The 72,089-nt window shown below is 39.9% G+C and overlaps 1 protein-coding gene across 2 annotated transcripts; it reads left to right on the plus strand.

Annotated features, from left to right (window-relative positions):
* Positions 1-4,418: 4,418 nt before the first annotated feature.
* yes1 (YES proto-oncogene 1, Src family tyrosine kinase) lies at positions 4,419-50,841 on the plus strand. Of its 2 annotated transcripts, none has more exons than XM_012964577.3 (12): positions 4,419-4,492; positions 30,697-30,954; positions 36,607-36,706; positions 41,978-42,076; positions 43,194-43,297; positions 43,670-43,819; positions 45,942-46,097; positions 46,404-46,583; positions 46,691-46,767; positions 46,862-47,015; positions 47,416-47,547; positions 48,742-50,841. In XM_012964577.3, exons 2-12 carry the CDS (start codon positions 30,702-30,704, stop codon positions 48,948-48,950), a joined length of 1,614 nt encoding a protein of 537 aa, XP_012820031.1. In that variant the 5' UTR covers positions 4,419-4,492; positions 30,697-30,701; the 3' UTR covers positions 48,951-50,841.
* Positions 50,842-72,089: the final 21,248 nt, after the last annotated feature.

Genomic DNA, 72,089 nt, shown 5'->3' on the forward strand with positions numbered 1-72,089 from the left:
TGGTATGTGACCAATCATCCCCTGCACTGGGGCAAGTGCATTCACATGACATTTCCAGCTTCAAGGTGCAGAGGGTGCCTGGAACATTGGCATCCCAAATGTTTCTACCATTCCTTCTCTTTTAATAATATTAATAATACACACAGAGTCACTGTAAACATATGTTTATCTCTCAGTCCATATGATTTTTTCAGTTTATGACTTGCAGGGAGCAGTAATAGTTTCATCTGTCTGGGTACTGAGGGCCCTTGGGTGAATATTTCATTACTTTATAGGAAAACATAAAGCTCAAAATAACAATTAGGATCCTGAGTCAGCTGATTTCCTATGGTCACACATAGAACTTAAACTATAAATTGTAGTGGTTGGGGACAAAGATTTGAGGATTCAAAGCACCCACAGAACTGGAAATGGGAAATGAAAAGCAGGAGCACAATATCACCATTTATTGTGAAACCGCTTTAAAGTTGATTTTGTATTCAGCCAGTTTCTTATTCATACCTTGAGTTAGTTTCTTGTTTGGCCAATTCTTATTCAACCAATTTCTGCAGTAAAGTTGTTATTTATTCAGTCAGTGAATAAGTATCTGAAGTTTTAAAGAATGAAATGACCTTAGGCCACATATTTAAAAGTTCACATTCATAGACAGAGTTGCCCTAAATTTACTACATCTTGTTTTAGCCTGGCCTGAAACAGTCCTGGACAGGAAAAGTGGTACCAATTCGGCAATAGTTTCTTATTCAATCCAATGAATAAGTAACTAATGATTTAAAGGGTTAAATTACTTTGGGCCACTGATTTAAACATATATTTACAGGCAGAGATGCCCCAAAATGCATGCACCCCATTCTGGCCTGCGGAGGAAAAGTGACATCAAATCGAGTAACAAGGGTGCTGAAGGGTTTAAATGACTTTAGAAAAGGAAGAAGCACACCAAATTGTCGGCTATGCCTTTCAACACATTTATAAAGTGTATGGAGTAGCTTGGGAGCAGCCGAGGAATTGAAGCACCATGTGGAGATACAGTGGCTTGCAAAAGTATTTGGCCCCCTTGAACTTTTCCACATTTTTTCACATTACAGCCACAAACATGAATCAATGTTATTGGAATTCCACGTGAAAGACCAATACAAAGTGGTGTACACGTGAGAAGTGGAACGAAAATCATACATGATTCCAAACATTTTTTACGAATAAGTAACTGCAAAGTGGGGTGTGCGTAATTATTCAGCCCCCTTTGGTCTGAGTGCAGTCAGTTGCCCATAGACATTGCCTGATGAGTGCTAATGACTAAATAGAGTGCACCTGTGTGTAATCTAATGTCAGTACAAATACAGCTGCTCTGTGACGGCCTCAGAGGTTGTCTAAGAGAATATTAGGAGCAACAACACCATGAAGTCCAAAGAACACACCAGACAGGTCAGGGATAAAGGTATTGAGAAATTTAAAGCAGGCTTAGGCTACAAAAAGATTTCCAAAGCCTTGAACATCCCACGGAGCACTGTTCAAGCGATCATTCAGAAATGGAAGGAGTATGGCACAACTGTAAACCTACCAAGACAAGGCCGTCCAGCTAAACTCACAGGCCGAACAAGGAGAGCGCTGATCAGAAATGCAGCCAAGAGGCCCATGGTGACTCTGGGGGAGCTGCAGAGATCTACAGCTCAGGTGGGGGAATCTGTCCATAGGACAACTATTAGTCGTGCACTGCACAAAGTTGGCCTTTATGGAAGAGTGGCAAGAAGAAAGCCATTGTTAACAGAAAACCATAAGAAGTCCCGTTTGCAGTTTGCCACAAGCCATGTGGGGGACACAGCAAACATGTGGAAGAAGGTACTCTGGTCAGATGAGACCAAAATGGAACTTTTTGGCCAAAATGCAAAACGCTATGTGTGGCGGAAAACTGACACTGCACATCACTCTGAACACACCATCCCCACTGTCAAATATGGTGGTGGCAGCATCATGCTCTGGGGGTGCTTCTCTTCAGCAGGGACAGGGAAGCTGGTCAGAGTTGATGGGAAGATGGATGGAGCCAAATAAAGGGCAATCTTGGAAGAAAACCTCTTGGAGTCTGCAAAAGACTTGAGACTGGGGCGGAGGTTCACCTTCCAGCAGGACAACGACCCTAAACATAAAGCCAGGGCAACAATGGAATGGTTTAAAACAAAACATATCCATGTGTTAGAATGGCCCAGTCAAAGTCCAGATCTAAATCCAATGGAGAATCTGTGGCAAGATCTGAAAACTGCTGTTCACAAACGCTGTCCATCTAATCTGACTGAGCTGGAGCTGTTTTGCAAAGAAGAATGGGCAAGGATTTCAGTCTCTAGATGTGCAAAGCTGGTAGAGACATACCCTAAAAGACTGGCAGCAGTAATTGCAGCAAAAGGTGGTTCTACAAAGTATTGACTCAGGGGGCTGAATAATTACGCACCCCCCACTTTGCAGTTATTTATTTGTAAAAAATGTTTGGAATCATGTATGATTTTCCTTCCACTTCTCACGTGTACACCACTTTGTATTGGTCTTTCACGTGGAATTCCAATAAAATTGATTCATGTTTGTGGCTGTAATGTGACAAATTTAGAAAAGTTCAAGGGGGCCGAATACTTTTGCAAGCCACTGTATGTGAGTGGTGTGCCGAATAATTTTTCTATTGTTTAAATGACTTTAGGCCACTGATTTAAACCTATATATTTGCAGCCAGTGCGGTCCTGTATTAAATACATCTTTTTCCAGCCCGGCCCAAAATGGTTCTGGACATATTAAGTTATATATATCAACGCACCAGAGGTCACCCCTTTAGATTAGAGGAAAGGAGTTTCCATTTGAAGCAGCGTAGGTGGTTTTTCACGGTGAGGGCAGTGAGGTTATGGAATGCCCTTCCTAGTGATGTGGTAATGGCAGATTCTGTTAATGCCTTTAAGAGGGGCCTGGATGAGTTCTTGATCAATCAGAATATCCAAGGCTATTGTGATACTAATATCTACAGTTAGTACTAGTGGTTGTATTTATAGTTTATGTATGTGTGTGTATAGATTGGTAGGTGTGGGTTAGGTGTGCTGGGTTTACTTGGATGGGTTGAACTTGATGGACACAGGTCTTTTTTCAACCCTATGTAACTATGTAACTATGTAACTATGTATATTAAAAATGCATTATCACTATAATGCCAAATTTTGTACTCCATTTCATTCCCACCAACAGTTCAGGCCAGGCTGGAACAAGATGTGCATAATGCAGGGCATCTCTGCCTACATAGCTATAGTTTGAAATCAGTGGCCCAAAGTCATTTAACCCCTTCAGCACCCATGTTACTTATTTAAAAAGGCAGAATTGCAAAGCTGCTCACTTTCATGCCACTTTTCCTGTCCATACAATACAGGGCATCCCTGCCTGCAAATATATAGGTTTAAATAAGAGGCCCACCATTATTTAACCCCTTCGACACATGATGTTATATATTAAAAAAGGCAGAATTGCACTCGCTGGAACAACATCTTGAACTCTGGGAACCCTGGACAACTTTCAAGACACTCTCAATAAGACAGTCCACAGAATAAGAGAGATTACCCACGAATACGGACACTAACCAACACCTTCTTAATGAAACGTACGATAACCCATGTCACTGATATTGTTACCTATTAATGCAAAATTGTTTTTTTTTTGGAAAATTGATAAATAAAGAGATTATAAAAAAAAAAAAAAAAAAGGCAGAATTGCAAAGATGACCACTTTCAAGCAACTTTAATTGCCCAGAACAGGGTCAGGCTGGAACGGGATATATCTAATGTAGGGAATCCTTGTCTGCAAATATATAGGTTTCAATTAGTGGCCCAGTCATTTAACCCCTTCAGCATTCTTGTTATTCAAAAAGGCAGATTTGCACGTGCCCACTTCCACGCCACTTTTCCTTACTAGAACCATTTTGGGCAAGGTAAGAAACGGTGCATTCCTTTTCTATAAATATATAGGTTTAAATTAGTGGCCCAAGGTGATTAACCCTTTAGACAATTAATTACAGATTCACTGAACTAAATAAGAAACTATTGCCACTTTGGTGCCACTTTTCCTGCCCAGGACTGTGTTGGGCCAGGCTAAAACAGGCTGTAGTTTACATAGAGCAACTCTGTCTATGAATGTTAACTTTTAAATCCGTGACCCATAGTAATTTAATACCTTAAAACACCAGTTACTTATTTACAAACCAACTACAATGTCCGAATAAGAACCTGGCCAAATAAGAGACCAACTTTAAAGCCATTATTCAGCAGTATTTGGGAGACAGATTTCAGTATGAGAAGAGGGGGGATTGTGTGACAGCTGGAGATAGCCTAGCTGCCCTGTGAGGAAGACAGCCATGTTGCACAGCACACGCTTTATCTCCAGCTCAGGTGCCCCTCCTCCTCTTCCCATGGAGCTGGGAGCAAACCACGCACAAGAAGAGGAGGGGGATGTGCGCTCCTAACAGCAAAAGCACCACCCAGTAAGTTTGCACCTTGCCACCGCTTGCTCTCCTGTATTTTCCTGCCTTCGCACTTCCTGCTGGAGCAGTTGCTTCATCGTGTTCTTCCTCTCGCTGTTTGAGAGCAAAGGAACTAGGAGCGGGGCTGGGAGAGGCTGAGGGAGAGGCTGAGGGAGCAGACCCTGGATGTGTCAGCCCGTGATTTCCCGGAGTAGGAGGGGGAAAGGGATGAGCGTGTGCCCATAGACAACATGGAATGAGAGAGAGGCTCAGGCAGCTCCTCCGGCCCGTCCTGCACTCTCCTTAGCGCCTCTCTGCCATCATAGGGACACGGGAGAGAAAGTCTGCGCTGCCGGCTGCTTATCGTTCATTTCAGGAGGAAAAGGAACTTACATGAGTCTCCTGGAGTATAGAGAGATATAGGCAGGTAAGTGGCGCTCACTCTCAGTGTGGGGATTTGCCTCAGGGCAGCCATAAGGTGAGGCGTGGGGGGGGTAACATTCCTGGAACCAAAAAGCAATATTTCCTTTCCAGTTTTGCTGCCACTATATGTACCCTGGGGGGTCAGTTTGCTTGAGGCCTCTTGTACTTCTGTTTTGTTTGCCAGCCCAGGTGGTCAAAGGTATGGAGGTTGTCCCTGTGGTCCATCAGCTGTTGAGAGGCTACAACTTCCACTGAGAGTTGTAGTTCAGCAATAACTAGAGGGATGGACTCTGCTGGCATTTGCTGACTTATTTCCTCTGTCCTTTAACTGCTGTGATTGGGGAAATCCCACTCCTAGGCCTGTGCATCCCAGCCCTTCCCCACTCTTCCTTCCTGAGCTGGCCCTTAGGAAAAACAATATCCTCAGTGCAGATGGGGCTGGCTCATAGAGGTGCTTGTGTCATGCTTGTGCCTGGAGATCACACAAACAAACTTCTGCTCACTCCTTTACCCTGCTGTCACTTCTGATTTGTTCCTTTGGTGTGCTGTCACCTTATGAGGCCATAAGCAGGTGTGTTAGTAGGTTGCTACAAGGCCTGGGCTACAGTATAAAGGCCTGTGGCTTGCAGTGATTCTTCTGAATTCCAGCCTTGATATTCTGAGACAATTTGCAATTGGTCTTCATTTTTCATAGTTTCAGTTATTTAGCTTTTTGTTCAACACATATTTAGTTTAGTATTATAATGACTGATGTGGTTGCTAGGTCTTTACCCTGGCAGTGGCTTTATCAAGAGACAGGAATATAAATAGGAGAGGGCCTGCATAGAAAGATAAGTAATGCAAAGAAACAATAGCAATAAAATCTTTGCCACACGGAGCAATTAAATTATTTTTGGCTGCTAAGGTCAGTGACTCCCATTTAAAATCTGAAAAAAGGGCAGAAGAGTGGCAACTAATTCAAAAACTTTAAAAAAATGATGAAAACCAATTGTGAAGTTGCCAGGAATAGGGCATTCTTTAACATACTAAAAGTTAACTTAAAGAGGAACCATCCCTTTAAAGGGGTAGTTCACCTTTGAATACTTGGTAGATAGTGATATTATGAGACAAATTGGCTTTAGTTTTTAAATCATTAAGCCTTTTGTTCATCAGCTCTCCAGGTTGGAGTTTCATCAGCTATCTGATCATTGGGGTCTGATTTACCCTATTTATTGGGCTGGTGGCTGTTTGGGCCTCTGTGTATTTCATATGCCAGGGCCTATTTTGAATCCCAGTTTGAAAGAGAGACTTAAAGATGAATAGGAGAGAGCTTGATTACAAATATAAAGAATAAGAACTAGCAATAAAACTATAGCTTTTTACTTCTGGGGTCAGTGACCCCCATATGAAAGTGGTAAAGTGGTTGAAGAAGGCGGCAAATTATCAAAAAAATAAAAAATTAAGACCAGCTGGAATAGGACATTTTATAACATTCTAAAAATTTATTTAAAGATGAACATCCCTTTTTAGTTTTTAAAGTGCTGGGCAATATTGCTTGAAATGTTGGTGAGAAAGCTGTGTTAAAACTGCTCCTGGGTCACATTTAGAAGGTCATGTACTGTACAGGTATAGGATCCCTTATCTGGAGACCTGTTATCCAGAAAGTTTTGAATTACGGAGGCCATCTCCCAATAAAAAAAATTCTAATTTTTAAAACTGATTTTCTTTTCTCTGTAATAATAAAACAGTACCTTGTACTTGATCCCAACTAAGATATAATTAATTCTTATTGGAGGCAAAACTACCTGTTGGGTTTAAATGATGTTTGTTTAAATGATTTTTTAGTAGACTTAAAGTATTGAGATCCAAATTACAGAAAGATCCCTTATCTGGAAAGCCCCAGGTCCCAAGCATTCTGGACAACAGGTCCAATACCTGTACTAGGTTCCCCTATGCTTTACAATCCCTAATAAAGGTAGCAGTGGGAAGCAGATACATAGCTGCAGTTTGTGCAGTGCTTAGAGCCACTAAAATGATCTTATTTCCATCCAAACATGCACATTTTGGAGTTATGGACAGCAGTATAAACACCGCTTGCAGTTATATAATACGTTTATACCCTCACTGTTGTTGCCTTGATGACACTCGTTATTTTGGCCCTGTCTAACAGAGGGTGACTACTTATAGAGTCATCACGCAACCCCACTGTGTCCTATTTCAATTAAGTATTAGTGTAGGGCATTGGCTTTTAATAGGTTAAAAAGGCTTGTGTGTTTGGAGAGAAAATAAATCCGTAATCCTGCTTTTGACCCACTTCCACATGAATAGTCACAGAGAAGGAAGAGGAAAGGAATTCATTCATAAATTCCCCCCCCATTCATGCATACAAGTGAACTGCTGTCCTGTCTGGTCACAGCTGAGAACAACTGCTTTCAAAGAATCACTGGTCTCTTTTTACGCAGAGTTTGATTGAAGACAACAAATTACAAATATTTGTATGGGTTTTTGACTTAATTAAGTTTACAGTACACACTAATATATATTAGTATGTGACCATGTACTCATGTACTGTTGCCCCCTTTCTAACATATCCTTACAGATTAAATATTCTACAGTACATCTGTAAAGTTATCACTAAGCAGCAAAACAATAAAGCAAAACTAAATGCAAATAGAAAAAATAAAAATTATCTTTTATACAGGTAACTTTGCTGCAGACACTAATTTCCAAGGATTGGTTTCTTTGTTCTTACAGTATGGAGACAGCTGCCTTTTCAGTCTTTCAGCTGTGCCCCATTTATATTACACTACAATGAGTTGTAGCCCAAGGGCAAAATAATGTTGAAATCTTTGTGAAATGTATAAAGGCTATTGAAAGGGGTATATCCTCTGCTGGCAGGTCTCATCTGGGAGAAGAGTGCCTGAACCCCCCCCCCCCCCCATGTTGCCCATTTACGCAAATAGGGAAAATGCAACAGAGTAGGTAATGGCATTTTTCAGTGCCAAACACTCAGAGTGCTTTTTGGCCTGGAAAGGGCCAGTACCCCAACCACTGTCTTAATGATTACTTGCCAACTTAAGGTTGCCACATATTGAAAGATGAGCTTGTTTGGCGACCTCACCATATGATGGGATCTGTCTGATGTCCCCACCTTAAGGCAGTATGGGGCTGGTCTGATCAGGCCAAACTATCAGATCACAGCAGTGGGGACACACGCTGTCAGGGTGTGGGCCTCATCAGTGAGCCAATGCGGTCCTCGGCCCTACAGGATTTTTAAACTTGACCAATTGGAATCTGCCTCATTTTCATCCAGATATCTGTCAGGCAGCCCCATACATAGATTGATGGGTCTGAATGGGTCAAATCGGCAGCTTAAATCTGCCCGTGTATGGCCACCTTTACCCAAAAATAACTAGAGGAAAAGATACTTGTACATTGTTCTGGCTTAGACTGAGTAATAACCATACATTTGTTTTGGTGGAAAAGAAGTTAGCCATGATAGAGCAGTATAACTGAAAGAAAGTTAAACCTTTCTGTACACAAGTAGACCTTAGTGGTTAAAGTGGCAAGTTTCCCAGTAGCAGCTCAGTAAGCCTGCCTTATCTTTGACTTTCTAAATTGTAACAATTTGATACATTGCTGAGCAGCGTCATCTCCTACTGAACTGATGTTCCTTAAGCTTTCTGTAACAGAGTAGCTGTTACAAGTAAAACATTAGTTGTTGGTGTTTGTTAGGCTTCTCAGATATGTATTAAGCATTGTATAGAATTATATAGGTCAGGGACCTAGATTGAGAATTGTAAAAGGAAGCAAAATTAAAATTTTTAAAATCTTAATTTCAGAAAAATGGTCACCATTTATAAGTATTAAAAAAAAAAAATTGGTGTCCCTTTTAAAGGAGAAGGAAAGGCTAGTAAAGAGTTAATCTCAAGCTGCAGGCATACCTTCAGTTGTCTCAATAGTGCCCTTAAGTCTCCCCATATTTCACCTGTTCAGATGATCAGAGGCCAAACAGGAAGAAAAAACACTGAGCTGTGTAAAGAAAGTTCCCATAATGCCTCGCTCCTGCACAGACACCCAGATCAAGTGAACATGCTCAGTTAGTAAGACTATGAGTCAGCTTCCTGCTGATTGGCGCAGATCCACATTCCTAGGGGCGGGAGTGAGTTCTTTGCATTCTTGAGGGAGGGGGGAGCAGGAAAGAGCAGAGAATAGAAAGCTGCATGTCTCTGGCACAGGAATTACAGACACAACTAATCTTTTTTTCAGAGAAGTCAGTGCAGCGTTTCTGTGAGTGCTTATGGCTGTATTTACATAGACCTTTCTGATAAAGCTTACTTAGTTTTTACCTTTCTTTCTCCTTTAACCCTGCATTTTTTGTATTTAACTGCTTGTTTTATCAGTTTGACTCAAACATTTATTATTATTATTGTTGTTCATTTGTGCTCATTACTATGTTGCCTGGAAGATTTGTAGTTTCTTCTTAAGGGCTCTGGCACACGGGGAGATTAGTCGCCCGCGAACAGGGAGTTTTGCCGCGGGCGACTAATCTCCCCGTGTGCCAGAGCCCTAAAACGTAGCAACATATTCCTCATGGAAAATTTGTAATAAAAAGACAAGTGACATGTAGATGTAACAGTACGAGAGTTCATACATGCACAACACCTACTTGCACTGTACTTGTCATTAATTATATCTGAGTTAACAGCAAAGTTTCTTAGTGAACAGTGTGAGAATATTATTTAAAGAGGAACATGTTTTTATTTGTTCTTTGGCATAGTTGGATGAGGCTACTCTGTTCATTCATTGGGGATATAAGACTTGTTTTACACAAGTAAGTTTGAATTGAGTGTCTGACAATGATTATCCAGATGGTGAAGTAATGGTTGGTAGATAAATTCAGATATCAAAGAACTTACAGCTTACAGCTTCAATTTATTGGCTAAAATCAGCACTATTAGGAATAGGTGGGTATTTTAGAGAGACATACATACATACATACATACATACATATATACATATACATCTATTTTTTTTTATTTTTTTATCTTTCTATTTTGGCGCTCTACTGTTCATCAGTCTAAGTTATTTTTCATTAGAACTATGGTCAGTGGGACCCTAGCAATTGGATATCTTCGATTCCATTTTGAAAAGCTGCTGTGCAAAACATTTAATAAATCGCACACAAATTATAACTTAACTGCTTATTAAATTGAAGACCTATTCTAATTTGTCTTGAAATATCAATGTTGATATATACAGTAATCTTAAATTCATACACCTATGTTCAACATGAGAGAATATGTTCTTATTTTCATTACAAATTCAGTATATATTTTGCTTTATGAAGTACTGCTTTGATTTTATGTTTACTACTTCTTTCTTCCATCACTATGAGATATATTGAGCTCCATATAAACAAGCTCCTCATTATTCCTTAGGCCTTTGGCGCAAAGAATGTCTTGACCACTAGGTAACTCACACATAAAACAGTAGTGGTAAAAATGCCAATACCAGTTGGCTTTGTTTCCCGCAGAGAGAGATGGGAAATGTACTGAAAGGTGGCCTGTCTATGACAGGCTTAACTACTGCTCACAAATGGGATAATTTTGCTGAATAACTTTAGATTTACTGTCTATTTATTGTATAGATACACATGGGTTCTCTATTATTGTAAGGCTGAATACAAAATTTTTAAGGGTGAGCAACCAAGAAGGCATTCATCTGCTGACTGGGCTGACTTGGAGGTTCTTGAAGCTCAGTGTTTAAATCTGGCCATAAAATACTAGAGAACTTGTGTGGATCTATATAGTATATGCACAAATAAGAGTAAGTTGAAACAGTGTCTCTATGTATTAAACTATATTCCCAAAATAAGTGTAAATTAAATACTTTCTCTGTTATACTGTCTGAGCAGTGTACAATATAAGCTTGTTCCAATGTGTTAATCGAGGTAGAATCTATTTTATTTGCTAGACATATTGCATAGATCAGTGCTGTCCAACTGGCGGCCCGCGGGCCGCATGCGGCCCTCGACGGCCCCCACCTGTCTGGCTGCTTTAATGGTTTACCCTTGTATAAGCTTTAAATGGTATCAGTACTGAGATTAACTGGCCCCCTGCATGGTTCTCACCTCAGATTCAGGCTGTAATCCCTCTGTATTGTTTAAACATGTAATCCCCTGTGCTGTTCACACCTTTTAATCTATGCATTGTTTACCCCCTGCAGTGTTCACACCTCAGGCTCAGTCTGTAATCACCCATATTGTTCGTCTGTTCACACCTCAGACATTGTATGTACTGCCTGAACTATGCTGCCTGTGTGTATGGCACAGAGGCAGCATAGGGCAGGGAGGGTGTGGCACACACAGGCAGCATAGTGTAGGCAGAGTATGGCACATAGGCAGCATAGGACAGGGAGGGCATGGCACAAACAGGCAGCATAGGACAGGGAGGGTATTGAACACATAGGCAGGGTAGGGCAGAGTATGGCACACACAGGCAGGGTAGGGCAGAGTATGGCACACACAGGCAGCATATGGCAGGTAGAGTATGGCACACAGGCAGGGTAGGGCAGAGTATGGCACACACAGGCAGCATATGGCAGGCAGAGTATGGCACACACAGGCAGGGTAGGGCAGACACCGGCATCATTGGGCAGGCAGAGTATGGCACACACAGGTAGCGTAGGGCAGGCAGAGTGCTGCCTGTGTGTGCCATGCTCTTTCTACCCTATGCTGCCTGTGGGAGGTGAACCTGACAGGGGTTTGTTCTGGGAGTTTGTTAGCAGTTGGAAATAGCCATTAAATGGTCCCTAAGGTGTGTAATTATGTACTGGGGATTGCTGTGCTATCCACAGGGGAGGAGAAGTCATATGGATTTTAGGGTGTGTCTTAATATGACATAATATAATTCTTTCACATATGAATGATGGTTGATATCTCTGCAGTGAGGACCAAGCATTTGGGTTTTTGCTGCACTACCACCATTGTGATAAAATGGGTGTGGGTGGTTGAAGTGGGTGTGGTTTAAAAGGGGGAGTGGCTTCCATTAGCGGCCCTCCACCATGTATGCGCAAGAAATTCCGGCCCTCGGCACCACAGAAGTTGGACAGCACTGGCATAGATCATGGGTCTGTATTCATCAGTATAATTGGAAGGTAGCTTCCATGTTGTAATGTAGGATTGTGGGCATCTTGAGCTTGAGTAGAGAATGACAACGCAACTAAACAACTTGAGCTATAATCAGCACTCTAGCTTATATTGGGTTTTAGACTCTGTCTTTTGTCTCCTAGTTATTCAAAGGAAAAATGTGTTTATGACTTCTCTTTTCTTTTGGTTGGTGTCTTTGGCAGGTTGACTAACTAATTAGAGAAGGAAAGGTAAAAACTAAGTACGCTTTATTAGAAATGTCTATGTAAATACAGCCATAAGCACTCACAGAAACACTGCACTGAGCCCTCTATCAAAAGAAAAGGGATTTCTTGTCTCCTTTTTTTTTTCCTGTGCCAGAGTCTGACTAGCTTTCTCCTCTCTCCCCTCTCCTGCTCCCCCCCCCCTCCCACAAGAAATGCTAAAAACTCCCCACCTTCCTCCTTAAGAATGTGTGAACTGTGCCATTCAGCAGGAAGCTTCCTCATAGTCTTACACACTGCGCATGTACAGGAGTCTTGGTGCAGGAGAGTGGCATTATGGGAATTTTTTTACAGAGCTCAGTGTTTCTTTTCCTATGAGGCTTCTGATCATCTGAACAGGCCAAATATGGGGGGGGGACCTAAGGGCACTATTGAGTGAACTAAAGGTATGCCTGTAGCTTAAGATTAACACTTTATCAGCCTTTCCTTCTCCTTTTAAAGACCTTTGCTGAAATGCAACTATCAATAGAGTAAACCAAAACTTTAAGGAAAATGTTCTGATCTGTCTGCTACACCCACATGTTCTACACCCACAGCCCAAAGCAATCTTTGGCTAATGTGATTTTTTTTGTCTGATTCTCAATCACTAAGAGTGGCTGAGTCGGTAGCCAATTTTATGCCAGGAAATGAGTACCTTTTTTCTAATAGGGCTAATTCAGTATGTGTCTGTAAGCTTAGAGAACAGTAGCTAAGATTGGTGGGCTCGTTGAAGCTATTCCATAGTAGAAATATTGTAATTGAAGGATTCATATTTTTAAGAGATCTTTGCTTCCTGGATTTGATGAAAACAACGTCTGTATGAAATCTATTCATATTTAGATAAATATTTATTAGCAGAATAATGTACTTTATTTGAGGATGACCGTGTATGTGTTAATTGGTCAACTGCATTTGTAAGGGTTATTGCTGATTCCAGTCATAAGCAGAAGTGAAGGAATAATTTTGGCCATGAAAGTGGCTTAATTGGTAACAGATGTGCTCATTTGGTGATGAAACATTGCCAACTCTTAACATGAGTTGTTTGTATATTTTTATTTTCTGTGTTTTAAAGTTATATTCTGCAGATGTGAAATTCTCATCAGTGAGTTTTTTTTTTTAGAAAGTCCGCAGTTTTCTTATTGGAAGGCAAACCTCTTTTATTAGCTCCTCCAAAGCTGGCTATATGTGTAAATATGTTCTTCTGTTTTCTTTATGGATTGCAAGACATTTCATTTAAACTTTGGACCATATATTCCCAAAATCCAGATATTATGTAAAAACGTGTGAATAACAAAGGCTGGGAATTGTGCCCCTAAAGCAATTATATATATATATATATATATATATATATATATATATATATAATATTTATTTATTTATTTTTTATAAGGCCTGCTGCTTCTACTGGGCAAGAGTGGTGGTTCACCTTATGGGTTCGAACATCTGGTAAGGGTCCTCTATACATAAAAGGTTACAGATCTATAAAAAAATTTTGCTCAGTCAACAATTTTTGTATTAGTCATCGTTTTATAGATTATGGAATATCTGAGTACAGGAAATAGCCATTCATTCCAAATGCTCTAACTAGGCTGTAGACAATACAGCAGGGAAAATAAGCATTGAACATGTCAACGTTTTTCCCGGTAAATATATTTCTAATGTGGCTAATAACATGAAATTTACACCAAATGATAGTAACAACCCAAGTAATTCATATATACAAAGAAATTTGTATTAAGTTGTGTAAAATGACACAGGGAATAAGAATTGAACACGCTTACTGAAATGTATTTAATACCTTTGACACCTTTGTCCGAAACCTTGCAAAGGAGCACCTGGTCGTGGCCGGTTTAGGGTGAAATGATGTTCTTTCCACTTCCAGATTATGGCCCCAGCGGTGCTCACTGGAACATTCAGAAGCTTAGAAATATGTCTAACAAATGCCATCAGTATGTTTTGCAATAATAAGGTTGTAAAGGTCTTGAAAGCTCTTTGCTTTTACCATCATTGGATACTTCTTGTGTAATAAGAAACCTTTTTATAGGCCATCAATTAGGACTAAACCAGCTGATTTGCGCTGATAGTAGGCAGGGTTGCTTTCTAAATACTGACAGATTTTAGCAGGTTTCTTGGATTTGTATGCCCTTTTGCACCTCCTTTTCTTCATGGGTTCACTACTTATTCCCTGTGTCATTCCACTTTATTACACATAACTTATTTTAAATACCTATTTGTTTTTATTTCTTTGTATGTGAGGATTACTTGGGTTGTTACCAACCTCTGGTGTAAATTTCATGTCAATAGCCCCATAAAAATATATTTATTGAGAAAAACGCTGACTTGTTCAATACTTCTTTTCCCTACTATATATGTAACCTATAAATTTGGGGCACGCTAAGGACATGCCTTGTGATAGGGGCTGTGTCTATACCCTGTTTACTTTAATTGCCAAGGACTAGTTAATTTGTGTAGCCAGAAATCAACAAAAATCAGAACTTCTTTAAATAATTTCTTATCGTCTGGAATGTTACATTATTAAGTGTGAGCTTTTTTACTTTGTCAAATGGTGAATCTGTCAGGTAAATCAGTTGGTTCTTAAGTACACATTTTGTCAATCTATGTAAGTCAAGTGTAAATGTGAGTTTTTGCTGTAAAACATAAAGGCGTTTTGCTACTTTAAAAGGAAAATAAGTACCTACAATGAAAGGAATAGTTTTTTTTATGAAAGATATGCAGCCTGTGACTGAACAAATAATTGAATTTACAGCCAACACAGCAGAGTAGATTAAATACATATTAAATTACTAGTATTTCAATAGTAGTAATGGAAAATAAATAATATTAAAAAATAAAATGCAGGCTTGTTTCCCAGACTTTTTGGTATGTCACAAGGTTGCCTTCTGCCACTGCTATGTGGTCTTTCCTGTGATTGCCATTTGTTTCGGTATATAGATTTCCTAAAGAGATTGCTTAAATGTACTGGGTGAGCCATACCCGTCCTTGTCTTAAGGACATGGGTGTCGCAGGAAGCCTTACAGAAGTTGGTTGTTGCTATATGGTTTAGACTAAAACTATTCCAGCCTTTAGGATATGAATTGTAAACATTTACAAACGGCAAACAAGTCTTGTTCAATTACAGAAGGAGACAAAAAATAAGATTAATTTCCTGATTAAATACAGGTAATTGGGATGGACTTTTTATTCCGGGAGTAGCTCTTTCTTAATGTCTGACACTGTACACCTTTTACTGCAACATGCTCTCTGTTCCACTTCTTTTTAAACAGAATACTTTATGAAAAAATGACACTATGCCCCTAGCCCTTTTCATTCTTTAAATGTTATGACATCAGATATTGTTACTTGCCTAAGGTTTACATGTCACTTAAATCAGTACATGCTTTGTATCACTTATCTTCTGAGAGAAACAAGAGTACTCCTTTTGTCTGAAATTGTTCTGAAATTGTATGGCAAAGCAGAGCAAGCATTTTTCTGTATAGATACTGCAGCTGAAAATGCAGTAATAGCGTTATGAATGGCACATTGGTTTGATTCTGACCAGAGCTTTCTATAAATCACATAAGACTCCATATAAGCAGATTACAAGGCCATTTTTCAAAAAATCTATTCATGAAAACATGTTATACATTTGAATAATATTTTTACTTTAGATTTTGACTTCACTTTGGCTCCACTGGGCAAAACAAAGATCAGATTCTGTAATTTCTTTTAAATGGCAGCTATATCTGAAGAGAAGTAAATGCCACACTCTATCTCTAGACTAACTGTTTATGCACATTTATTATCCACATTCCCTTAAGCAATGGAATTCTGTTTCCTTTTACTTGGGTGTGGAATTCCTGATTATCTTCCTGCTTGAAACTCCTTATTTACTCTGCTTAGTACTGTGAAACAATAAAGTGTTGCATTCCATAAGCCTAGCTGAGTGTAAAGCGCACATGAACATTTTCTGCCTAAACACGACTGTGTGTGCTAGTTTCGTCCCGCCTGCCACAAGAGACAATATTGTGGTTACACCTTGTTTGTGTTCTGGTTTGTACTTTTCTTTCCGACCAGGTTTTGTTTTTCCTGCCATGGGCTGCCTAGTCTTTTTACATGGAATATTTTGTAGTTTTGAAGTAGGTTTGAAGTGAGTAAAAAAAAGAAAAAAAAATTAAAGTACAGGTAGTAGAATACTTTTTTCTGTTACTGTATTTTACACTTACATAAATAATTTACACAGCTTTTGTGTGGTTGATTTTTGCAATGGGTTCCACTGGTAAGTGCAAGCTGTTCTAGTCTTTCAGAAGAACCAGAACCTAAACACATCTGAGAGAGAACTGATTTTCCATTGTCTGGAAAACTGTTATCCAGAGAGTTCTGAATTACGAAAGGCCATCGCCCATATACTCCATTTAAAAGCAAATAATTCTGTTTTTTAAAAATGATTTCCTTTTTCTCTGTAATAATAAAACAGTACCTTGTATTTGATCCCAACTAAGGTATAATTAATACTTATTGGAGACAAAACAATACTGTTGGGTTTATTTAATGTTTAAATTACTTTTTAGTAGGCTTAGGGGCACATTTACTAATCCACGAACGTCCGAAAAGCGCCCGAATGCGTATCGGTAATTTTGCGATTTTTCGTAAATTGTCGCGACTTTTTCGAGCTCTCAATACGAAAGTTGCGACAATTCGCGAAAGTCGTAATGGCTATGAAAAAGTCGCGACAATTCACGAAAGTTATAATGGCAATGAAAAAGTCACGACAATTCTCAAGTCATAATGGCAATGAAAAAGTCGCGACAATTCACGGAATTTGTACTTACTATGAAAAAGTTGCGACAATTCACGCAAGTCATACCGGTTACGAAAAAGTCGCGACAATTTACGGGAAAGTCGTAACGGCGACGAAAAAGTCGCAAAATGTTCATTTTCCAATCCGAATTTTTCTCATTCGGATTCGTGGATTAGTAAATCAGCCCCTATGTGTATGGAGATCCAAATTATGGAAAACCCCAGGTCCCAAGCATTCTGGATAACAGGTCCCATAACCGTACCTATGAGCCATCCGACCTGTATAACAGTGTCGGACATATTGGATTTATGTGATCTACATTGACTGCTCAGTCTGTGTATTCTTCATTCATTTTGTAGCATGCACCCACTTTATATCCTTCCCTCTTTAGTGCTCTGGCACACGGGGGAGATTAGTCGCCCGCGACAAAACTCCCTGTTCGCGGGCGACTAATCTCCCCGAGTTGCCATGACCCGCCATCCCGCCGGCGAACATGTAATGTGCCAGAGCCCTTAGTGTTTTTAACCTTGGTGCCTAGTTATTGCCCTTTAAGCAGAACAAGAAACTCTTAGAAGTTCTTTGTTCATTACAAGAAAACACCTTTTCTACTTGCAGCTTCTTCATTTAATTGAACAAAAGATAACAGTGAGTCATTGCTTGATTGCATCTGAGACTTAAAAGGAACATATTACCATGACTGCATTATGCACTGTTCTTGCACGACTGCATTTTGCCATAGAAATAACATGGAATAAGGTCAAAAACAAGCCAAGGAAAAATAAGGTTTTTCTTCACTTCAGTAAATACATTTATATAATAAAATTATGACCAAACTGATTGTCTGTCTGTTAAAAGATTATATGTTCATTACTCCAAAGGAGACTAAGGGGTACATTGCTGCATTGTGCAAAATATATTAAATTGGTATCCAGGAGGAGTATGGAGTTATTTGATAGGTTTGTTTAGATACATAAAGGGAAATTACATGTATCTTCATTGGTGTTTATTTCGCATAATTTTTTAAAGGCAGCATCTCAACTTAAAGAGGAAGTGTTTGCCTATCTATATAGTGTAATTATTTCTTCAATGCTATTACCATGATGAGCTTATGTTTAAGTTGAGATAATAAGATTGAGCATTGGGGATTTACTGCCCCCCTTTAACACCCTTGAATATTGCAGAGGCTAAACAATTATTTGCTACTGTATCTCCTCCTATCTCTAAAGGTCCCCATACACTATAAGATCCGCTCGCTTGGCGATGTCGCCAAGCGAGTGGATCTTCTCCCGATATCCCCCACCTACGGGTGGGCGATATCTGGAGAATCCAGGGTAATACGATCGTTTGGCCCTGGGGCCAAATGATCAAATTACAACAACGGGCAATGGCAAAGTCGGTTTGGGGATGCGGTCCCCAATCCGACCAGATTTTCTAACCTGTCCGATCGAGATCTGGCTGATTTCAGGCCAGATCTCGGTCGGGCAGGCCTGTCGGGAGTGCCCATACATGGGGCAATTAGCTACTATCGGCCCGTGTATGGGGACCTTAAGGGTTTCCTATAAAAAGCAAAAAGGACTTGGGATATCTGATCCTGGTGGGAACACTTACATAAGTTTTGTGCTTTTCACAGTGTACCTTATTGCAGGTACAATGTTCATTTCAGTAATATATATTTTTAACACCTGCTGAAGACCCAAACTTGTAGTATGGTACATGCCGTAAAGCACTGCTGCCATAGATATGGTACATTACAAGATCACTGACATTGACACATATCAATGTGACCTTGAGTAGCAGTTAAATCAGTGGGCCTGATGCTCCATCCCGTACACAATATAGATAAGTAAGTAAGAGTAAGGCCTCCTTTTTCAAGATACTTCTATGTAAGAGGCTTCCACTTAGGGAGAGTATAAGCTCTGGCCAAAACACTATTATGTTTTGTTTGTTTTTGTTTTTAAATGCTAACAAACGTTCCTGGGAAGAAAGTAACAAATTTGGTTATGTAAAATTCTGAAAACCTTAACTGCATTTGCTACTACTAAAAATATATAGTAGTGAGAAGTAGTACTGTGGTTCTGCATTTTATTCTAACCTGGGAATCATCTGCAAGGTGCTCTAGATTCCTCCCACACTCATGATATACAGTCTACATAAATGTTATACAAATAAAGAATAGTGAAAATCCTTGGGATGGAACATTGTTCTGTATCTATAGGTTTGTGTGTGCTGGGTTTACTTGGAAGGGTTCAACTTGATGGGCTCTGGTCTATTTTTTTAAACCCTATGTAACTATTTAACTATACATTTCATGTCATAAATATTTTTCACATCACAACTATTTGTAAAGAACTAGGATTTCTTTTTGAAAATTGATCCAACTGGGCAATCCTTGGAAGTTAACGTGGCCATACATGAGCAGGTTTAAACTGGCGAATCAAGTACTTTAGACCAATTCAGCAGCTTACCTGCCTGTGTATGGGTCCCCCGACAGCCCCCCCCAATGATAGCTGGCTGAAAATCTGCACGGTGTAGATTGGGCTGTTTTGATTTTTCCGCTGGATCGGGGACCGCATTGGCTCATTGATGCCAAACAATTGAATTAGCCTGATATTGAGAGCTATTGAGAGAAGATCCACTCGTTTGGCAAGGTCTTAACATGTATGGCTAACTTAACATGTAGAATTAATTTGGGCAGTATGAAATGATTCACTGTTTGATACATCATTATTTAAAAAGATCTCACAAGCCAAAATGATGACTGGTCTGAGGTGTTGCTCCATAAATTGCTATAAGTAATGAATTTTCTCTTTCTAAATGAATTCAATAAATGTTGGCATTTATCTATTAAGAAATGTTGTTGTTAATTTAATTATACAGGTATCGGACCCCTTATCCGGAAACCCGTTATCCAGAAAGCTCCGAATTACGGAATGCCCGTCTCCCATAGACTCCATTTTAATCAAATAATTCAGAATTTTAAAACTGATTTCCTTTTTCTATGTAGAAATAAAACAGAACCTTGTAATTGATCCCAACTAAGATATAATTAATCCTTATTGGATGCAAAACAATCCTATTGGGTTTAATTAATGTTTTATTGATTTTTTTATTAGACTTAAGGTATTGAGATCCAAATTACGGAAAGACCCCTTATCCGGAATACCCTTGGTCCCGAGAATTCTGGATAATGGGTCCTATACCTGTACATTAAGTTAATTATATTTATCCCTCCCACCACCTTACTGCAGGGTATATTGGTGAAACCTTTCATCCTTGTTTAAGAATTGAGGGACACTCAAAGTTTTTATTCTTATTAATAGAAATTGTGTTCCTAAAGCAAACTTTTTTTTTTTTTTTTGTTACTGGTCCATTATGAGGCACATACAGTGGATTTTGGCACTGAAGCTCACAAGTGTGCATTTCCATGCCAAAATTTGTTTTGTGTGTCTGCACCCAGCCTGACCCAGTGACTCTCCAGGTGCAGACACAAAGGCCTGCAGATATGAGAGGGAGGGGCTGTCCAAGAAAGGCCTGTGTCTGTACCCTTACAGCGATAAACCTATACCTCACCACTGCCCCTCTCGCCTGTTAGCTGATTTTTAGGAAGCATTTTAGTATTTGCAGAATGCATTACCCAACTTCAGATTGCAGCTGGAAACAATGTAAATAGTATACTGTGTATATAATATTTCGTGCCAGCTAATGTGAAAGATATGTTCATGGTTGAACACACATGGTTCCCTGAGGCAGTAAACTTCTCAGTTTTGCTCACGTACAAGGAGAACTCTAAAGTGTGTAAAAGAGAACCTCACACTGTAGCAAGGTATTTCACATAGAGTCTAATCAGTGATCCCCAAGCCAACATGTTGCTAACCAACCCCTTGGATGTTGCTCCCAGTGGCCTTTTTTTTTTTTTTTTTTAATTCCTGGCTTGGAGGCAAGATTTGGTTGCATAAAAAACAGGTGTACTGCCAAACCGAACCTTCTGTAGGCTGCCAGTCCACATAGGGCTACCAAATGTCCAATCATAGTTCTTATTTGGCACCCCTGGAACTTTTTTTTCATGCTTCTGTTGCTCCCAAACACTTTTACACATGTAATCCACATTCAAATGGAAAAAGGATGGGGACCCCTGGATTAGAACAATAAAGCTAATGGTTTTTGTTTAATATTTAACAGGTATTATATATTCGGAGACAATACTAAAGGGAAGGTAACCTTTCACTTACCACATACTATGGATCATAATGTGTATTTTTAGGGCCATGGCCCACAGGGACATTCATTGCCTGTGGTTAATCTCGGCCACTGCAGACGACTTATCTCCCCGAAATGCATTCCCACTGGCAATAAAGTAAAAGTGAATCACCTGTGTGAAGGCACAAACTGCACTTCTTTTCTCCTGCAGGAAACTTTGCGTGATTTAGGAAAACAAAGTGGTGTGTATGCCTTCCCATCGGTAGCATTTTGGGAAGATTTGTCGCCCCCAGTAGCCAAGATTTAACTGCAGGAGACTAATCTCTCTGTGCCATGGCCCTTCATTTTCTTGTCCAGCGTAATTTATGACATTCTGTATGCATTTGTAAGTTCTTAATTAGCATATTTCCTTCAGTTTAAAGGAGATGGAAAGTTAAAATTATTAGGAGGGCCAAGTTGTTAGGCATCCTCATCACCAGGGATCCTAGTTGCTTACCTGCTCCCCTTCTTCAAAAAATGCACCAGCTTAGGCTACTGCCAAGCACTGGGTTGCTATCTTCTTAGAAAAGCTCTACACATGTAACCAAACCAGGACACCTGGAAGATCGAAAAAAAGATGGCAGTGTGTAGTTCAGCACAGTACCCTGGGTTGGTGTATATTTGAGTGCAGGTTAGATGGTAAGTATCTAGTGATAAAAGGGCTTGACTTTTAGTTTAGTGTTCCTTTTAATAATTCAAAATGTTGTTTTATGTAAGCACATTTTACATGAAATAAATGTCTAATGCCAGTTGTTTGCCCTACAGTTTGTGGTTGTGTTTGCAATCCTTGAAACCATTCCCCCAAGACTGTTAGTGAGACAGGCTAAAATGTTTTTACGGTACTTGTGTTCCAGGCAGCATTCCAATAGACTACTGCCTCAGGCTTCCAGGATATTAGGTTCACCTTCATACTGAAATAGTTTGTGAGGACACATTTTTATTCTCTAAGAAAGTTAAGATGATTTTGCAAAAGCATTCTACAATTACATTCTTACTTATTTTATTTAAAATGGAGATAAACAATCTGTATCTCTCTGTATGGTCGAGCAACTGCTCTTATTTTTATTTAGTGAATAAAATCCTAAATATGAAATGCTTTCTTACTTAAAGGAACAGTAACACCAAAAAATGAAAGTGTATAAAAAGAATTAATATATTATATTCTATTTCTCTGCACTGGTAAAAGTTGTGTGTTTTCTTCATAAACACTACTGCAGTTTATATAAATACTCTGCTGTGTAGCCATGGGGGCAGCCATTTAAATTGAAAAAAGGAGAAAAGGCACAGGTTACTAAGCAGATAACAGATAAGTAGCAGATTCCCATTGTATTCTACACAGTTTATCTGGTATCTTCTTATGTAACCTGTGCCTTTTCTCCTTTTTTCAATTTAAATGGCTGCCCCCATGGCTACACAGCAGCTATTTCTATTAACTATAGTAGTCTTTCTGTAGCAAACACGCAACTTTTACCAGTGTAGGGCAATAGTACATTATATTTTAATTATTTTAAAACATTTTTATTTTTTAGTGTTACTGTTCCTTTAATAGCATCTAGACCAGTCATTCCCAAAGTGTGGGGCTGGTCTTTGTAGGTGGGGTGGGGGGAGTAGGCTGCTCCCCAAACGAGCAGATCTTAACTCGATATGCCTACATTGAGGTGGCCTGAGGGTCAAATGATTAAATCAGATTGTCAGGAGGGTCAGGACCACATGAGCAAGTCAATGCCCTTCATACCTGACAGTATTTTTAAACCTGCCAATCATTTTTTAGTCAGGTATCAGTCACGTCGGCTCTTTAGAGGGCTCCATACACGGGCCGAAAAGCTGACAACTCTGTCCACCTACAACTTTTATTGGCCCATGTATGGCCACCTTTAGGCTTTAAAGATTGTATCCGTTTGAAGGCATCTGTTAAAAATGATTTAACTGACAAATAAAACTGAGTGTTGAAAAAGAATGACTCTCTTGTTTGCAAATTATACTGTATATGAGGTGTGGCTGGGTGGCATGCCGCCCTAGGCCCTGGCCTTTCTGCCCTGGCCACAAATCCAGGCCTGGCAGAGGGTGGCACATACTTAATGCTGCTGAAAGGGGATGCTTTTGCTCATTGACTTGATATCATTTGTTGGGAAGGTGCAAGAGTGCAGAATTCATACTGCTGCTTGTAATTACTGAAGAATTTATTGTGATTGGTCAGTGATGGTAATCTGTCCCACTAGGAATCTACAAATAAACCATTTTTGTGTTTAGTCTTAGTACTGACACACTCAGCTGATGTGGTTTCAGGGGGCAATGCAAGAAGTAGCCAAGACCAGTAACCCCTTCAACCTAGGAGCACCTCAGCTGGGGCAGTTTTTGGTGACTGACAACTGGGGTGGAATAAGAAATCAAAGGGAAGCAAATGCATTATTATTTTGTAGGAACTGATAAATGCTGCATTTTGTTTTGGAGCAGATATAGTGGGTGGTCTGATTGGCAGTACACAAAAGACAGGTAAATAAAGTAGTTGCTGTTCCCTTCTATGTGCTTTTATAGCATTTATGTAGAAAACATGTGAAAAATACTTTACACTGTCTTGAAGTGACATTAAATTGTCAGACTAATATTATTTTCAAGAAAATCTCAAACTGCCAAAATCTGGTTTCCATAACTACCGTACATCCCCAGCTGCTGTTTCAAAAGGTATGTTTGGCATTCTGTCTTGTCAGTAATGTTTATTGTCAGAGACCTTCGCTTCCCCAGTACAGCATTCATACCGAAATGGTAACTGACCTTTCAACATTTGTTATATTTATTTTGTGACAGACTGTCCAATAAAGACATATTTTCTTTAAATCCCTTTTGGCTTTGCCTTATACCCACCCAAACTTATTGCCCCCTTTCCATGTGCATTCACACAGAGTACTCTGCATCAATGTTCCTTCTAAGCTGTGCGCTCCTTTGTTTATACACAACAAACTGTGTGAAAACACACAATTAGGTACTTATGACTCACCCACTTCTCTTCGCCCAGTTTTTTTTTTTTGTTTGCTTTTACTTAAGTTCACGTAAACAATTTTTTTATTGCACATAGCCAGAAACACAATAATGGGAATATTGCTCTGAATTTGTCAACTGATTTTTCCTGTTCCCCCTTCCTCACTAATATACTTTCTCAGCTGTTTACCCAGTTTCCATACCTCCACACCTCACTTGTCCTTTCACTGCCTGTAGTGCCCGGGGTTATAGTCACACCAGGGTTTGCCTGTAGAGTCCTCCAAATAAAATCTCCAATGAACTAAACTTGTAGACACTTTCCTCCATGGCCCTACGCAGCACAACTTGCAGCTGACATAATCCGCCACAGTAGTTAGCAGTTATCCAGAACGCTTGGGACCTTTCCATTATTTGGATTTTTATACCTTAAAGGGCCTATTTATTATGCTGTGTAAAATGATATTCACTGAAAAATGGTGTAAAAAGCTGCAAATTTATCAAGGTGTGTTTTATTTTACTTCATGGTGTGGTGGTTATCAATGTGTAATAAACACCACAGGTGTTTTATTTTACTTGCTGTAAGAAAAAACATGTTAAAAAATTATACTTTTTTTTTTTGTCACCGTTTTTTACATTGCATAACAAATCTGCCCTCAAGTCTGCAAAAAAGACATTTTAAACATGGATTACCCAATGGTATTTGTATTGATAACTATATTTTAATTGAAATCAAGTGCAAGGTACTGTTTTATTATAACGGGGGGAAAAAGGCAACCAATTTTTACATTTTTTTTTTTAATTATTTTGATTAAAATTTTATGGGAGATGGCCCTGTAATTCGGCACTTTCTGTATAAGTGGGTTTTTGGATTAACGGATTCCATACCTGTAAACTCATCATTAATTATTATACACAAGCATCTCTTTCATAGTTTTGGTGTCGCCCCTTCACTCAAGGAATGGGTACAGTAACGGGTGATTAGGCACATTTCAGCCCCAAAAGTTCTTGTACTCTGACTTTATTGGTAGCCAAATCAAACATCTGGGTAAGTTTGTTGGATCTCTTCCCGTTTAAATGACTGTCATGTTTTACTTTTAAGCTCAACTATGTGTCCTTAAATATCCCTTCAAACATGCTTTTCATAGCTACTGACTTAGAGAGGCATGAGAATTGTGAGTCATACGGGTGATGATCATTGGTTTTTCCTTTTGTAATTTGTATATTCATCTTACAGATATTTCATGAGTATAGCAAGTGGCTTCATTTAACCTTTTAATTGCTGGAATAAAAAATGTAATTGCTTCTCTGTTGCAAATTATATAATATATAAACTGATTTAAAAATAAAAAGTACACCATAAAATAATGTCAGAATCCCTTTAAGTTAATAGGCTAATGTGCCTTGGTTTGCAGACCTGGTTATGTTTCTGTACTCTTGTTTACAGTATGTCAGACAAGTCTAAGTGGGGCACAATGAAATTCTGAGCTGTGATAGCATCAAGCTTCAGCAGAATCCTCCGTAATCTTGCCAAACATAAGCACTAAAGGAATGTTTGTTTGTTTGTTTTTTTTTTATAGCGTCAGTCCGATAAACTACAAAAAAAAGAATCTGTCACCTTATTTTTATTATACAAAACTGCTACATTTCTTATTCTACAAGTTAAAAGCCCTGCAAGGTCAGCAACTTGAAATCAATGAGACAGGAGCCATTAGCTGAGCCAATCTCCTGCTGATACTTGCTGATAGACTGGAAACCCCCTTTTGGCTGGCGAGCCTGAACATTAGGGGGCTGCGGAGGCTGAGGTAGGCTTTCTGTCCGGGATGATACCAAATAAGGTAGCAAGAGCTGGCACGGGCAGAAATTGTGCTCAGAACTGCAGTACATGCTGACCCAGGTTAATATTTTACCTTATGTATACTAATATGTGGCAGTCCGGGTGTGCTTTACTTCCCTTTATTTGCTCAGGCATAGACAGGTAGCTACTTTTTCTAAGCCACTAAAACCTTCTTTTTTTTTTTTTTACACAGTAGACCACACCCCCAACTGGAAGCCCCGCCTTTCAACACCACATTTTTTAACTCCTTCACAAACACCCTAGGGGCAGATACACATTATTAAAACGTATAAACGTTTGTACCACCTGTCCACTAGGGCAGAGTTAATTTTTATAAAGAGGATTTTACCTAAAAATTGTTAGTTTTCATTTTTTTTAATAAATAATTTACCCCCCTTTTCCTATCTTTTCACCCTCCTGTCTGCAGTTTAAACTTTACTCTGATTCTTAGGTTTACTGACTCTTAACAACAAAGCCTTTGTCTAAAATCAAAATATAGGATAGCTAGAATAGAAGCTTATTGTCAACAACAAACATAATAAGAAAAATATCCATAAATATTCCATATTTAAGACAATGTATTACGCATCACATTTAATCTTTGAACAGCTGGAGTCCTGTGTGATCTGTTTTCACACCTGTTGTGCAAATTCCTAAGTACAAGTGTCCAAAATACAACAACAATTCTATTTTGCAACCTGATCTGTCTATGACATGCTAGATACCTACACCCCTCTACCTAGAACTAAAGCAGCCATTGCATTCCTGTAACACAGCAGTTGTGTCAGTCATTTTGATTCGATTTGGTAAAGGTTGTGATTTTAAGCTTTATGGTGATAAATCAATTGTAACCTGTTTGAAAGCTCAGAAATATGTATATGCAGTACTACAGGGTTAGCTTGCTGTAATGCTAAGCTACCTTAAGGCTATGTTCAGTGAGTGCTTAATGACACTATGCAGTCTAAAAACTGTTATTGACAATTTGGCACTCCTGTTTTTGCATAGGTACAACTTCTTCAGTCCTGTCCAGTTTTAATAATTTTGAACTTTTTGCTATTTTGGATTACAGTTTTTTGTTTTTTTTTATAGTACAGTACCATGTTTTTATCACCAGCTATATAATAGAATGAAGAAAATAAAGGATACAGGTAGCCAGACCCAGACCTCATCACCTCACCCATAACACCCCCTACCTATGATATGGCCTCTAAATTACTAAGGCAGTATTACACAAGTTTAGGGATTTTGTATTGTTTAAGGACATACTTGGCTTTGAATTATAATTTAGTATTAGTTGCATTTGGACTGATTCAGTTCCCATAATTTACAAAAATGATGATATATTTAAAAGTAAATAGTTACTTTTATAGGAACCTTGATATACATTCTCGCTCATACCAGGTTTTCTACCCGGACAGTAGAAACAGCAGAAATTAGGTTCCACTGAACAAGCCAGATCTCGTTTGAGCGGGTTAGATTTTTTCCGTCGGATCGGGGACCATATCAGTCTGTGGTCCGACGGGCCATATATCTGCTGTTTTAATGCAATAATTTGGCCCTAGGGCCAATATACAGTAGGTGGGCATATCCGATGGTCCATATACCATAGGTGGGCATATCAGGAGACAATCTGCTAGTTTGCCGGCCTCGCCAGACGAGCGTATCTCACAGTGTATGGCCACCTTAAATGCCTATCACATTCATACAAACTATGGTTCGTTTTATCACAGATTGGTTAACCTGCCTTCATGTTTTTGGCTCATGGGAGCAAGCTAGAGGAAATCTACACAGGCATGGTTAGTACATACAAACTCCTTGCATTAGCTAATGTTTTACTGGATAGCCTTCTGAAATCCCAGCTGATTAGCAACACTATGGATTAAACTGGACCTTGCAGTTAAACCAGGATCTGTTTAGGACAAACAAAAAATGTATGTATTGTAGTGTTTCTGAGGCAAACACGCCAGTTGTACCAATGCAGGGCAACAGTACATTATACTGTAATTACTTTTATAGACTTTCATATTTAGGTGTTACTGTTCCTTTAAGATTTACTTTTTGCCTGTTTTGGTAAGAGGCAAATCTTTTCTACTGGAGTGAGCTCATTTTATTATTTGCTTATATTAATATATTTAATCGTGAAATGGCCTTTATACTACTACTCTGTACCTGTCACTATGCATCATTCTTATGATCTTTGTTTTTAATTGCATAAATGGTACTGTCAGCTTGACATAAATGCTGGCAGTAAATAAACTTTGAGACCATTAAGTACTGTCTCTTTAAGTTAACTTTAATAAATAGTAGAGGAGCAGCAATTTCTGCATCAAGATTTTTTTTTTTTTTTACTGTTATAAAATGAACTCATACGGTTGCTAAATTTTTAATATTTGTTATACAAAAAATGTATTAAACTATGTTGCATATTACTAGTGGCTGGGGAGTTAAATAACTTTGGTTTCCATTTGATTATGAATTGGAACTGCTAGACATAGCAGTTACTATTTCTCCCCATAAATACTATTCTCTGAGAAATCTCCCAGTTTGGTACAATAGCAGGATAAATAGTCATAGTTGTCAAGTTAAGCACACCAGAACACAGTTCTGTGTAAGATCACAGGGGCATAATCTTTTTACAAAAGGAGGAATTAAAGGGCATATTATCATTTATTTTTAATAAATATTATTAAAGATTAAAGTGCCCATTATCATTCTGTGCCATCACACACTGACTTAAATGGGGGAACCCTTTGTGCCATCAGGCTTACAAAAAGAAGCAGACTTGGCTATTGGCTTAGAGTGCACCCAGACAGCTGACGGTCACAGTGGCCTTTATTTTGTTAAGCTCATTTATTTTGAGACTTTGCACCAGTTGGTTGCATACTTTGCGACTAATATCTTTCAATCTACAATATGCTGGCTAATCTTTTAGAAGATAAATGTGCACTGCTGAGCAGATCCAGAGTTTGTACGCAACCACTGATACTTGCTTGTACTTCTTATATCCATGGGGAACAATTTCATGCCTGGCTTATGTTTCTGGGCCTGTGGCCTCTTAATAGTATCAGGTTTGGTGGATAGCTGCACCAGTTTCATTCCTAACTGTTTATTCAACTTTACAGCAGTGACTCTGTGCAAATATTTGAATATTTTCAGGTTTCTTTGTGTGACCTTCCTCAATTTATATGTAACAAACCACATTACTGCACCGTTTTGCTCTGTAGTATAATAGTCTTCATCAGATATGTGTTGTACAGAGCCACTTGCTACCAACCATCCCAAATTGTTTTTGAAAAAACATTGTCTTCCCTTTAAGGACCAGTAAAAAAAAGCCCTGCAAAACAAAGCTACAGGTATTTTTATATAAATTTTTTTTAAAGTGTATTGCCCTGTGTATGGCCACCTAAAGTTAAAACTATGTGTGAATGCAAGCGGGACACATTTGGTTGCTAGCTTCTGGTCTGCCTTGTGGTTTGTGGGGCAAAAGACCAGTTACACACACTTATACACAAAACTAATGCTAATAACGAATTCCCCTTAATAAATTTGCATTGGTGTAAATACAGCATCTCAAAAAAAAAAAAAATCAACTTTGTTTTTGTGAGTCAGATCCTGGGACTTAATCACTACATAGTGAAATAACACAGTGCAATTTCACTAATTATTAAATTGCAGAGTGTTGTCCTGACAATCCCAGCGACCCAGTTTGTTTCTGCATTCACTTATTTCCTACTACTCTTTGTATTCTTAATTGTATCAAGAGTTTAAGCCACTAATTAAGCAGATTTATTTTTTCATTCCAATAAATTACCATAGTATGGCTTTAAATTTCACCGATGTAAAATGTGTACATGTGTGTTTTTTTTTTTTTGTTTTTTTTTTTCAACTAACATCTTTTTTCTAAAAGAGAGTGCTATTTACTAATTTTTACATTTATGCCAGGACACCCTGTCCAAGGGATTCTGATAAGCCGTGTGTTTGCCAGATTTCTAGCACAGTGTATCAGTGAAGTTGTGACAGCAGTGAGATTCAGTATCAGAGTGATTGGGTTTATACAGTAATACAGCCTGCAACTCATTCCCTTAAAATACAGATTGCCACAACTCATCTGAACGAAATGTGCTGTAGAAAATAAGTGCCAAATCCAATTAAGCATGCTGACATAAAATATGCAGCAAACTGCAAACAAGACATTATGTCCTCATAAGGAGCAGTACCTGTTTAAGCTTTCTGTTTGGCAAGCTTGCCCATTGTCTTTCTTACAGTGCAAAACTGCTAGTAATAAACTCCAATTAACCAAAATTCTTTATTTCTGTTCATTATACATTTTGAAGGTAGACTGGACTGAATTTACCAAAAATGTGACATTTGGCCATGTGCAATCTCAGTTATTTTTATTTGACACTAGTATGGTTTTCGTGCGTAACTGGATACCTTGCATAATGCACATTGGTAAATCACAGTGTAATGAGGGTTGCTTCAGCGAGCATAATTTCTTTTGCCAAACATATCCAGGAGGTAAACAATGTTATGCTTTGTATGATTTTTAGTCTGTCATTGCATTAATTCTTGTTGGGTTTTTTTTAGATACCATGGGCTGTATAAAAAGTAAGGAAGACAAAGGACCATCTATAAAGTACAGAACAGAGCCCAAGCCTGATTCAGGAAGCCAGTATGGAGGTGACCCAACACAAGCAACACAATCACCTGGAATTAAAGGACCAGCACCCAATTTTAATAGTCATTCCATGACACCATTTGGCGGTTCTTCAGGAATAACCCCTTTTGGAGGAGCATCATCCATATTTTCACCAACACCAGTCCCATACCCTGGGGGATTAACAGGTATTTTTGTTTTTTTTTTATATTTTGTTTGGAAAAACTCTTAGCAAACATAGCTAAGATCAGGTAAAAGGTGCAGTCTACTCTTTTTCAGCACATGTAAAATTAATAGGACTTGTGCTGCCTTTTTTTTTTTTTTTTTTTGACTATTTTAGTCATAACAGAATCCATTGATCTGTGTTTTTTTTTTTTTTTTTTATCTTGCATTGGGCAGGGCAAATATTAAAAGAGAAACCTCTTTCTCTTTCCAAGTGTAATCTATTTTGGGAGTAGGAGACAGTAGCAAATTACTAGTCCATAGATAAGCTTTGTATAATGCACTCTTCCTTACCTCAAATTGTGACAGGCGCGGCTTCTGGGGCAAGAGAAGGGTTAGCTTATACAGGTATAGGATCGACAAACTAGCCTCATTACAGGGGAAAGAAGTATGGTGAATGAAAACAATTACTCATTAGTTAACACATACAACTAAAGCTGGTCATAGACTAATAGATCTGTTTGACCTCTGGAACAATAAGAAATACTAATTTGCACCATACTTGTTGTGCTGGCTAAATTTCTTATTGGACTTTATTGGGATCGCCGACTCTGGGCCGTGCACCAAGTACTAAGCATTGGAGGAGGTAAGGGTGTGCTGGTGGAACTTTTTTTTCTCTATTGTATGACCTCTGGGATAATCATTGGAAATGTAATACCTGTCAATAGAGGACTGCATCAATGCTCTAATAAGGTCTTTGGCACAATGAGCTATTTTAACAAGGTATCAATTTTGCAGACTGTCTGCCTCCATACATGAGTTGGTGCATGGCCACCTTTTTTTTTTTTAAACTATATATATTTAGGAAGATATAAACCTTATTTCAAACTATGTATCTTAAGGTCCCCATACACGGCCCGATAGTAGCTGCCGATATCGGTCCCTTGGACTGATTTGGCAGCTAATCGGCCCGTGTATGGGCAGAACCAAGCGGCCTGGCCGACCGATATCTGGCCTGAAATTGTCCAGATCTCGATCGGCCAGGTTAGAAAATCCAGTCGGATCGGAAACCACATTGGCTCGTTGATGCGGTCCCCGAACCGACTGCCCCATGGCCGCAAATGTAATTCAATCGTTTGGCCCAGGGCCAAACGATCGGATTATTTTTTTTTTTAGCTACTTGCTACCCGATATCGCCCACCCGTAGGTGGGGATATCGGGTGAAGATCTGCTCGCTTGGCGACATCGCCAAACGAGCAGATCTTATGGTGTATGGGGACCTTTAGTTGTATGATTTTCCTGCTTCTTCCTATTGTGGCCTTAGTTTGTCTAATCCCTGACAGCCTTAGGTGCTTTAATTTTAGCCTGCCCTGTTAAAGGGGTTGTTCAACTTTAAAGTGTAGAGTGTGCTATTCTGAAACAATTTGCAATTGGTCTTCATGTTTTATCATTCGTGGTTTTAAAATTCTGCAGTTTGGAATCTAAATAGAATGGTAAGTTACAAAAACTAACAATAAAATTGTAGCTTTAAAGAGCAAAGGTTTTTCTGCTGTGGTCAGTGACCCCTATTTGAAAGCTGGGAAAGGTTAGAAAAGAGATGGCAAATAATACAAAAACTATAAATAATGCAGACCAAAAACTGCTTAGAATTGGCCATTCTATAACATACTAAAAGTTAACATAAAGCTGAACTGCCTCTTTAAAATAAAGAAGCATAGGTCTCCAGGAGACATATAAAGGTTTCTGTTGTATCTCCAGCTATTCTCACTTCCCATAATTGCTCAATTTATATTCTTGTTGATGAAACATACTATTATTGATGACCAGGTACAGCATGCTTTCACATAAGTGCACCATGTGTTCCTTTTAACTTTGTGTGGTCTATTGACTTTCCATTATTCTCATGTCAGGGGAGTTGTAAACAGAAGACTGGCAGTGAATTTGACTCCATTAGTATTTTTCCAACATCGAAGCAAAAATTAATAATTAAAAGGTTGGTGCTTTTCCAACAAATAAAGGCAATAAGATACAGTCCAGTATAAAGAGTACAGTGAGTCGACATAAACTGGAATTGTCTAAATGTATAAAATAAACAAAAATCCTTGCTTTGTTCAGCTCTTTATTCACATAAGCCATACTTCATTTTACTTTTTAGTGTGGCCTCATTTTATGGTCTTTCAGTTTATTACCTTCCTGTTTTACCACGTAGCCTGCACCAGAAAATGTTGATGTTGTTTAATGTCACTAGCAAGTGACAAGCCTGGCAAACAACAAAATCCAATTTGTTGTGAGGCTTTTGTGTTGTTGTTGTTGTTGTTCTTAAAGGGGTAGTTGACTTTTAAATTTAAAATATAGTATGAATAAGATATTCTAAGGCAATTTTTAACTGGGCTTCATTGTTGGCTTTTGTGGTTTTTGAACTGTTTTGTTCTTCATTAGCACACTCCTCCAGTTTGCAATTTCAATTAACCTTGCCAGTTTTGAACCGGATAGCCTGCTTTTTCAAGTGACTCTCCGGTTCAAGCTTTGTTTTTCAACATTGATACAACAGGACCAAAATCCACCCAATTGCATTAAGTGATGCAATAACCTTGCCCCCACATCATAACTCCACTTCCAGCGTCAACATGTCCACTACCAACATTATCACACCCACACCCAACGTCACTGCTCCACACTCATGTTGTCAGCCGTACTGGCGAAGGTGGGAACCCAATTTTTAAGCTGTATAACAGAGTAACCAGATGAATGGAAATGGCCTTAATAGAATAAAAATTAAACCATAGCCATAAAATTGTAGTCTTACAAAGCAGTTGGGGTCAATGCCCCCCCACAACCAGCATTTTAAATTGGAAGCTGGAAAGAGGCAGGAGATGAAGGTAAAGTAATTCAAACTAGATAGCCATTAAAAAGTGGCTTAGGTTATTTTATAACATACTAATTGATATAATTGAGGCTAATTTAGACTTCATAAAAGGCAAAGATAAGGCCTGAAACATCGCCTCTCTGTGACCTAAATCATTTTTTTGTTTCACTTTTGCAAAAAGGAGTACTGCTACAACCTGCAAAGAATTTTTTAACATACTAAGTGAAACTGACACAAACAAAACTACTTATTAAATTATTAATCTACATAAAAAGTTACCTATAGGTCATATTGATCATTTTTTGCTGCTAAGTTTGCTTTTATAAGTTCAAGTTTGAAATATTTGTTACTTGAAATTCCTAAACCTGACTGTCAACCTGTTGGCTTCTAATGGTAACGGACAACGGCTGCACAAATATGGCACCCCCTCATAGAGGAACGTGGGGGATCAGATAGGTAATATACGCAAAAGCATCCGGCAAATACTTTTATGACAATTATAAATAGCATGCAAAGATAACGTTATGATAGATGTAAAAAAAAGTTTAATTTCTATTCAATTGTCTGAATTAAAACTTGCCAGAAGGTAGTTAAGCCCTAGCAATGCCGGGCTCTCTACATGCATTTTAAAGGACATGTCAACCCAACTTTGCAATATACAGTCAGAACACATGTGTAATGGTTAAGTTATTTGTATACTTGCTATTAAAAGCAGTGTTTGTCGTTTTCTATTCCCTGCCCTGGTGGCTTTTGCTTTTGAAACAATGTAACACAAGCCAACAGATTGACAGACCTCTTGCTGAAGAAGACTGGCTTTTGCAACATTGTTAAAAAAATCATAACCAGGAGTTCAGCAAATAAATACAAACATGTAGTACAGGTATCGGACCCCTTATCCGGAAACCCGTTATCCAGAAAGCTCCGAATTACGGAATGTCCGTCTCCCATAGACTCCATTTTAATCAAATAATTCAGAATTTTAAAACTGATTTCCTTTTTCTATGTAGAAATAAAACAGAACCTTGTAATTGATTCCAACTAAGATATAATTAATCCTTATTGGGTGCAAAACAATCCTATTTGGTTTAATTAATGTTTTATTGATTTTTTAGTAGACTTAAGGTATTGAGATCCAAATTACGGAAAGACCCCTTATCCGGAATACCCTTGGTCCCGAGCATTCTGGATAATGGGTCCTATACCTGTACTTCTTTAGCGGCACATACAATGCATTTCCATGATTATTCAGCAATTACATCTAAAGTGATTTGCAGTGTTATTAAGTTGCAGCATGGCTTCCCCCACATCTGTGTGATATTACAGAGATTTTCCGTCTCCCCGCAACCATCGCTCCCACAACTTCTCTGTTTCTCTTATTAAATACTTTTCTTTTTACAATATTATACAAAAGCTTGACATGGATGTGTGCTAGTGCTAGCCAGTTACACACAGTATTAGATCATTTGATTTGTAAAAGCGCCATGGCTAAATCACAGACATGTGATAGCTGTAGACATTCTGTACACACTATTCAGAATGATAAAAGGCCAACAGCTGCTTGGGACACTTGCTTAACCCAAGGAGACTTAGCCCAGGGAAGCAAATTTTTTGCTAAACAGCTGCTGTCTTAATAGTTTAACTTCTTAAAGTCACATACATTTGTGTAGCTTTCAAAGAACATTGGTAGCGTGCGCTTAAAATACCATAATATAATTATTGCCAATTAAAACAAAACTATTGGAAGAATCAATATTTTAACTTATTCTTAAAGAAACACAATATGATGTGTCTCCTTGGGCCCACCCAAATCCTGTAGGCACCGGTGCTCTAGCTGCAGTGGATATAGTTCATTCTTTGTGTTCTGTAGATATATTCCATGTCTTCCTATTTGTTTTTTTTTGTTTTTTTTCTTAGGTTCCTCTCTAGTTTTGTTTGCTGTAAGTTTAATTACCTGATCTTTCGAGGATTATGAACTATGTGACTTACAGTTTACAGACAGCGTGAAGGAACTACATTATCCACAATGACACCACGTGCAGGGAATTGTGGGATTGGGAGGATGCAGGCTGAGGACAGTCACTACTGTTACATTTTATTTGAGTCTCAAAGTAGTCAGCCAGATCAGCAGAAGAACAGGGGGCTAGATTAGCCGTTTCAAATATTAAACCCTTAAATTAACATTAAATTGCAGAAGGCTGCATATTCTTTAATTGATGTATATTGCAAAGTTGCTTGAAACTATGTTTACTTTTCAGAAAGTTTAAGTTGTGTTTGGGTGACATTCCTCTTTAGCCTTGGGGTTAACAGATTAAGTAGCCAACCCTTAGGCAAGGTCACACAGTACGTTTTTTAAAATTTTTCTAGTTGTACCTAGAACCACTTGAATCCACTCTGTTCCATCACAGGCAGCTGATATCTGCCCTACAAATGCCTAGTTTCGTGTTTGTTGGCGGATACCATCTGTGTGTGCCTGCACCCAGGCGGATTAAATTCTTCTGGGTGCAGGCACAACTAGAAGAATTTTGAAGTGTTCAGACGGATTGTCAGCCTGCTCTTGCCCGCAGGCTGACAATCCACCCTGTGTGACCTTGCCCTCTAAGTGTCTGTGGGACACCCTCTCATACACTATATGCATGATATGCTGTTTTTCCCATGGCTTTCATTAGAACTTGCATCTGTAGGCTTGATTAGGTATTCTCACAATTCTATGACACACAGGCATATATTTTATATTGTGCTCACAATACTTTAGCATATGTATAAATATTAGTTTTTTCCTCATGACCCAGATTATTTATTCTACTGCTTGTAGGTGGCGTTACAGTTTTTGTGGCCTTATATGATTATGAAGCTAGAACAACAGAAGATCTGTCCTTTAGAAAAGGTGAAAGGTTCCAGATAATAAACAACACGTAAGTGAATTCAGTTCATTGCTTTCATCATTGTATTTTACACCTGTAACTTTCTTGTAGATGAAATATTAATCACTTTCATTACATAAGATTGCTGCTAGATAATTATTCTGTTTCTTCTAGTTAAAAGACAAATACTTAGAGGCATATTAAAAAAATATATTTTTAATTACCTGCTTAGTGAGCAAATTTCTGACCATGTGCTCCGGCCTGGGATACTTTCTTGTAGAGCTCAGCCGTTTTAATTTGATTCTCGAGTATCCCCTTCACCTGCCTGGGCAGGTACATATATAATAGTACTTTTGACTATTGTGGGCATGCCCAAGGCAGCACAGAGAATATTTAAAAAATAGATCAAACGTGGCAGGAGTTGTTGACTCCTTTTTCCTCACTGCATGTGCCCAGTATATTGGTACCCTTCAGTGGTTAACCAAAGGTTTTAAAAAAAAAAAAAAAAATATATATGTATTTTATTATTATTATTATTATTATTAAATGATTAAGAGCTCTTAATGGTGTGCTTTTTTTCTCGTGGGCCAGTCCTGCATTGAGGACAAAAAATGGGCAGGGCTTCACAGGCAAAATCGGCACATGTTGGATGGGACATCATCGAGAGAAACAAAGGTGTTTGTTCCTGATTTGATAATTCAGATGTTGGGGGTATAATAGATTTTTTTCCCCAGGGTAGTCCATCCTGTCAGTGCAGACGTTTGGGTTTAAACCAGTAAAAGAACAATAAATATACATACATTTTTTTTCTGGTAGGGTATATTGGTTATATGCTACTAGCAACTGTTTTTGTAGATCAGTTGATAATTTATCTGATTCCCAATAACCATTTACATACTTTGAATGAATAATTTATATTTCGATTATTATATACTACAATCATGGATACGTTTTGAATACAGTTCTTAATTATATCCAGTATATTGTTTGACCAAGGAGGTTAGGCCAGGCAATTGGATTCATCAGAATGCACCCCTAGTTCTTAGTTATGCCACCATCAGTTATAATCTATTTTCAATAGGATAGAAGCATATTTATCAAATGGTGAGCTTTAATTTTCATCCATTAATAAATACACTTTTCCATAGGAATAAATAGAACGTGGGTGAGTTGTTATGTATTCTGCTCTGAACTCACATTTTGATAAATCTGCCCCTTGTGTCTCGTGAGTGCTCTATTTGCTTCTATGGATGAGTATTTACATTTAGACTTTATTGGCAGCTCCCGAGCTGTTATTTATGTTCTTGGCAGTGACTTCCTTATTTACATAGGTATATGTGCTCCTCGTTTGGCCATCAGGAGAGCTTCAGAACACTCCTTAGAAGTATTGGAGTAGTTTTTTTGGCTTTGTTTTTTAGACTTATAAGTATCCGCTTTTATGTGAGTTAAAAGCATAACATTATTTGAAGTCCCAGTATTCTAATTAAAGAAATGCATATTTCAAAATCTTTTTGTTAGATCATTGTAATTCTTTGCTGCAGACTGGAGCATGAATATGCCAGCAGGTCAGCAATTTGAGCAACCCTGCAGTCATATATGCTCTTTGCATACTTTATGTATTCCCTGAATGCCTTGCAGTTGGCAGCTACAGATGGTGTATCCTCTGCTTAATATGACAGTTGTCAAAAGCACACAGTGTGTGTGACAGGTGTACATGTAGTAAAGCGTAGCAGTTGTCCATTGTAAAATCTGTCATAAATAAGAAGTGCTTGTGATACATTTTATATATTCCTGTCAGCTGCTAAATATGCAACAAGTGATTTTTACACTTCTCAAAGATAATTAGTATTATGTACAATTCCTACATACTCATTCGTTTTATATGTGGCATATGGGTGATTGTTACCTTAATATTTTTGTATTTCTCTCAATAAGTCAGTATCCATTTATACTTCAATACTGCATAGAAAACTTAAGGATACTATGAAAGATGCCTAGAAACAGCCTGCTTCATGACATAATTCCCTTATTAGGACAGCCGGTGTACCTGCGAGCGTTTCCTCTGCGCCGCTTGCGCATGTGCAGTAGAGTGAAAGGCTGAACTTTACAAAAAAGTTGTTTTTCGCTCCACTGCACAAGCACCGGCCCCGGGTGCAGTTTTGCTCCTAACAGGAGCACCAGCCCGGGGTAAAAGGTAAGTGATAACAATCACTGGGGGGTGCCTAAAATTTGCCACTCCCCGGTGATTTTTACCTTTCCTTCTCCTTTAAAGATGCACATAATAAAATTACAGGTGCTAATTGTAGCAGAGTAAATGCCGAAATCTCTAGGGAGGTGATCAAACACTGTTATCTAAAGTTCAGATTATTAAAACTTTTAAAATAAAATGTATATATAGCTTGTTCCTTGTTTGTCTTTTATTACATGGATAATAAACTAAACATACATTTTTTGTATAGAAAGGATAAATGTGAAAGAATGGTTAGATTGAATGGCATGGAATGCGTGGAATAAGATGTCAAATATGTGTGGCATAGGGGTAAACTGTGGAATAAGTCGTCATAATTTGAAGCTGGCTATAATGCTTAGCACTGCCTTGGCATGGCGTGGAAGAGGATCGTGCTTATGACTGGCACATGACATAAGATGATTACAATGTATGGGAATTCTTTGGATAGAATGTCCTTCTATCCAAAGAATGTTTCAGATATGGGTAAAATTAATGGAAATATGATAACTAGAATGCATGGGATTAAAAATAACAGGATAGTATAATAGTTAGAATGCATGACTAGAAACCATGGTATTGAGTGGCTGGGATGAATGGAGGAATATATTTGCACATTGCAATTAAATGAATGTCTAACATGTGTGAGATAATGGAACAACGTTTGCTTTCTGTGAAAGCAAAAGTGGATTTAAAGAAAGGTATACTTACTTGGGGCAAGGCTCCTTTAAGTGTGGTTCCAGTTAGTAGTGCATTCATTTTCAGAGAAATACATTTTCTCAGGATTAGGCTGTCCTGTTAAGAATGTTAAAGTTAGACCTGTCAGTTCTGGATTAGTTAAAAAAAAGCTTCTAAATCTTATAAAAAGTCCTTGTAGGCTGGGAGTGTATGCTTATTTACAGAAACGATCTACGCAGCATTGAATTATCAGTTGCTAACTAAAAAAAAAAACCTTTTAGTGCAATGGCTAAATGATTTGCAATTATATTCTAAATAGCAGGGAAAGTGATCCATCCAGTATAATTAATTCAGGCAGTTTTATATTGTTGGAAATGCACGACAGATGGAAATGTGTTAGTATCATTACAGCATATCTGGAGGGCAAAGCATGGCTTATAGTATAATGATAGCACATAAAACACCAGTGCTATTGCATGCATTTAATGATTTCACTGTGATTTGGGTACTTCTATAGAATTCAAACACAAAGTATGCTTTTTGTGAAATATACATGTAGTTAATATTTTGTGATCTTGGATACATCAAAAGCAAAGCCAAGAACATTAAAGATTTCTTTCAATTCAAATGAAACAAATGTATAAACAACCCACCAGCGATATTTTTGTTTTGTTATCTATTAATGTACTCCTATCATGCTACTACTGCAAGCTCTCTAATTAAAAGAGGGCATCTTCCTACCAGCAGGAACTCTGCAATAATGTAATATTACTGGGTGGGATGGAAAAGGGGCAGCAGGATTACAATTTGGACAGGGGTGTTAACATAAAAATCCTAACATGCAGTAATTAGCAGGTTGCCAGCCAGTTACTGGCAGGGTAACATAATGCAATTTATATACTGTTCCTTGACATCTGTTGAGTCATTCCCTGAAAATAATTGTGCAGATGAAACTATCTTTCCCAACATGCTATTGAACTATACAAATATTATACTTTAATCTGAAGATCTTCCAATTCCTGTTTAAAGGTTAGTTGTCTTAAACAGTACCTTATCTAGATCAAGGGTTAAGGTTTTGGCTATACTGGAAGCCTGTTTTGCTTCTAAAGATGGCCATTTATGTTCAGATTTTAGTCTTCTTCCAACAAACGTTCAGATATCGGTCGTACATTTAAATGCAACAATCTAAAACTAACATACAGACTGAAATTGTAGGAGAAAGCCCTAAAAAATAACAAATGGGAGGATGTTCTGAATAGTTGGCAGACACCAATCGTATGAAAGTGACTTCCTGGTAATGTATTGTATACATACAGATTTTATTGTTATCTGACCAAAATTTTCCAACCTGTCCGATCAAGTAAACAACCATTTACCATGGTACTAAAATTACTGGGATGATAATTCTGAGCTCACACGTGGCCCGAAAAAGTGCAGCCACTAAAGTATTTTTCGAGGTTTTTTTTTTTTTGGTCATGCAAGCATATATTTATCAAACTGCCTTAATGATTGTTCTGCTTTCAGGTTTTATGAATCTGTGCCAGGTTGGAAAGGCATTCATTATTTCTGACCATTACTGGAAATCACTTACATGTGTAACACATCATTCTTATATGATTTGCCCTTGTACTAATGCTGTAACTATAGATTACATTTAAGATTGTGTGTAACATACAGATCTATACACTTGAGTCTGACTATTAACCATTTTATCTTCTTTTTTTGTAGTAGTAGTAGTAGCATTGAAAGATATTCAGAGGTAATTTTGTGACTACAAGATTACTTAAATTCTGACATACTCCCTTTTAACATGAAAAAGCATTAAGGGCTTAGATAAGAAATGCAGATTATATCAACCAGTTATGGTCAGTATAAGATAAAAAGAAGGATATGCAGACAGCCATTACAGGTATGGGACCTGTTATCCAGTATCCTCGGGATCTGGGGTTTCCCAGAGTCTTTCCATAACTTTGTATTTGATCCCACCTAAAATAAAATAAACAAAAAAAATATCCTATTAGGTTTATTTAAAGTTTCAATTATTTTTTAGTAGATTTAAAGGTATGGATATCAAAGTACTGTTTTATTACAGGGAAAAGGGAAATCATTTTTAAAATGTTCATCAATTGAATCTATGGAAGGGGGTGGCCTTCCTATCATTTGGAACTTTCTGGATAATGGGTTTTCAGATAATTGATCCCTTACTTTTTAATCATGCATTATAGACTGGAGTTTTAGTATGATTCTGCATAATTAGAATTATATAATTATAAACCGTATTGAGATAAATGGAATATTCATTCATCCTTGGACACGTGTTGCTGTTCTGCATGAACTATATATAAACTGCCATTTTGACTGGGAATGCTTTAAATAATTGTAATTTGTGTTTACAATTTTTTTTTCTACTGTTTCAGGGAGGGCGACTGGTGGGAAGCGAGATCAATAGCCACTGGAAAAACTGGTTACATACCCAGTAACTATGTCGCTCCTGCTGACTCCATACAAGCTGAAGAGTAAGGCCCCATTTGTTGTACCTTTCTGCTAAAGCCTTTATAGAAGAAGGTCACAAAAAAGTAGCTATATCATATATACATTTTGAGTTTGCCAGACCATTTTATTTAGCTTGCAATATGATATATCCAGTGCCATTATGCCATCTCAATTGTGCACCTATGTGTTTTCCTTGCATTTCACAGAATATCAGAATCGTGAACACTTTGCAGGTGGAAATAGTGCAAATAGTTTGCAACAGATATATGAACTAGTAATGAGTGAATCTGTCCCGTTTTCTGCTTGGCCGAAAAATTTTCGAAACTGCGTTAAAAAAAAAGTGGCTTTTTCCTCACTCTGCAAAGTTTCTATAGCATGTAGCTTAAAGGGGACCTGTCACCAAGAAATAAAAAGCTGTATAATAAAAGTCCTTTTTAAGTTAAACATGAAACCCAAATTTCTTTTTAGATTTTGTCATGATATAAAGCTTGCCTTACTAACAGCATCCACAAAATGGCACCCATCTGCTTTTTGTGATTGTGTAATTCCAAGAGAGAAGGAAACAAGATTTACATTATTTCAATAGTGTAAATGAAGTTTAATTTGCTCAACTAACACAATATAAAATAATTTGGAGTTATTTCTTAGGGTGACAGGTCCCCTTTAACAGTTAAGCAAAGAGAGACTTTTAGGACCCACCGGGACTTCTGCCTTGGGGGCCACTGCAACCCCCAATGGCCCCCCCACCCTTTCAACCCCCTCAGCGCATCGGGGGAGGTGGGAGGGAGACCCGTGGCTCGGTATAGTGCCCTGTGGGGATCGGGTCTGGGCCGCCGGGGCTCCCAGTGGCCCAGTCCAACCTGGGCCGAGCTACAATAGTGCAGCTTTATCATTGAAATATACTAAACTGAATATTTTTTTATATATCATTTGGATGAGCCGGGTACAGTAACATACACATAACGGGCTTTTTGCCATTACTATAAGCTGACAACTGAAATGTTATAATTGAACTGTGAATATTAGTCCTTAGTTGTTGCAAAACTACATTTTTTAGTGTATGGGTAAGTTCATAATGCTTTCTATATTGTGTTTAAATGTCTCCATACAAATTGATTTCTGATTTCCTAATGTTTTTAGATGGTATTTTGGCAAAATGGGAAGAAAAGATGCAGAAAGATTACTGTTAAACCCAGGGAACCAAAGGGGAACATTTTTAGTGCGAGAAAGCGAAACCACTAAAGGTAATGTTATTGATTGTGGAAAGTTTCTGGGATTTCTCTGATATCCTCTAATATGTTGTTATTTCCGTATAATTGTAAAGCTATTTCCAAATAAACTGCAAAATAGCAGTCTCCTGACTCTGTACTACAGCTTAGCTTCTGGCTGGGTGTTTTAGTTCACACCAACTTAAGCCTGCCAGTACGTGCCAGGACATACCTGGCCTACATATATTTTGCAGTAAATTACACTGCCCCATTTTATTTCTGTAACTAATCAGGACCCTTTTTAGATCTGGGTTTTGCCTAGAATGGGTTTAGGAGTCAAATAAATAATGTGCAAATGCTCTTTTTATATATGCGCTGTTATTATTTCTAAACAAATCTTCTCAACAGGAGCCTACTCTCTTTCCATCCGTGACTGGGATGAAGTGAGGGGTGATAATGTGAAACACTATAAAATCAGGAAACTTGATAATGGAGGATACTACATCACAACACGAGCACAGTTTGAATCTCTCCAGAAATTGGTTAAACACTACTCTGGTAAGGAATTAGAATTTATTTTCTTTTATTTAGACGTGCAAATCCAAAAAGAATTAACATCACTCTCAATACAGAACTTAAGGTGCATGTTTTAACTTTAGCACATATTGTCTATATAGGAATGCACCAAATCAATAATTCTGCAGATTAAATCATATCCACAAGGTTGTGTAATTGTCCATAGTACATAGTTACATAGGGTTGAAAAAAGACCAGTGTCCATCAAGTTCAACCCATCCAAGTAAACCCAGCACACCTAACCCACACCTACCAATCTATACACTCACATACATAAACTATAAATACAATCACTAGTACTAACTGTAGATATTAGTATCACAATAGCCTTGGATATTCTGCTTGTTCAAGAACTCATCTAGGCCCCTCTTAAAGGCATTAACAGAATCTACCATTACCACATCTCTAGGAAGGGCATTCCCCAACCTCACTGCCCTCACCGTGAAAAACCACCTACGCTGCTTCAAATGGAAGCTCTGTTCCTCTAAAGGGGTGGCCTCTGGTGCGCTGATTGTTTTTATGGGAAAAAAGAACATCCCCCAACTGCCTATAATCCCCTCTAATGTACTTGTACAGAGTAATCATGTCCCCTCGCAAGCGCCTCTTTTCCAGAGAAAACAACCTCAACCTCGACAGTCTAACCTCATAGTTTAAATCTTCCATCCCCTTTACCAGTTTAGTTGCAGTCTCTGCACTCTCTCCAGCTCATTAATATCCTTCTTAAGGACTGGAGCCCAAAACTGCACTGCATACTCAAGGTGAGGCCTTACCAGGGACCTATAAAGGGGCAAAATTATGTTCTCATCCCTTGAGTCAATGCCCTTTTTTATACAAGACAGCACTTTATTTGCTTTAGTAGCCACAGAATGACACTGCCTGGAATTAGACAACTTGTTATCAACAAAAACCCCTAGATCCTTCTCCATTAAGGAAACCCCCAACACACTACCATTCAGTAGATAGTTCGCGTTTATATTATTCCTACCAAAATGCATAACTTTGCATTTATCAACATTGAACCTCATTTTCCAGTTTGCTGCCCAGCATGTCCCACAGAAACCAGTCCTCTAAGAAGGGTAATGTTTTATCATGAAGTATAACTGTTAAGTAATCCATGTTCTGTACATGTTTTATCTTATTGGTCAGTTCAGGTATGGTTGGCATTGTGGGAGATTTCCAGTGAGCTGCTATGAGACAGCTTGTCCCTAGTAATACACATTGTACCACCTTTTGTGTCCGTTTGCCTACTCCTTGTAGTGGCAATTCTAGGAGGTGTGATAGCGGGTCCTTCTGCAGGAAAAGACAAAATCAATTCTTAATTGCATATTCAAACTTGAAAACAAAATCTTGTCGCTTTTAGCACTCCAGTACTTCAAATTAAGATAATTTGTGTCTAAATCCATCAGAAATGGCACTTTATCTTATTCTGCATTTATTATAAAATCATATCTTCTTGGGTATGCAAGAAAGGTCTGAGATTACTTTTGAAAACTCTGTATAAAGTCCCTAGATCACTAGTAGTAATACTTGGCTGTTATAGAAGATTTGTTCGTGTTTTAGCAAAAGATTACCCATAAAGGGATGTTATTGCTATTTGTAATGCTAATCATTAAACCTCATTCTATAGTGAGTGCTCAACTCCTCAATTCTGCCATGGGAATGTGACCAGTGAATGCAGCCTGAAAAAATCTTGTCAAGTGATGAGTTAGGCCATTGGTTTTCAAATTAAATACTTTCAGTCTGGGCCCCCAATGCCACTGCTCTGGGCTCTGCCAGCTTAGGAAACATGGAATTAAGGCTATTGAACACTGATTTTGACATTGACACTGCAAAAAAAAAAGGTTAGCTTAAAGTTGAACCACCCCTTCAAGGAACAGGGAACACTAGTAGTTTTATGACCTGCCCCACTCTCTCACTTAACGCCTCCTTTTTGGCAATATCTGACCAGTCACAACCTAGTGACCATCAGGCAACCAGTTCAAGTTTTCCCTCCCTATATTATTAGCCTTCTCAGACAATGTTATGTCTTAAGGAACTTTTAAAATATACCTAAGCATATGTATCATTCAATATGTTTGTTTGTTTGTTTTTTCTTATGACTCAGAGCATGCTGATGGATTGTGCTATAGATTAACCACAGTATGCCCAACTGTAAAACCACAAACCCAAGGACTATCTAAGGATGCTTGGGAAATACCTCGAGAATCTTTGCGGCTTGATGTTAAGTTGGGCCAAGGATGCTTTGGTGAAGTCTGGATAGGTAAGATTAATACAACAGTCATTTTCCAATGTACTTAAATTAACTTTTATAATGTCAAGTAACATAAATGCATACAAGCTAGGTATATAATGTGTATAATATGTAATAGCCTGTATCCTTTCAATTATAAACTGCATTCTTTGTAGATACTATACATACTAAGTACCCATTATAATAACACGGAAGGCCATCCTTTCAGAAGTATTTATTTATTCATTTATATTTCTAAGCTTAGTGAGCTATGCATTTTGTTTGTGTGTGTGTTTGTTTGTTTAGAATAGTTATGCAAAGTTTTATTTTATTTAGGAACTTGGAATGGAACAACAAAAGTAGCAATCAAAACACTAAAACCAGGGACAATGATGCCTGAAGCTTTCTTGCAAGAAGCACAAATCATGAAAAAACTCAGGCATGACAAATTGGTCCCCCTTTACGCTGTTGTTTCAGAAGAGCCAATCTACATAGTCACTGAATACATGACAAAGGGTATGTGTGTCTGACAACCTGTCTGCTCTTTGGCACAAAGACTATAACAATATCTCTAGAGTTATTCAAACAAAGTGGGGAATGAAACTTTTATTCTGTCTGTACAGGTAGTCTGCTGGACTTTCTTAAAGAAGGTGATGGAAAGTATTTAAAACTGCCACAACTCGTTGACATGGCTGCACAGGTAATCCAGCCATTTGCATTGGTCCATTAGGTCTGCTGCAACACCTTTGGCATTGGTTGCATACTAATGGTGTTCAATTTTGTGTTTGCTTTAGATTGCAGATGGCATGGCTTATATTGAAAGGATGAATTATATTCACAGAGACCTCAGGGCTGCTAATATTCTTGTTGGAGACAATCTTGTATGTAAAATTGCTGACTTTGGTTTGGCAAGATTAATAGAAGACAATGAATACACTGCAAGGCAAGGTATGATTTGTCACGTTCCCTCTTAAAGTGTGTGACTGCTATGGTAACTTTCAGTTATGTTGTGTATGTATGTGTATATGTCAAAAGAAAACTTAAAACTTAATACAATGCACTGTTCTGATGCTTTGAGAAGATTTGAGATCTAAGGGAATGAAGTAGAGAGGTTGGCAGTATCCTATATCTCCTAACATTTCTGATTTGAAAGATGGGCCATTTTGACCACACCCAACCCTTTCATAAGTCCTTCCCTTTTGTGGTCCCTAATGAAAACATTCCAGTGAAGAATAGTTTGCCGGCAAGGTTAGAGTTAATAGTGGTGAAATGTCAACTGGCTGTAGTTTTTATTAATTGTAAACATTGCCTTTACAATAATCCAAATTATATGTTTTCTGTATTTTAGGAGCAAAATTTCCAATCAAATGGACTGCACCTGAGGCTGCTTTATATGGTCGATTCACCATTAAATCCGATGTGTGGTCATTTGGAATCCTCCTAACTGAGTTGGTCACCAAAGGGAGAGTTCCTTATCCTGGTATAAGGGGGTTTCTTTATTATAAATGTCATTTGTATACCCACCATTTATTCATTTGTATACTTTGCTTTCCACAAGGCTAGTACCAGAACAGACTAAAGAAAAGGGCATAAGCATGTCTTTGGTTTGTTTCATTTGGGCTTGTTTGACTCAGTTGAGTTGGTGATGCTCATTGCTTGCTTCAAAGTACCACCTTCTTAGCATGATGTTGAAACCTGGGGTTTCACATTTCCAGAACTCTTAGCACCTTATTTAGCTGAGCAGAGACTGCCTAAGCTACCAAAGTATCTTGGGATAAAGGACTGTTGGTAACGTTTGTTGCCTGTAAGGCTCTAAGTATGGCTAAGGCACATCATAAGCAGTCACAGTAAGTACTAGTAACCTACAGCATGTAGCATGAGTGGGTCACTGCATGATGAAAACAACTAGAAAAATAAAATATATTTAAAAAAAAAAAAAAAAAAATACATACATATGCCAAACCCTGTGAGAAAATGCAACAGCAAAATGTAAAAACAGAAAAAAGGAGCTAGTGCCATAGGGAAAAACATGAAATATAAAATTAATATGGTAATAGTACGAGGCAAGACAGACAGAAAAAAACAGAAAACCCAGCTCAATTATGGACAGAAGGAAATAAACATATTTACATTTTAATTCTCCTCTCGTTCAACACAAAGGTCAGTGTTCCCATGAAGGGATTATTGTACATAAGTAGTTAAGGCATTTTATTCAAAATTAAGTATCCATGCATGTTCATTTGGGCTTTACGCAATATACAGTGGTTAGAGAACGAGTGGCACAAGCTTTCATTTTTTTGAGAGTCTGAGCATGTTATTTAACTCCATGAGATGGAAGTAGCCTGCTATGAGTCTTTTGAAGGAGATATTAAGAAACAAGGGCTATAAAAAATAGAAGCTTGGGTGGAGAGTTAAGATGGGGAGGTATTTTGGAATGAGAAAACTGACAAAGGGGAAGGCATTTAAGTTAGAATGAGATGGAGATTGGGTTTTGGGCCTGACAAACTATTGCGGGAATCAAGGTGGAATATTGTATAAGGAGTGTTTCGAGAATTGTTCCATATATAGGGCTAAGATGATTTAGATATATTTCAGATTTGGTAGAAAATCATCTCTTGGTGATCATTAATTTTTTTCTGTATTTTAGAACTGACTGTTTTTAATATGTTTTCAGGCATGGTAAACCGGGAAGTTTTGGAGCAGGTAGAGCGGGGCTACAGAATGCCTTGCCCTCAGGGCTGCCCAGAATCTCTTCACGAGTTGATGAAGCTGTGCTGGAAGAAGGACCCTGATGAAAGACCAACCTTTGAATATATTCAGTCATTTTTAGAAGACTACTTTACTGCAACAGAGCCACAGTACCAGCCTGGGGACAATCTATAAGTGTAAAAACTAAGCAAGAAAAGTGAAATGTCCAAATCTGCCAAAAGTATAGAGAGACTTTCTTAACACTAACTCTTGCTAATGGGAAATGGAAAAAGAACATTCAGTATATCTTTGCATGTCAATGGCAAACTGGAAGGCCAGAACACCATTGCACAAGACCACTTTCAAAGTATTGTAATCTAATGGACTATGTAATTGGTAAAAAACATAAAAGAATTAACGGCTATCCCACATTTCTGATCTCTGAGGAAATGTTTCAGGATTACAGGCAGAATAACAGTGGGACCAAACATTTCATTCCTGTATAATACATCTTTGCCAATGATGGCATAGAACAATGTATCTACTGTCTTCTGAACATAGAGACAGTCCCTTAGGCAATTAAGCATTAGGGATTATTATACTGCTATTGGTCACTAAGCTGATCAAGGTCTATAAAAAAAATCTTAGAAATGAATGGTGGTAATTGACATACAGATAATATCCATTTCAATTAATATAACTGAATATCTTATTTTTTCGCATTATGCAGTTTGAAGTTCAAGTTTGGGATCTGTTATCATAGAAACCTTTTATCCCGATTGCTCAGAAATCAAGCAGTGCCATTCCTTGCAGTCTATTGCTTAAATCATCCATATCTTCATATCTTTATTCTTGTTGGATTGGTTGTTCCTCTGTAATATTAAGACAATCCCTTTCAATTGCTGGTAACTCCATGTTTGCAAAAAGAAAAAAATCAGTAGTATTGGGTTTTTGAAAAATGACGGAATTATGGAACATCTCTATATAGAAGACCCTGGGTCCTAAGCGTTTTAGACAATAGAATCCCATAACCTTCAAAAAAAGTGTTTTCATTTTTATTATACAGAGGAATAACACATGTCTGTGGTAATTAAACATGCCAGTTAGTACAATCATGAGGCCACTGCTCCAAGTACTCTTAAATGTACTTTAGAGAGCACGTATTAGGAGAGGCGTGGTTGTTCTTACAATGTGAATGCTTTCAACAAAGGCACTCAAGATGTTTTACCTAACCTGATTATGGGCAAAGGCACAAAGGGGCCTGCCATGGCTCTTAAGTAGCACATACTCACAGGACCGAAACCATTACTCCCTATTGGCCCCCATGGAAAATAGCATGAAAGCCCAAGCCTGGCGAGCAGATATACTTGCACTTTTATGCATTTCTAACGGGCCAGTGGAAAGGAATTTCAGATCTATCTGTGGTTCTGAAAATGTCATGGGCAAAATTTCTGAAACCTCTCTGTGTGCCATTGCTCTGGACTTACAGGTATTCAGGGTCTTTGACTGAACATATTGCATAGAGACAATTCATGTGTCCATCTAACCCCCAATTTGTAATGGTTAGAACAGTATGAAAAACCACTGCATTTAATGAGTATGAAAGTGCAACATAAGGTGTACTACTTTCCTTCTAAATACATTGTTTGGTTTTATAGAAATCTCCACATGTTGGGTATTTCTGGTTAAAAAAAAAAAAATAGCCAAAACTAATTTCCGTGGTGGTGCCACTGTTCTACATGACTGCTTTTCTTTCAACAGATTTGTTGTTTTAAAGGGCTTTATATAAAAACTATGGAAGTGTATCTTTTATAAATCTTTTCAAGCCAGTTTAATGCTGTAAGTTTGTTTACTAAACAAGAGGGCAGGAAACGCAGTGTGCGGCGGTTCTACTGCCAGTCGTGATGTTTCCATTATTACTTCAGAACTATGTAATAACATTTGTACAGTACAGAATTAAAACACTAATGAATGCATTTCTTTTCAGTGATTGTATTAAATGATGGAGGGGTATGACCATTCATTAACACACATTCATGTTTAACAGGATGTATGTACAATAAAGAAACTTTTCTTTTTTTATGTATGTGATGTCTTCCGTTATTGGACCCTAACCGGCAGTATATGGAGATTTGGATCTCGGGCTGGGACATTCCATAAAGGACAGCTTTAGCAAACAATAACATTGCCCCCTCAGAAGGTTCATATGTGGAGTTGAGAGATGCTTTTAATATAACATTTGCTTTAAGAAAGTGATCCAAAGTCCTTTCTTGTAGGTTATGACTTGACATGGGGAGGTTGCAATATCAATACTAGCCCAGCCCCAGGCCTCTCCCTCCCAGTCCCCCCATACCTTGCTCTTATTTCCTCGGCTTTTCTGCTACCCACTAGGGCAGCCCCACCTTGCTATTAGCAATGACTCTGTCCTCTTTGCCTTTCCCCTTGCCTTAAAGTGGGGAGGCCAGGAAGTTACTGTCTCCACCTTTTATACTCCCCATTTCTTCCTACTTCCCTTTCTCTTGCCAACACTACAACGCTCACACTGTCCTGCTTGCCAGTCCGTCTTTATCCCTCTGTCATGCCCCTGTCGCTCCATCTGTTCCAGGCTTGCATTTTGGGGCCCCCTATCAAGAGTGCTTCTTTATTTTTATTCTTCATCTGTCGTCAGACATAAACAGGTAGAGTAATGCCAGCTGAGTGTCATCCCAGTGTGTGGGACGGTGAAGCCACCTGCATGGGGTACAATGTTTGGACTTGTTCACCAGTTCTCCACAATGGAAATGCAATCAGAATCTTATATTGTCTCTATGCACCACGTACAACTGTACCTAATGATAGGCAAATGTATATTCAGGATGGTAACTGTCCTTTTGAAAAACAATTCAAAGAAAAACAGCAACAGGTGTAGGTGATGAGGAAGCTTTCCTTGTATACAATATAATAGCTTTTTATCTTGTGTCTCTGTGGTCACATACTAGAGACTGGAAACAAAATAAGCTAGTAAGTAGAAGTCTGGTAAGGAAAAAGATCTAGGGAAAAAGTAAATAAAATAAAAGTTTTGAGTGAATATTTTGTATTTTATTAAGGTTTATTGTCGGGGATAGGGGAAGTTAGAAAGGTGCCAAAGGCAGCAAACTTGTGCAGTAGGGTTGGCTGTGGAATTGGGGTATATACTGTAAAGGAAAATCCATTGGTTTTACCTTGGTTAATCTGAGGTAACCAAAAAGATATAGCAGAGAGGCACTTGGGTGCCACACAAATTATTTTGGTGTCTGTATGCTGAGGGCTCTCTTTATGCTGAGAGGCAGATTGATCGTGAGGCCATGCTTTAGGGCAGTGCTGTCCAACTTCTACGGTGCCGAGGGCCGGAATTTCTCTAGCATACATGGTGGAGGGCCGCTAATGGAAGCCAGTTTTGACCACTCCCCTTTTTGAAACCACACCCACTTCAAACCACACCTATTTTATCACAATGGTGGTAGCACAGCAAAATCCCAAATGCTTGGTCCTTACTGTGGGGATATCAACCATCATTCATATGTGAAAGAATTATGTCATATTAAGACACACCCTTAAATTCCATATGCCTCCTCCTCCCCTGTGGATAGCACAGCAGCCCCCAGTACATAATTACACACCTTAGGGACCATTTAATGGCTATTTCCAACTGCTAACAAACTCCCACAACAAACCCCTGCCAGGTTCACCTCCCACAAGTAGCATAGGGCAAGCAGAGTATGGCACACACAGGCAGCACTCTGCCTGTCCTATGCTGTCTGTGTGTGCAATACTCTGCCTGTCCTACCCTGCCTGTGTGTGCCATACTCTGCCTTCTCTATGCTGCCTGTGTGTGCCATACTCTGCCTGCCCTACCCTGCCTGTGTGTGCCATACTCTGCCTGCCCTACCCTGACTGTGTGTGCCATACTCTGCCTGCCCTACCCTGACTGTGTGTGCCATACCCTCCCTGCCCTATGCTGGCTGTATGTGCCATACTCTGCCTGCCCTACCCTGACTGTGTGTGCCATACCCTCCCTGCCCTATGCTGGCTGTATGTGCCATACTCTGCCTACAGTACCTATGTCTGAGGTGTGAAGAAGTGAACAATGGGAGTGATTACAGTCTGAGCCTGAGGTGTGAACACTGCAGGGGGTGAACAACACAGGGGATTACATTTTTAAACAATACAGAGGGATTACAGCCTGAATCTGAGGTGAGAACCATGCAGGGGGCCAGGTAATCTCAGTACTGATACCATTTAATGCTTACTCAAAGGTAAGTCATCAAAGCAGCCAGACAGGTGGGGGGCCACACAGAGGGGGGTCGCGGGCCGCCAGTTGGACAGCACTGCTTTAGGGTAATGGGAGACAGGTTTTTTGTTGCCTAAGCCTCCAGTGTGGGCACCTAAATGTCCAAAGGTAACCTTCCTACCAGGATTACTGTAAATAATCAGTGGTAAAACATGCATTGCATAGTTCCACCAAGTTGCCTTTAACTTGCTTCAGTAATCATTTGTGAGCCTTTGGTCTGTCTATTACTGAAAATTGGCCTGGCTGCAGTAGAGGATTGGGCTTCCCCCCCCCCCAAAAAAAATAAAATAAAACAATTTCTCTTTAAAGGGAAACTAAATCTTAACTAAAGATGTAGAGTAGAAATGTTGTACATTATGTTTTGGGGTTCTGTACCCCACTTTGCAGTTATTTATTTGTAAAAAATGTTTGGAATCATGTATGATTTTCCTTCCACTTCTCACGTGTACACCACTTTGTATTGGTCTTTCACGTGGAATTCCAATAAAATTGATTCATGTTTGTGGCTGTAATGTGACAAAATGTGGAAAAGTTCAAGGGGGCCGAATACTTTTGCAAGCCACTGTATGAGTATAAGGGGCAAATTTACTAAAACTCCACAATTTCTCTCTAAACGTCCAATATTTCTTGCAGTTGCTGCAAGAAAAGTAGTAAGAAACTTGACTTTTTTTGAATTGTCACCATGAAAATCCCAAATTTATTGAATTGAAATGCAGAAATTGTCACTGAAAAATTCAAAAAAGTTGTTTCCTGACAAAACCCAGAAAAATCTCTAAAGTTTTGAGACAAAAGAAAGAACTTCAAGTCACATAATTTTTTCTCTGTTTTTGCGCTAAAAATTTGAGTTTAAAAGAAAAATCGATGGTTAGTAAATGGGCCCCCTAAATGTCACAATATAAAACTGTAAATAATACAGATTAATAGTGCATGGTGGCTCTGAAATCAGTGCTACCAGCAACAGAATGTAATAATCAGCCCTGTAGCAACCGCTTCTATGACAGAGGAACCTACTTTTCTGCCTGATAATTTGCCACAACAACCCCTAAGCAAAACAGTAAAAAGTAAGCTTTATAAGAAAGGTCTATGTAAATACAGCCATAAGCACTCACAGAAACACTACACTGCACCCTCTGTCAAAAGATTTGTTGTGTCTGTTTTCCTCTGCCAGAGACATGCAGCTCTCTCCTCTCTCCTGCTCCCCCTCTCCCTCAAGAATGCTAAGAACTCACTCTCCCCCCCCATAGGAATGTGGATCTGAGCCAATCAGCAGGAAGCTGACTCATAGGGGCAGATTTATCAAAACCCGAGTTCGAATCCCGAATGGGAAAAATTCGGATTGGAAACGAAAATTTCTGAAGATCGCAAATATCCAGAAAATGCTTACGAAAAAATCGTATTAGTCACGAAAAAATCGTATTAGTCACGAAAAAATCGTATTAGTCACGAAAAAATCGTATTAGTCACGAAAAAATCGTATTGGCGATCCGAAAGTCACGTAATTTTCGTACCAAACCATTGCAAACAGCAGCAGTCTTTCCGAATTTTTCGCGCGGGCGCACGACTTTTCGCACGACTTTTTCGTGCGCCCGCACGAAAACGCCGCGGCCGCTCGAAAAAATCGGGTGCGAATCCGCTCGGCGCATTCGGACCCGTTCGGGTCTTAATAAATCTCCCCCCTAGTTTTACTAACTGAGCATGTACACTGGTCTTGCTCTTGGTGCAGGAGTGAGGCATTATGGGAACTTACTTTACACAGCTCAGCATTTTTTCTTCCTGTTTGGCTTCTGATTATCTGAACCAGTACTGCCGCTCCCTATAGGCAGAGTATGCAGTCTGCGTAGGGCACCAACTCCCAGGGGGGCACCAACTCCCAGGGGGGCACCATCCCAGCTGCTCAAAAAAAAATAGTTTTTATATATTATAACATACCCCCCAACACTGTCCCACCGGTTTTTATAGCGCATCCCGCTGTCCCGGATAGTTCAATCAATGTCCCGCATTTCCGTACATTCATTGAACTATCAAGCACAGTGAGATGCGCTGGCTGTACCCTACCGTCGGCTCAGCTTCTTCTGCTGCTCTGCAACTTGTGCGGCGGTGACAGGCCCTTTTATAAGGTTAAGCCCCGTGGGTACGTGAGACGTCATACGCATGGGGCGCAACCTTATAAAAGGGCCTGTCGCTGCCGCAGAAGTAGGAGCGGCTGTGTACGGGTAACGGCGGGGTTACTGTGTAAAGGAGAAGGGGGGGGGGCACACAAGTAAATTTCTGCTTAGGGCACCCATTTGGCCAGCAGCGGCCCTGATCTGAATGGGAGAAATATGGGGAGACTTAAGGGCACTATTGAGACAACTGAAGGTATGCCTGCAGCTTGAGATTAACTCTTTACTAGCCTTTCCTTCTATATTACATCTTTTTTCTTGAGCCACCATTTTGTGATGGGCTGTGTGCTCCCTCAGAGATCACCTGACAGGAAATAATGCAGCTCTAACTGTAACAGGAAAAAATGTGGGAGTAAATGCAGAACTTTGTTAATTAATTGGCTGATGAGACCTTACATGTGCTGTTATATGCAATATATTTTTATAGGGACCTACATTGTTTAGGGGTATAGTTTTCCTTTAAGTTTCACAAAGGGTAAAGGAATGGGGGTGAAACAAGGGTAGTGCGGAGCAATGGCAGCCAACAAGATTAGACTATAGCAGGCAGCTGGTAATAAGTGAAATGTTTTTCTGTTTCCTGTGCTTTTATTTCCTATGACATACAATATTACATACATGTGGTTTGCAGCTTTGATCCAGGAAGGTATAGTTTGTGTCAGACTTTCCCATTCCATCGAGTACATTTCCATCTCTTTGTAGCAATGAGAATCTTGATGGGATAAAAGGAAATACTTCATTGACTAAGAAGAAAATGGATTCCACGTCTGAGTGCTTTTTACATAAGTTCTGTTCCAAGGATCTCTATAGTTCCAGGCCTGTGTATAACAAGCATATTTACCCACAAAACAAACACTGATATTGTAATAGATCTACAGTCAGTCCATTTTGCTTGGCATTGGAGCCGGTTTATAGAAAACTCGGAGAGTTCCAACCTCAGGGGAAAGTTGAGATTTTCCTCTTTTGATGAGTAGAACGTTTCCACTGCCGGATGGAATGTTTTGCCATTTCCAACAGATTGCAGAGATTTTTTCCTAATTCCTTGTGGTGAATCCCACTGTTCATAAGGAAGAAGCTGGCTTAAAGGCATAGTTCATCATTATGTTAACTCTTAGTATTATATTATATATAATGGCCAATTCTTAGCAACTTTTCAGCTGGTCTTCATTTTTATTTTGTATAGTTTTTTAATTGTTTGTCTTCTTCTTCTTCTTCTGACTCTTTTTAGCTGTCAAACTGGGGACACTGGCAGCCAAACAACTAATGCTCTGTGAGACAATTATATAGTTACTGTTACTTTTTATTACTTACTGTTTTATTCATACCGTTGCCTATTTATATTTCTGCCTCAAACCACCTCCTGGTTGCTAGGGTTTAGACCCTAGTAACCAGATAGGTGCTTCAATTCCAAACTAGAGAGTTGAACAAGAAGCTACATAATTCTAAATGCATAAATAATAAAAAATTAACACCAACTGCAAATTGAAATCAGAATATCACATACATCATATCATCTACTTTATACTAAAAGTTAATTTTAATGTGTGGGCCAAGAGTAGCCCGAAGAATGGTAAGGAAACAATCATTTTTCTTTTCTCCAAAAAAAGGCTCTAGCAGTTAGCCAACCGGCAGCCCTGTGTGCCACCAAAGATTGCAGGGCATGTCCACCACTTCTATGTTACAAGTATGTATATGATTAGTGTGACAAGAGTCTCATCATGCACATGCTGACTAACTAAAAGGTTAGAGAGCTGAAAGAAGGAAGTAGTGTTCTGGCTAGTATGCTCACTCCAGCCATTATAGATTACATTTTTGCCAAACCAACTGTATTAAAAAAAAATTTTTTATTTTGCACAGCCTATTTGCCCAGTTTAAAAAGTTGCGATTTACAATTTAGTAAACTGAGTGCTAATGGTTCTAATTACTAAATCTGGTATTAGAAAGCAAACAGAGCAAAAATATTTGACTATTATTTGTGAACTGTCAGTTCTAGCTGCATGTGGAAAGTACCTTGCACACGGCTGGAATGGGCCCATGGTGTTAAATGAACATGTGTGAGCAAGTAACAAACATGCTGTGTAATGCACTTGTGTCAGTTCGTGATAAATCATATGTGACGTAAAGGCTCTGCTTTTATAGATGAAGTGTAAATAGTGTTAAGATTAGCAACTGACATCATGGAAGCAGAGTTGCACAGTGAGATACAGCAAATAAGGCGGCACTCAGTGACTCACACAGCAGCCTTGGCCAGATTGCCATGATAATTACTGAATATACGCAAGCCCACAACATCAGTGCTGTGACACATAACTCTAGATTTCATCATCATGTGCCAAAACTGATAGAGTGCCTATATAATGATAAGAATTGGTACCAATACATTTACATTTGCCAAGAGGTTCTACCTTACTGTTTGTAAAGGATGGCTCGGTATAAAAGCGGCATACTTAAAGGGGTAGTTCACCTTTAAACTATTTGTTAGTATGATGTAGACAGTGATATTCTGACACAATTTGCAATTGGTCTTCATTTTTTTTTTTTGTGGTTTTTCAGTTATTCAGCTTTTTATTCAGCAGTTCTTTGGTTTAGTATTTCAGCAGCTATCTGGTTGCTATTTACTTTAGCAACCAGGCAGCAGTTTGAACGACAGACTGCAATATTAATAGGAGAAGTCCTAGATAGAAAGTTATATAATAAAAAGCAACAATAACAATAAAATTTTAGTCTTTAGAGCAGCTGGGGTTAGTGACCCCCATTTAAAAGCTGGGAAGAAGCAGAAGAGGAAGGCAAATAATTAAAAAACCATAAGAAGACTATTTGCAACTCGCTAGGAATAAGTCAGTGGTCCCTAACCAGGGGCTCGCGGGCAACATGTTCACCATACTTTTACCAACCCCTTTGATGTTGCTCCCAGTGGCCTTAAAGCAGGTCCTCATTTTTTAATTTCAGACTTGAATCCATAAAGACCATGTGTACTGCCACACAGAGCTGCCTGTAGTCTGCCAGTCAACATTCGGCCACCAAATAACAAATCACAGCTGTTATTGGCCGCCCCCTAGGAACATTTTTCTATTTTCCCCACCCCCTCTTACCAATCACAGTTGAATATTAGGCAGGTAAAACATATGGGACTGGCAGCTGTGGCAGCGGCGAGGAAGGGGGGTTACATCTGGGCGGGGGCCCAAGAGATCAGAGCCCTGGACTCTCCAGTGCGACACAGACATGGCCCATTTTTCTTTTTACATGATGGGCAGTCACTGCTGACAAGAAACATAATGGTAACTACAACATAAGTGTTGGGGACTAAGAAATTATTTCCGTGTTGAAGCAAGTAGCACCAAACAAATCTAACAAATATACTGCACATACATAACATAAAATACAGTAAAAACTAATTTGGAGTTACGAACTTTGAAACTAAGATACCACTGAGAAACAAATCTGTAGGAATTAATTGGTAAAATGATAGAAGTCAAGGCTGAATTGCTTCAATTCATTGCCAGCCTGGCAACGTACTAATGGGCTCTTCCTTCCTGCCTGACATAACTCTAAGGGATATTGTTTATTTTATCATAATTTTGTTTTTGTTTCATGGGCATAGAGAAGCTAGGGATGCGTATATCTGTAACCCAAGAGGATCTGATTTTATCATTAGTTATCTTTTTTGCCTTTCTCATTAGTGCTAAGAAATTAGCATTATGACTGTTTTTTCAATAAGAGTACTATAAGCTCATGGGGGCCAGAAGAAATATTGGACTGCAGTCTCTGTACTAAATCAGTCATCCCAACTGTATATTAAAAGTCTTTGGTATATATTCTCACTTTCTAATTTATGATACCTATATCCCTGTTTGTGTTTACGTCTTGTAAAAAAAATCTCTATTTTTGCAGGTTCCTGAATGTGTTAATGTGTATATAATAATAATAAAAATAATATCAATAATAATAATAATAATAATAATAATAATAATAATATCAATAATAATAATAATAATAAAGAGTAGTGGTATCTACAGATTCTGTGTGTCCCACTGTGCATTTATCGTTTCAGTGTCAGACTGGTAGGGCCACAGTTTACCAGTAGGTGTATTTCAATATTAGGAAATGGGCTATGTTTGCCGAAGGAGACATAAGGACTAGTTGCACACTCTGGACCAACATTGACAGGAGTGGTAATCAGAAAACAGGAACACAAGAAAAACATCTGCACTAAAGATGATGACATTTCTGATGGTGGGCTCCCTGTCCTGGTGGGCTCTGAGCAAACGCCCTATTTATTGTAATGGCCCAGCAGACTCCGTCACTAAGGTTCCCCCACAGATCTTGAAATCTAGGTTCCACCAGCCGTTAGCGAGGACTAAAATAATTTTCTTTCTGCTGAAAAAGTCTCTGGTATTTCCAGGTTAATTGGCTTCTGATTGAAAAATTGTCCCCAGTGCATGAATGTAATAGGGACCTTAGATTGTAAGCTCCAGTGGGGCAAGAACTGATGTGAAAGATGTACAATCTCTGTAAAACACTGCACAAATGTTTGGTGCTATATACATACAGGAAATAAATAAATACACTGAGATATCACACTAACTGGCGTTTCTGGTCAAATTTCCACTTGGAATTTGGCTCTTAAAGTTACCAGGAGCAGATTTTTGCCGCCTCTGATAAATTTAGGGGCACTGCAGTAGCACCTCTGACTAGTGTCATCTAGAGCCAATGTCTACAACAGTCAGCAGTCAACAATGCAGACAAACAGCATTCGTATGGCCACAGGGTTATTAATCTTCAAAATCTTTATATAACTTAAGTAGCTTAAAGGAGAACTAAAGCCTCACTAAAAAAGTTGGCTAGAAATATTGTACATTATGTTTTTTTGCTTCTGTACCAGCCCAAGGCAACCACAGCCCTTTAGCAGGGAAGATCTGGGGCCCCAAAAATACCCCAGTAGCCCCCCCTCATCTTCTTTTCTGCTGATTGTAGCCCTGTAGCATCAGTTTATATGACATATGAGCATGTGCAGTGTCACTGACACTCCTAGGAAAATCCAAGATGGTTAGCTGCAGGCCCGGAATTGTGGAGAGGCCACAAAGGCCCGGGCCTAGGGCGGCAGAAGTTTAGGGGCGGTATGCCGCCCCGCCGCAAGAAAATTTTTAAATTTGGCTCCTATACGGAGCAGTTGGGACCTCTCCCCACTGCTCCGTATGGGAGTTTAAAGGAGCGTATGCGCACTTGCGGCTGCGGGGGGGTAGGCGTTGTCACGTGTTCACGCATGCGCACGGGGGGGGACCCACAGGGGTGGCCTCGGGGCGCCCAGGAGAGAAATCCGGCCCTGGTTAGCTGTGAAACTTTGAAGGTCTGGATTATTACCGTTATAGAGATGCTGAAACTTTTGGCTGGTGCAGTAAGTTCAGTATATAAAATGTAGCATTTTTATATTCAGCCATATTCATTTTTAGCATCATTCAGTTCTCCTTTAATGTGAATTTAATGTGCTGTAGGAAAAGCACAGAAGCTTTTAGGCCACACCCAACATCCAGAATGAAACACTTTTGTTTTATATTTCTGAGGGTGTGTTAAACATTTTATTGTCCTTTAACCCAGAGATTCTAGATATTCAGCAAGTAAACAAAACAATTTAAAGAGAATGAAATCATTATTAATATTTCAGCCATGAGACCCAGGTATAAATTGCAGCAGTACAGAGGGCAGAAAAATGGATCACATGCTGTTGATAAAAAGACACGGGGTGTGGACAAGTCTATTGTGGATATTATTGCTTGTTAGCAAACAGCCTGGGAGAAGCTGCTGAGCATTACCAGCTATAGTGTTTAGTAAACATGGCCAATTGATTTCAGTTCCCACCAATCCACCTCCCAGTGCAGAAAGATGCATTTGTACTAGCAATAAGCTGTTTCCAGCAGAAAGGAAAACATTCTGTCTCTGTGTTGTATGTAGAATGCACTACATTTGTACAATGGCGTGAGGGAAATGAGTCAGCATCCTAGCTTATATTCCCCGAGCCTGGCAGTTTGGAACTGCAATCTCTGGAATGAATATGGCTGAACATTAATGAGCCAATGGCACCAAAATCATGAAGGATTTTTATCTATTTATTTATGTATTTATTTATTTATTTTGCCTGAAAACAATGTGCAGTACTATGCGTTTTATACTTACATTGGGGAAGCCATTTACTATGATCATGTGACAGTTTCTATATTCTTACAGCCAAACAAAAAGAATATCATATTGTTTTATACTTCCAGTATAAGACAAAGCAAAATGAATTGCCTGTTATCTGAAAAGCTCATTAACACTGACTGCGCTGCTGCATGGAATGCCTGTGGCTGAGTGAGGGCAATGGCACATGGAGCCAAAAAAATATGGAGCCAAGGCACATAAAACCACAAACCAACCTCAAGAATGAGAATGATAGAGATGAGAATCTGAGGAAAACATAGGCATCAAGCATCGATATATACAGTGGCTTGCAAAAGTATTCGGCCCCCTTGAACTTTTCCACATTTTGTCACATTACACCCACAAACATGAATCAATTTTATTGGAATTCCACGTGAAAGACCAATACAAAGTGGTGTACACGTGAGAAGTGGAAGGAAAATCATACATGATTCCAAACATTTTTTACAAATAAATAACTGCAAAGTGGGGGGTGCGTAATTATTCAGCCCCCTGAGTCAATACTTTGTAGAACCACCTTTTGCTGCAATTACTGCTGCCAGTCTTTTAGGGTATGTCTCTACCAGCTTTGCACATCTAGAGACTGAAATCCTTGCCCATTCTTCTTTGCAAAACAGCTCCAGCTCAGTCAGATTAGATGGACAGCGTTTGGGAACAGCAGTTTTCAGATCTTGCCTCAGATTCTCGACTGGATTTAGATCTGGACTTTGACTGGGCCATTCTAACACATGGATATGTTTTGTTTTAAACCATTCCATTGTTGCCCTGACTTTATGTTTAGGGTCGTTGTCCTGCTGGAAGGTGAACCTCCGCCCCAGTCTCAAGTCTTTTGCAGACTCCAAGAGGTTTTCTTCCAAGATTGCCCTGTATTTGGCTCCATCCATCTTCCCATCAACTCTGACCAGCTTCCCTGTCCCTGCTGAAGAGAAGCACCCCCAGAGCATGATGCTGCCACCACCATATTTGACAGTGGGGATGGTGTGTTCAGAGTGATGTGCAGTGTTAGTTTTCTGCCACACATAGCGTTTTGCATTTTGGCCAAAAAGTTCCATTTTGGTCTCATCTGACCAGAGCACCTTCTTCCACATGTTTGCTGTGTCCCCCACATGGCTTGTGGCAAACTGCAAATGGGACTTCTTATGGTTTTCTGTTAACAATGGCTTTCTTCTTGCCACTCTTCCATAAAGGCCAACTTTGTGCAGTGCACGACTAATAGTTGTCCTATGGACAGATTCCCCCACCTGAGCTGTAGATCTCTGCAGCTCGTCCAGAGTCACCATGGGCCTCTTGGCTGCATTTCTGATCAGTGCTCTCCTTGTCTCGCCTGTGAGTTTAGGTGAACGGCCTTGTCTTGGTAGGTTTACACTTGTGCCATACTCCTTCCATTTCTGAATGATCGCTTGAACAGTGCTCCGTGGGATGTTCAAGGCTTTGGAAATCTTTTTGTAGCCTAAGCCTGCTTTAAATTTCTCAATAACTTTATCCCTGACCTGTCTGGTGTGTTCTTTGGACTTCATGGTGTTGTTGCTCCCAATATTCTCTTAGACAACCTCTGAGCCTGTCACAGAGCAGCTGTATTTGTACTGACATTAGATTACACACAGGTGCACTCTATTTAGTCATTAGCACTCATCAGGCAATGTCTATGGGCAACTGACTGCACTCAGACCAAAGGGGGCTGAATAATTACGCACACCCCACTTTGCAGTTATTTATTTGTAAAAAATGTTTGGAATCATGTATGATATTCCTTCCACTTCTCACGTGTACACCACTTTGTATTGGTCTTTCACGTGGAATTCCAATAAAATAGATTCATGTTGGGGGGGCGTGGCCGACCGGGCAAGGGAGAGGACACACTGCTGTGGCGCTCCCGGGGTATACCTATTAATCCCCCTATTAATAGCGCCGTGCGGCTCCTCTAACCTGCCCGAAAGCGTTCTCCCCCGCTGGTAGACTAAGCGCCGCAACTCGGGGCCAAATTCAGCTACGCCACACCGGGGGAAAAAGGGCGGAAGGACAGGGGCCCTGCAAAACCCGCGCACCGCCATCTTGGATGCGGCCGCACTGAAGGGGAAGGGAGCGCAGTCCTGAACCCGGGCACAGGATAGAGTCGGCAAGTAGGCTCTGGGGAAGTGCAGCAACAGGAAGGTGAGCTCACAACCCCGGGAGCGTCTACTGCACTGCATTTTACTCTGCCTTACTCCCCCTCTCAGGCTACATACAGTAACCAGCCCAGCAAAGACCACAGCTTATATACAGCTAAGCTTGCTGAAGCTGTGCTAATAAAGAATTTAGCCCTGACTCCATACAGCACAACATAGCTGGCACACTCAACAAGAAAGTACAAAGGGGCATTGTTAACCCCATGAGGACTGAAATATATTAGCATTATGTAACTTTCCAGGATTCTGGGGAAGTGCTGCACAATCCTTATATATCTTATATACGACTGTACTAACTATCCATACCTGGCTTGCGGACTATAAATACCTACTATTAAAACAAAGTTACACAACCTAGCCTAGGTGCCTATTTGGATAATCTAACTACAAATGGGGAAGTCCACCCACAAAGTGAGGTCAGATGCAGCGGTACGGCTAGAGCAGTATGCTCACAATAACAGCCAAGAAACTGCGGGCTCCTCTCCTCACTCTCTAAATGCCTCCCCTCCGCAAACGACAACTGCAGATACACCAACAGAGGGTCAAGCAACGCCAACTTCAGCAGATCTCATGTCCGCCATTTTGCAATGTCAAACCACACTAACCGCTATGTTCTCATCCAAAGTTGAGGAGCTAAAGGTGGACCTCTCCCTCATTAAGCAGGATATGCAGAACATCAGAGAGAGGACAGGGGAACTGGAAGAGAGAGTGGGAATAGTGGAGGACCGTACAGCTCAACTACCTCAGGACATAAACCAAATTAAACTACAACTCCAAACAGTGACAGACCACCTGGACAATTTGGAGAACCGGCAGCGACGCTCAAATGTCAGAATACTGGGCCTCCCAGAGCGCAGCGAGGGTACCCAACCAGAAATCTTTGCAGAGAGACTACTTAAGGAGCTGCTAGGCCAAGAAATATTCTCTCCACAATTTGTAGTAGAACGAGCACATCGAGTACCACTGAGACCTCTACCACCTGGAACACCTCCACGGACATTCCTAATCAAACTACTCAACTACAGGGATAGAGATATGGCACTGAGAGAGGCTAGAAAGAAGGGAGATCTTCAACACGCAGGAGCCAGGATCTCACTTTATCCAGACTATTCCACCATTGTGCAAAAAAAGCGCAGCTCATACATGGGAGTAAAACGCCAGCTACGTGACCTCGGGCTAGAGTACGCCATGTTGTATTCTGCCAAGCTGAAAATTATGGAGGATGGTAAAGCCCACTTTTTTTAGCGCCCTGAGCAAGCACAGGAATGGTTGGAACGGAGGCCTGGCAATGTTCAAAACCCGCCAAGAGCACAACGGTAAAAAAGCCAGAGATTAGACCACGAACCCAAATCAAAGATTCTTTCGTAAAGTGCCCCATATATGGTGACTAACAGACCTGTCCACTGGATAGAAAGGTGAAACTGCCCCAGCTGTGGACATCCACTGGGGCCCTACACAAGCCTCATTACCATATAGGTTGGTGAAACATGCATCCCCCTGCTAATGGAATACAACTTCAACCTTGCATAGGGACAGGGATGACAAATCTAATACCAAGTGGAGACACAAGGCCTTTGCATAGAAGGAAAGGGGCATGCCAACCACTGCTGATTCTGCACATACTGATCTCCAAGCCCCGCAGCTCGCACCTTTTTTTTCCGGGGCCGATACGGAATAATATATGGTCATTGGTACAGCACTACTGCTTAAGCGCAGCACCTACACCCCATTCAATATTTTTCTTTTTGGATCCATCTAGCAATTGCTACTTGGCTTAAATTTTTCTTTCTCACTTTTCATTCCTGCATTCCACAGTTGGGAATGCGGATGGTATCCATGATTGTTTTGGAAACCATGCTCCTCGATTTACAAATAATGTTTGGGGATAATGTATCTTCTAGGTTGGGGGAGGATACCGGGTGGGGGGTCCATGGGGTTGTTATATGTGTTTTCCCTTCCCTTCTTCTCTTCCTTACCTTTTTTCCTGAGCTGGGGGGTATACGACCGTATTGGAAACGTTGTGTGAGCTGCTGGGGGGGCACCTCGGAGTCTAAAGCACAAACATGGCGCCAGAGTGTGCAGCGACTCCCAGGTGGCCCGTCAACAGGACTACTTCATGAAAAGATATTTCTGATACACAATGTTACGCAGAGGTTTTACAGTAGTGTCCTGGAACACTAGAGGGCTAAATGAAAAAATTAAAAGGTCCATAGTGCTGAATATACTTAGGAAATCTGGTGCAGACATAATAATGCTGCAAGAAACTCATTTAATAGGACAACGAATTAGAGCACTAAAAAGACACTGGGTGCCTATAATGTACCACGCAGAATTCTCCTCTTATTCCAGAGGTGTAGCAGTGTTGATACGCAGATCCTTGGGTTTTTGCCTAGAAGAACTAATCACTGACCCTGGGGGTAGATATCTACTTGTTAAAGGCCAGGTAGGAGGGGCGCTATATCTATTTGTAAATGTATATCTACCACCCCCAGCAGACATACATATACTGCATGAAATTACACAGAAAGTAGCTAACTTTGGACATATACCCACACTCTGGGCGGGAGACTTCAACATGGTGATGGACCCACATAATGATCGTTTACGCCCTCAAAAGGGAGATACCCAGGCGCTAGCTCAGTGGGCCTCTGCTCTGGGCCTGACAGACTCTTGGCGCTGGCTTAATCCCGACACCAGGCAATTTTCTTGCTACACCAGCGCATCCGCTGCCCTCTCACGTATTGATTTGGCCTTAGTAACTTCGGACCTACTGCAGGGCCTGACATCCAGTAAATGTCTTCCTCGAGTATGCTCAGATCACGCTCCACTCTTGGTGACCTTCAGTTGGGAACAAGAAGCTCGACCCAAGAGGTGGAGATTGTCCCCTAAATGGATACATAAACATATAGTAGAAAAATTCCCCCGCTATTAACTCAATATTGTGAAATAAATTCAGGAACAACTCAACCCACTATTGTCTGGGATGTGGGGAAGGCATACACTAGAGGCATGTATATATCCTTAATCAAACAGGCTAGGCAGAAATGCGAGGAGTCCTTGGGGGAAGCACAGGATGAACTGGCGCAGGCAGAGGCCGCAGTGGCAGAGGATGCCACAGAGCAAAACACACATAGACTCAATGAATGCCAAAGGGATGTAAATTTACTCTACACTGAAAAATACACTCAGATGGAGCTGTACAGAGCAGCCCACTGGTACGATAAAGGGGATAAAAACAGCAAGTTACTAGCCATTCTTGCCAGAGGTGAAACGCCACACTGGGCCCTCAAGGAACTATCATTAGAAGATGGGTCTATGACCACTCTTAAGAGCGAAATGATAAATCGTTTTGCCCGTTACTACCAAACCCTATATGATTTTCAGCCAGACCGATGGAATAATGGCCTAGATACCCTACTAAATGCAATAGACATTCCAGCTCTCGCAGAACCTAGGGCTATAGAACTAGATAGGGATATCTTGCTGGAAGAGGTCAAGAAGGCAATTAATAGCTTACCGGGAGGAAAAGCCCCAGGGCCGGATGGGCTTCCATCCGAATGGTATAAGCAGCACTTAGAAATTATTGCACCAAAATTATGCTTATTATATAACAATGCTACACCTGACTCCCCCCTTCCAGACTCCTGTTACGAGGCACATATTACACTGATACCAAAGGAGGGCAAACCTCCACATAAGTGTGAATCATACAGACCAATATCATTGCTCAACTGTGACGTAACAATTTTTGCAAAAATATTAGCAATGAGGTTACGGGGAGTAATAAGGGACTTGGTACACCCAGACCAGACAGGGTTCATGCCTGCCAGAGCAACCGATATAAATATAAGACGTCTCTTTAACAACCTCTCTGTACACCATCAAAACTCGGGCACCAGAATAGTTGCGGCCCTGGACACAGAAAAAGCCTTCGACACTGTATACTGGCCCTATTTGTGGGAGGTCCTCACCCGCTTTGGCCTAGGGCCTAGATTCATAGGCTGGATTAAAGCACTGTATGCTCGACCTAAAGCCAAAATCATAGTAGAGGGGATGCTCTCACCAAATATATACCTCAAGAGGGGCACCAGGCAGGGATGCCCACTGTTGCCACTGCTCTTTGCTTTGGTGATAGAGCCCCTAGCAATTCAAATAAGAGACGACAGAGAAATAGTGGGACTCCAATTAGGAGACCTGGAAGAGAAAGTGTCCTTGTATGCAGACGACATGCTATTGTATTTGGCTGACCCACAAAACTCTCTCCAAGCGTTAATTCAAGTGTTGACTAATTTTGGTAAATATTCTGGTCTAAAAGTGAACTATACCAAGTCCCTTGTTTTCCCCATAGATAATCTCCCACAGAATATTCTATCCACTATCACACAGCTGAACACCGTATCAGAGTTTAAGTACCTGGGGATACAAATTCATAAGGATTTAGAACTATACGAACAATTGAATATCTCCCCTGTCTTAGGTCGTTTACGAGAAAGAACACTAGTGTGGCAAAACCTTCCTCTGTCAGTCCCCGGGAAAATCAACTTGTTAAAAATGGTCTTTCTACCGAAATTCCTATATGTCTTCCAAAATGCACCCGCAGTGCCCCCTAAAACCTTCTTTAAGGCACTAGATTCTGTTATAAGGGGTTTCATATGGTCAGGGGAAAGACCCAGAATGTCCCTCCAGACACTACAAGCCCCACTAACGGGTGGGGGGTTGGCTCTGCCCAACTTTGAAAGATATTTCCTCGCTAGTCAGCTAGTCTACGTGCATTGGTGGACAACTCCCAGGTTGGACAATCGTGCACTAGTACTAGAGGCTGTCATCGTGGGATCCCTAGAGGCCCTAGCAAAACTACCCTATAGGGGTACCTCCCCGTATTGTAACACAACGCCTCCTATAAAAACAGTAGTGGAGTCCTTTCAGAGAGCACTAAAAATAGCTCAAAACAAACAACCTGTATGGTCAAAATGGACCCCCATATGGGGAAACAAATATCTCCCACACTTCCACTCAGTGCCTGAGATGGTTAGGTGGGCATCTGCAGGAGTAAAAACACTAGGAGACATTACCATGGGTGGGGAATATAAACAATTCAATACACTCCAAGCCGAGTTTCAACTCCCAGGGAACATGATATTTCAGTACCTACAACTAAAACACGCCTACCAGTCACAATTCCCTATAAGGCCAGTAACCATCACTGAAACTACACTGGAACAATATCTCCGCCGACCTGACCTTACAAAGGTACTAACGTACATGTACATTCTACTGATGCAAACAAATAACACTCAACAGCGCAAGGTTAAACAACAATGGAGTCAAGACATACCGGACTTAGAGGAAGGGATGTGGAAAGACGCCCTAAATCAGGTACTCCAAACTACCATCTCTAGTAGAGATAGATATGTACAGATTAAATTCCTTAATAGAGTGTATCTCACCCCGCAAAGAGTGGCCAGAATATACCCGGGGGCCTCTGACCAGTGCCCTAAATGTCTCAACGAGGTGGGATCCTTTTACCATGTCTTCTGGGAATGCCCAATAGTAAAGGGATTCTGGCGGGAAGTACTCAACTATGCTGAGTCAGCCTTAGCACTCCCTAATATTTTGTCACCTAGTCTGTGCCTACTAGGCATAATGGACACTCTACAACTGAGTCCCCCAACCAAACTATGCTACCTGCAACTCCTATATTATGCCAAAAAGGCGCTACTACTACATTGGAAATCTACAGGACCACCCTCATTGAACTTCTGGAAAAAGCTAATAAACGATACCCTACCAAAGCAGAAACTGGTATACCAAGCTCGTGGATGCCCGGACAAATTTGAGGCCATATGGGGATCATGGCTTACAGCAAACGCACCACCTTAACAGACTCTGAACATAGGGATATTGCGATGTTAAAAAAATAATATAATGGTACCTTACCTGCTTTTCCCCCCAACTCACTCTCCTCCCCCCTTCCCTCTCCCCCCTCTTCTTCTTCTCTCTTTACTTCCTTCGACCCCTTTGTCTTGTTGATCTATGAAGGGACTGTTCCATTAATGTTGTTGTTTTAAATGAAAAAAGCAAAATAAAATCTTTAAAAAAAAAAAAAAAATTGATTCATGTTTGTGGCTGTAATGCCCTTAAAGTGCACCTATTGTATCTCAGCCTGGGCACAGGCTGGAAGATACCATTGCAGCCCAGAAACAGGTACACATCTCAGCATGGGAAAAGGCTGGAAGATACCATTGCAGCCCAGAAACAGATACACATCTCAGCATTGGCAAAGGTTGGAAGATACCATTGCATCCTAGAGACAGTTACATATCTCAGCCTGGGAACAGACTGGAAGATACCATTGCAGCCCAGAGCCAGGTACATATCTCAGCCTGGGCACAGACTGGAAGATACCATTGCAGCCTGGTCACAGGCTGCAACATACCATTGGAGCACAGAGCTAGGTGTATATCTCAAACTGGGCGCAGGCTGGAAGATACCATTGCAGCCCAGAAACAGGTACACCTCTCAGCATGAGCAAAGGCTGGAAGATACCATTGCAGCCTAGAGACATTTACATATCTCAGCCTGGGCAAAGGCTGGAAGATACCATTGCAGCCTAGAGACAGGTACATATCTAAGCCTGGGCACAGACTGGAGGATACCATTGCAGCGCAAAGATAGTTCCATATCTCAGCCTAGTCACAGACTGGAAGATACAATTCCAGCCGAGAAACAGTCAGATCTCTAAGCCTGGGCAAAGGCTGGAAGATACCATTGCAGCCTAGGGACAGTTAAATCTCTCAGCCTGGACAAAGGCTGGAAAATACCATTGCAGCCTAGGGACAGTTACATAGCTCAGCCTGGGCAAAGGCTGGAAGATACCATTGCAGCCTAGGGACAGTTAAATCTCTCAGCCTGGACAAAGGCTGGAAAATACCATTACAGCCTAGGGACAGTTACATAGCTCAGCCTAGGCAAAGGCTGGAAGATACCATTGCAGCCTAGGGACAGTTACATAGCTCAGCTAGGAGAAAGGCTGGAAGATACCATTGCAGCCTAGGCACAGTTACATAGCTCAGAATGGGCAAAGGCTGGAAGATACCATTGCAACCTAGGGACAGTTACATAGTTCAGCCTGGACAAAGGCTGGTAGATACCATTGCAGTCGAGGGACAGTTACATAGCTCAGCCTGGGTAAAGGCTGGAAGATGCCACTGCAGCCTAGGGACAGTTACATAGCTCAGCATGGGAAAAGGCTGGTTGATACCATTGCAGCCTAGGGACAGTTACATAGCTCAGCCTGGGCAAAGGCTGGTAGATACCATTGCAGCCTAGGGACAGTTACATAGTTTAGCCTGGACAAAGGTTGGTAGATACCATTGCAGCCTAGGGACAGTTACATAGCTCAGCCTGGGTAAAGGCTGGTAGATACCATTGCAGCCTAGGGACAGTTACATAGCACAGAAAAGGCAAAGGCTGGTAGAAACCATTAAAGCCTAGGGACAGTTACATAGCTCAGCCTGAGTAAAGGCCGAAAGATACCATTGCAGCCTAGGGACAGTTACATAGCTCAGAATGGGCAAAGGCTGGAAGATACCATTGCAGCCTAGGGATAGTTACATAGCTCAGCCTGGAGAAAGGCTGGAAGATACCATTGCAGCCTAGTGACAGTTACATAGCTCAGACTGGGTAAAGGCTGGAAGATACCATTGCAGCCTAGGGACAGTTACATAGCTCAGACTGGGTAAAGGCTGGAAGATACCATTTTAGCATAGGGACAGTTACATAGTTCAGCCTGGACAAAGGCTGGTAGATACCATTGCAGCCTAAGGACAGTTACATAGCTTAGCCTGGGTAAAGGCTGGAGGATACCATTGCAGCCTAGGGACAGTTACATAGCACAGAATAGGCAAAGGTTGGTAGAGACCATTGCAGCCTAGGGACAGTTACATAGCCCAGCCTGGATAAAGGCCAGAAGATACCATTGCAGCCTAGGGACAGTTACATAGCTCAGCTAGGAGAAAGGCTGGAAGAAACCATTGCAGCCTAGGGACAGTTACATAGCTCAGAATAGGCAAAGGCTGGAAGATACCATTGCAACCTAGGGACAGTTACATAGTTTAGCCTGGACAAAGGCTGGTAGATACCATTGCTGCCTAGGGACAGTTACATAGCCCAGCCTGGGTAAAGGCTGGAAGATACCATTGCAGCCTAGGGACAGTTACATAGCTCAGACTGGGCAATGGCTGGAAGATTCCATTGCAACCTAGGGACAGTTATATAGTTCAGCCTGGACAAAGGCTGGTAGATACCATTACAGCCTAGGGACAGTTACATAGCTCAGCCTGGGATAAGGCTGGAGGATACCACTGGCAGCATAGGGACAGTTACATAGCTCAGCATGGGCAAAGGCTGGAAGATACCATTGCAACCTAGGGACAGTTACATAGTTAAGCCTGGACAAAGGCTGGTAGAAACCATTGCAGCCTAGGGACAGTTACATAGCCTAGCC

This window comes from Xenopus tropicalis, chromosome 6 (genome assembly GCF_000004195.4).
Source record: "Xenopus tropicalis strain Nigerian chromosome 6, UCB_Xtro_10.0, whole genome shotgun sequence".
Taxonomy (NCBI): domain Eukaryota; kingdom Metazoa; phylum Chordata; class Amphibia; order Anura; family Pipidae; genus Xenopus; species Xenopus tropicalis.

What these genes read in the sequence shown, in the direction of transcription:
- yes1 (XM_012964577.3), top strand. Translation starts at nt 30,702, where the DNA reads ATGGGCTGTATAAAAAGTAAGGAAGACAAAGGACCATCTATAAAGTAC. An exon ending in GACTCCATACAAGCTGAAGA is followed by an intron (nt 42,077 to 43,193) that starts GTAAGGCCCCAT and finishes TAATGTTTTTAG; the next exon opens with ATGGTATTTTGGCAAAATGG. An exon ending in CTTTGGTGAAGTCTGGATAG is followed by an intron (nt 46,098 to 46,403) that starts GTAAGATTAATA and finishes TATTTTATTTAG; the next exon opens with GAACTTGGAATGGAACAACA.